General features: G+C 42.8%; 3 long non-coding RNA genes across 4 annotated transcripts; 2 read left to right on the forward strand and 1 right to left on the reverse strand.

Moving 5' to 3' along the window:
* The first annotated feature begins 4607 nt into the window (after window positions 1–4607).
* LOC129647779 (uncharacterized) lies at window positions 4608–39930 on the forward strand. Its single transcript, XR_008712497.1, has 3 exons — window positions 4608–4906; window positions 38922–39044; window positions 39734–39930. It is a non-coding gene; the product is annotated as an uncharacterized LOC129647779 (long non-coding RNA).
* Window positions 39931–44291: 4361 nt separating this feature from the next.
* On the forward strand, window positions 44292–46230 carry LOC129647780 (uncharacterized). Of its 2 annotated transcripts, none has more exons than XR_008712498.1 (3): window positions 44292–44394; window positions 45370–45445; window positions 45599–46230. It is a non-coding gene; the product is annotated as an uncharacterized LOC129647780 (long non-coding RNA). The 2 variants fall into 2 exon arrangements; XR_008712499.1 differs by having other exon boundaries at window positions 44311–44394; window positions 45198–45445.
* Window positions 46231–56207: 9977 nt separating this feature from the next.
* On the reverse strand, window positions 56208–60125 carry LOC129647781 (uncharacterized). The gene is made up of 3 exons (XR_008712500.1): window positions 59910–60125; window positions 58682–59362; window positions 56208–57225 (listed from the first exon to the last, which is right to left on the reverse strand). It is a non-coding gene; the product is annotated as an uncharacterized LOC129647781 (long non-coding RNA).
* Window positions 60126–72089: the final 11964 nt, after the last annotated feature.

A 72089-nucleotide genomic window follows, 5' to 3' on the forward strand; every position in this document is an offset into this window, starting at 1 on the left:
CCCCTGTGAGGATGCATTTTTTCCTGTTGGCTCCTGTGACAACTTGGGAGCTCTAGCTTTATTAGGCAGGGGAAGCATAAGACTTTGGAACAAGTAAGAGAGATAATGTGATTGGAGCTGGGGTTCCAGCCATTGTAATAACCACATGAGAAGTGGCCAGGAAGGATGAAGTGATGTAGATGTGAAAATCTAGAAGTGACCTTTGGTATGGACAGGGAGGAAGAGATGTTAAATTTAGAAGAGAAACAACACTGGTGATGGGAAATGAGGTCTTTAAGAGAGGGGAGTTGGTTTTAGGGGGAGGTGCATATGGGCTTAATCACTAAGTCGTGTCTGACTCTTTGTGACCCCATGGACTGTAGCCCTCCAGGCTCTTCTGTCCATCGGATTTCCCAGGCAAGAATGCTGGAGTAGGTTGCCATTTCCTCCTCCAGGGAATCTTCCTGACCCAGAGATGGAACCTTAGTCTCCTTCGTCTTCTGCTTTGGCAGGCGGATTCTTTACCACTGAGCCACCCGGGAAGCCCTTTAGGAGTAAGAGGTGGAGTTTAACTTTATCCAAGAATCCTAGGGTGTTCTCTTGGTAATTTGGGACCATCAAGATATGGGGTATTTCAATCAAGGTAGTGTTAGTCACTCAGTCATCTTCGACTCTTTGCAACCCCATGGACTGTAGTCTGCCAGGCTCCTCTGTCCATGGGCTTCTCCAGGCAAGAATACTGGAGTGGGTTGCCATTCCGTTCTCCAGGGGATCTCCCTGACCCAGGGATCAAACCCAGGTCTCCTGCAATGCAGTCAGATTCTTTACTGTCTGAGCTACAGGGAAGCCCATTTCAAACAAGGCAAGAAGATATTTCGATCCTTCTTAGCTCGTGACCCAAGTAAAGTGAAGACTGAGCACCAGACAAGATTCAGAGGCCTGTTGACTTGGGTGAAGTGGCTGAAGAAGGTCAGGCTTGAATTGCTTGGTGCCCTGATCATGCCTCCTGGGCACGAGCTGGAGTATTCTCATGGCCTGAAATCTCCCTCAGGATGGGTGTCACTGCACGGTGGGATGGCTATGTTGCAGGATGCCTGCCTGCCTGCCTGCCTGCTATCTGGGTCCTAGCTTTGCTTAACAATGAGAAAAGGGACACTTGGGTGTTAAGATTTTGAATAAGTACTGAATGGCCTCTGTCTTCTCAAGTTTTTGCCTTGCTGCTTTGACTGGGAGCTGGCTTGCTTCATGTCCCTTGATTCTCACACTTGGATGGGGAATTGTTTCTTAGTGACTTATTGACTCGGTCTGCGTTCTTACAAGCAGGGACTGAACCCTTTCTGGTTCATCTGCTTTATCTTGGTTTGTGAGGCACATGTAATAACACCTGGAACCACAACACCAGTGAGGCTGACAACTGCTGTACGGCGTGTGATGTGATTTTCACCCTCTTGTCAACATTTCTGCTGCCCCAAAATACACAGGCACCATCTTCTCTTGGCTTCATTTCACAAAGCACGGTGATCACAAAAGGACTTTGAGGTCTCTGAACAGCAAGATGGATGTAGTTGATGGTGCTGGAATAAGGAAAGTGCCCAGCAGGTAGCTGAGAAGGGGGACCTGCAGTATAGGGTCGAGGCTGTGGCTCGTGGTCCAGCCATGGGAAGTGCCATCCCAGCTGAAGTTGGGGGAGGAAATGAATTGTTCAGAGGGAGCATGTGAAGGGCAGAGGAGCAAAGGAAATAGCAGAACTGAGAAGGCAGGGAAGAAAAGAAGCAGGGCTCATGAGGAACCTTAACCTTAACCCTGACACTGTTCTCAGCTGCTGTGGAACCAGGGGTGTGAGAGTCAAGGATGATAAAAGCTTTTAGAACTTGAGACTGAAGAGCTGTGATCCTGAAGGGCTCAGAGAAGATCACAGGAGGCTCAGCTGAGAGCTGGTGATGAGGAGGTGGAGATGATGTCTTGTTAAGCAGCCTCAGAATGAGGCTTTTGTAAAATAGATAGTGAGAAGCTACTGTATAGCACAGGGAACTCTACTCAATGCTCTGCGGTGGCCTAAATGGAAAGGAAATGGAAAAATAGGGGATAAAAATATACGTATAGCTGGTTCACTTTGTTGTACAGCAGGAACTGACACGGCACTGTAAAGTAACTACATTTCAATAAAAATTAATGAAAAAAAAAAAAGAATTAGGGTTTCAGTTGGAGTGGGGCAGGATCAAGAGACCCTCAGACAAGCAGAGCTGGACCCCTGGTAACTGCAGCTGGAATCCAGGGACTTCTGAACTTCTCGGTCTGTGGAGAAGCACTTGGTGACTATTTAAGCCCATATGAATAAGGGGTTTTCTGTTTCCAGCAGCCAATCACATTCCAGTGGTTTCCATCTACTGGAACGTAAACTCCAGGAAGGCAAGGGTCTCATTAACTTGTTCATTCTTGAATAGCCAGGGCCTAGAATAGTGGCCAGTGTATGTGGAAAAATATTTGTTGAATAGAATATCTTTAAGAAAGTGCTTCTAATAATATTACTAGTAAAGGCTGTTGGGAATTTTTAGCTAAGAGAACAGTTACACGTCTCTAGGGGCTTCTCCAATATCACAGTTTTCCTGTAAGGGACCCAGGATAAGTGGGCAGAGGGCCTGGTGCCAGCTGGTTGCAAAACAGCATCATCTACAAATACCATCTAGTGTTATCTTTCTTGAATCAAAAGCTCAGAACAATAGTTCTCAAGCAGAGGTATACATGAAAATCTCTTGGGAGTTTTCCTAAACTATACAAATCTGCTTAAACTGCTTAACTGTAAATAAGGCATTTTTGAGACAACCAAGGACATTTAATTACCGGTTAGGTCTACCGCATCCAATAGAAATATAATTCCAACCATGTAAGTAATTTAAAATTTTCTAGTAGTCACATTTAAAAAAAAAGGAAAAACAAACAGGTGAAATGAAATTTATTCATGTTGTTTTACTTAAACAAATACATCCAAAATGTTATCATTTCCATGTGTAATTCATATGAGACACTATTAATGAAGTAATTCACATCCTTTCCATGGGAGAATGTGGCTGAACCATTAAATTTGAGTTGCCCAGGAAGCAGGTGTAATGGAGCGCAGCCTCTGACCCCGACTTGACCACTGTTGTGCTGTGTGTGAACTGGCAGCTTATTTACCTCTCTGGACTTTTTTGTTGCTTCGTCTACAAAAAGGCTCTATGCTTATAGTAGCCTGAAAACAGGTATGTGAAGTAGGTATTATTCACCCATTTTACCTGTGAGGATGCTGAGGCTCAAAGAAGTTGAGTACCTTGCTCTGGTCTCTTAGCTCTGAAGGTGGGATCAATCTTGGACCCAGGGTTCCCTGACCCTGTAGAAACTTCTTTCCATTTTGTTGCTATTTTAGACCCTCTGTGTTTTGAACCAGAAACCTCCCAGGAAGTAACAGCATCTTTCCTCCTCACTCTAGGATTCTGGTCAGGGTTGCAAGGCTCTCCTTCCCAGCCTTATAGACAGAAGCCAGTAGAGATCTGGGAAATACTTGTGGGGGTATAGCAAAGGCCATTTGTTTTCTTCTAAACATACACAGAATAAGGCAGTGTCAAAACAGCCCTGCCTTAGAATGCAAAGGCATGGTTTACTTTTGAAAACCAAGGGGGTTAGGTCTCTGCTTGATATTTACAGTGAAGACTCTTCTCGCTATCAGCTGGACTGTCCTCACCAGCATCCCCTCAACTTCCGGGCACTGGGAGTGATATTGGAATCCCGTCAGTCTGGGTGTAGACCTTCCTGCTACACTTCACAGCAACACCAAGGGAAATTCAAAGGCAAAATTAGTTTGAGGGTTGCTGGTGCAAATAAATTCTCAGTGGAGTGACTGAAGCATGGTAATTTAGCAGTTGCCGACCATTTCTCAATAATAACTGAAATAATTATTTATAATTAGATGAGATCTAATAAAGGATTACATTTAAACCAGATGAAAAACATGGACCCCCTACCTTCACCCCTTATACATTCTCACTGACTAATTCAAATATTTCTCATTTCTTTTTCTCCCACAAAAGGATGAAAAGAGCTGTTTTGCCTTCGAGTAAAAGTAAGTATAATTTTCTTCTAGTGGGCTCACCAACAGTTCATGTTGACTTGCCACAAAGGCCAATTAAGAGACAGTCAAGATCCTTGGCTAATCTTGCATGCTTTTTGAGTGACTGTGAGTTGAAATGGAGTTGATCCGCGAGGGCCCGGCTTCCCACAAGAAGCACAGCGCCCACCTGGGGTGCTCTGGAGACCTGGTGCTAGTCCCTCATCAGCTCATTGTGTCCCTGCTCTGCCCTCATTGCTCTGATGGAGACTTGAGAGGTGTGGCCGCTCAGGCTTTGAAGGTGACTAATTAAGCTCCTGCTGCCTGTGCCCGGAAGGCTCCTGGAGTGAGCCTCCGGATGAAGGAAATTCTCGGGGGTGGTGAAGCTCTGGAGCAGCAGGAGAGTGTGCACAAGCACTTAATGCTGCTTCTAATTTCTCAGACAATTGGAGGCACCGAAGGCAGAGCGTCTTGGGAATTTATTCTCCACGTTAATGGGGATAATTTGAGAAAACCACTTTCAGCTGTCCATGCTCACGGCCCCTTATGCTTCGCACTGCCTACACCCAATTAACTAATCATTTTCATAGCGGGAGCAACTTAGCCTTAGAAGAGAACAAGCTGTGTGCTGAAATATAGGCGGAAGCAAGGACTCTGGGTTTCTCTGCTGTTCTAGTAAGAGAGGGAGAGTGAGAACAGTCCTGAGGGATCGCCTGGCTGACTCACACAGACCCACCATCTTCCAGGGAGAAGCTGGGGGCTGGGGTGGATCTGAGAGGAGCAGTGCGTGCTGCATCATCCAGGGCAGAACCAATCGAAGGTGGGAATGGAGAGGAGGGGACAGAGGTGAGACCACCCTCACCCCACCCTGTCTCCCCAGTACACCTGAGTCAGTGTTCATCAATGCACACCAGTCGAAGGGTGTGCAGGGGAAAAGGATGGTTATTTCTGGTAACCAAGCTAAGAGATCACAGATCCAGGAGAGGACTTAAGTGCAACCTCTTTAAGTCTCTGTGGTTGAAATCAGCAGTGAATTCAAAAGTAGATGGTTTTTTTTAATTAATTCTTTTTGGAGTATAGTTGCTTCACAGTGTTGTGTTAGTTTCTGCTGTGCAGCAAACTGATTCAGTTATATGTTTACATATATCCCCTCTTTTTTGGATTTCCTTCCCAGTTAGGTTACCACAGAGCACTGACTAGGATTCTCTGAGCTATACAGTAGGTTCTCACTAGTTATCTAGTGATCAGAGAAGGAGCAGCTGCAAGCTGGAGCTGAGAGCTGGGGTGTTCAGTGGTTCCCTAAATTGGTGGAGGGCAAATGGACCAGGGGTGGGGCAGGGCAGCAGCCATCATGAACTTAAAATGAGACCAGTGGGTGTGTTTTTGTCAAGCCATATTCAGCCAGCTGCTGGGATATGGGGACAGAGATGTCAATGGAAGATTTACTGAGGGTCAGGTTTTGCTGGGCAAGAAGCAAGGAGGGGAGAACATGGATGAGGAGTTTGAGGATGTGGGATGAGAGGGATTATAAAAAGGCACAAGGTGGTCCAGGGACAGTGAGTGGATGCATCGGGTCAATGAATTCAAAATCCTACTGGTGCTGAAGCATTGTGGGAATAGAAAGGACACATTCAGAAAGTTTGAGAATATAGGGGATTTGGCTGAAAACTGGCCACAGATATAATACAGGGGAATACTCGAGAGTTGGGGGTGGTGGTAGAGAGTAGAGGGTGGGTTCTGCTGAGATCAGAAAGAACTGGATGGGCTTAGAGCCTGGGAACTAGCCCAGAACTATAAGGTTGTCAGGAGACTCAGGCTACCTAGGGAGGTGATTTGATGGGTAGCCATTTTGTTCTTCAGGGGATCTTCCCGACTCAGGGATTGAACCCAGATCTCCTGCATTGCAGGCAGATTCTTTACCATCTGAGCCACCAGGGATGCCCAGTTACATACTGGACATTTTTCTTGGAACGTTCTATTAAATTCAATATTATCCAATTCAAATCTGTGTTGCCCCCATAGACCTTTCTTCCTTCTTTTCTTCCTGTCTTTCAGTATAGTTGATTTCAGGTGTACAGCACAGTGATTCAGTTATATATATTTATGTATCTACTCTTTTCCTGATTCCTTTGCATTATAGCAGAGGTCCCCAACAAGTTCATGGTCTGTTAGGAACCAGGCCACACAGTAGGAGGTGACCATCAGGTGAGCAAGAGAAGCTTCATCTGTATTTACAACTGCTCCCCCATTGCTCACATTACTGCCTGAGCTCTACTTCCTGCCAGATCAGTGGTGGCATTAGATTTTCATAGGGGCATGAACTCTGCTGTGAACTGTGCATGCAAGGTATCTAGGTTGCACGATTATTATGAGAATCTAATGCCTGATGATTTGATTTTGCATTATGGTGAGTTGTATCATTATTTCATTATATATCACAATGTAATAATAATAGAGATAAACTGTACAATAAATGTTATGTGCTTGAATTGTCCTGAAACTATCAACCCCCTACCCCAGTCCTTGGTGCCCAAAGGGTTGAGGACCATTGCATTATCAGTTCAGCTCAGTCGTGTCCGACTCTTTGAGACCCCATGAATCGCAGCACTCCAGGCCTCCCTGTCCATCACCAACTCCCGGAGTTCACTCAGACTCACGTCCATCGAGTCAGTGATGCCATCCAGCCATCTCATCCTCTGTCGTCCCCTTCTCATCCTGCCCCCAAACCCTCCCAGCATCAGAGTCTTTTCCAATGAGTCAACTCTTCGCATGAGGTGGCCAAAGTACTGGAGTTTCAGCTTTAGCATCATTCCTTCCAAAGAAATCCCAGGGCTGATCTCCTTCAGAATGGACTGGTTGGATCTCCTTGCAGTTCAAGGGACTCTCAAGAGTCTTCTCCAACACCACAGTTCAAAAGTATCAATTCTTCGGCACTCAGCTTTCTTCACAGTCCAACTCTCACATCCATCCATGACCACTGGAAAAACCATAGCCTTGATTAGACAAACCTTTGTTGGCAAAGTAATGTCTCTGCTTTTTGATATGCTATCTAAGCTGGTCATAACTTTTCTTTCAAGGAGTAAGCGTCTTTTAATTTCATGGCTGCAGTCACCATCTGCAGTGATTTTGGAACCCCCCAAAATAAAGTCTGACACTGTTTCCACTGTTTCCACATCTATTTCCCATGAAGTGATGGGACCAGATGCTATGATCTTCGTTTTCTGAATGTTGAGGTTTAAGCCAACTTTTTCACTCTCCACTTTCACTTTCATCAAGAGGCTTTTGAGTTCCTCTTCACTTTCTGCCATAAGGGTGGTGTCATCTGCATATCTGAGGTTCTTGATATTTCTCCCAGCAATCTTGATTCCAGCTTGTGCTTCTTCCAACCCAGCATTTCTCATGATGTACTCTGCATATAAGTTAAAGAGGCAGGGTGACAATATACAACCTTGACGTACTCCTTTTCCTGTTTGGAACCAGTCTGTTGTTCCATGTCCAGTTCTAAGTCTTGCTTCCTTACCTGCATAGGTTTCTCAAGAGGCAGGTCAGGTGGTCTGGTATTCCCATCTCTTTCAGAATTTTCCAGAGTTTATTGTGATCCACACAGTCAAAGGCTTTGGCATAGTCAATAAAGCAGAAATAGATGTTTTTCTGGAACTCTCTTGCTTTTTCGATGATCCAGCAGATGTTGGCAATTTGATCTCTGGTTCCTCTGCCTTTTCTAAAACCAGCTTGAACATCAGGAAGTTCACGGTTCACATATTGCTGAAGCCGGACTTGGAGAATTTTGAGCATTACTTTACTGGCGTTGGAGATGAGTGCAATTGTGTCATAGTTTGAGCATTCTTTGGCATTGCCTTTCTTTGGGATCGGAATGAAAACTGACCTTTTCCAGTCCTGTGGCCACTGCTGAGTTTTCCAAATTTGCTGGCATATTGAGTGCAGCACTTTCACAGCATTATTTTTCAGGATTTGAAATAGCTCAACTGGAATTCCATCACCTCCACTAGTTTTGTTCATAGTGATGCTTTTTAAGGCCCACTTGACTTCACATTCCAGGATGTCTGGCTCTAGGTGAGTGATCACACCATCGTGATTATCTTGGTCATGAAGATCTTTTTTGTATAGTTCTTCTGTATATTCCTGCCACCTCTTCTTAATCTCTTCTGCTTCTGTTAGGTCCATACCATTTCTGTCCTTTATTGAGCCCATCTTCGCATGAAATGTTCCCTTGGGATCTCTAATTTTCTTGAAGAGATTTCTAGTCTTTCCCATTCTGTTATTTTCCTCTATTTCTTTGCATTGATCGCTGAGGAAGCTTTTATCTCTTCTTGCGTTATAGTTTATTATAAAATATTGAGTATAGTTTCCTGTGCCTAACAGTCAGTCCTTGTTGTTTCTCTGTTTTGTATATAGTAGTCTGTATATGTTAATCCCAACCTCCTAACTTTTCCTTCCCTTTTCCCTTCTTTCCTCTTTGGTAACTGTAAGTTTGTTTTCTATGTATAGACCGTTTTTCATACCATGATTTTTCATGGAAAATGCTCCACCATCAACCTCTCCCAATAGGAAACCTAAATCCCCTCATGGCCTGCTCTCTTTCCCCATGCCACATTAAAGTCGCCAGCAAGCCCTTTTGATGAGACTTCACTCAGGATCTGAATCTGCCAGCCTGTGCCCCTGGCCACACATGGCTGTGTTCCAGACCACCCTGTCTCTGACCTGGTGTCTGCCCACTGCCTTCCTCCATCCTCACTCTGCTATAAATGCTTCTTCCAGCTAGGTGAGCATCTGAGAAGTATCTTGGTTAGAGTCCAGCGCATCTGCTTGGACCCTTGCTAGGTTCCCAGAGCTGAGCACAGTGCTTGACCCCTGGAAAGAAATCCATCAATACTTACCACTGGATTGATTCCTAGCTGCAGATACCATGGGCTCCTTCACTGGATGTGACAAGCCCAAATCATGCGAATGAGAAAATCAGATAATTGATTGGCTCCTGGGGCTGAGTGGTCTAGAAATGAAATCTGACTATCTCTAGAGATGCAATAGTTTCTTTTCATGAGTACACAGACTGGCTTCTTTCAGGCATGTCTTATCAGCTTGTTGATCCCTGCAGAAAAGCAAAGACTTTTCTGGAAGCTCTAAGGGAAGGTACCAGGACCAGGCTTGTCTACCTTTGGAGGGTGGGCACCAGTCCTACCTGGTAGGGAAGAGGGCTTCTGGAGGCTAGTGGGCTATTCTTCCCTGCCTATCCCCTCCCCACTCCTACTTCTTTTGGCAGTGGTAAAGAGAGAAGACAGGAAATCTGGAGACAGGAGTTAATACCAAACAGAGGTTCAGTCTGGAAGTTCTGTTTGCTTTGGATTGTTGAGTCCATGAAAGCAGATCTATGTCTTTACAGAGGAAGTGAGGGAACATTTGTCAGGGCATATTTGATAAATGTGAAAAGCCAAGTGTAGGAGGGTGTGTTATTTTGATTGATGACAGCATACTCATATCAGTGTCAAAAACATATTAGGAAGATACAAAACTCCATCATCTCTTAATAATAGAAATAAAATAGGTTCAATTAAAATGCTTGCTGCTCTTTTTCAAGTGCAGGACCAAATGACATAAACCACAGGTTCTTATGATCCTCAGAAAAGAACAACAAATCTGTTAGAAAAACAATTTGCAAAATACTCATTAGTCCAAAAGCATCCCTGAGAATTCTGCCTCCAGGCCTCTAATGGGCCATGAAACTTGAATTCAATAAAAAATGATTTAACCGTCAAGCGGGTGAACTGGGTAGACGGCGGCTTCCTTGCTCTCTCATTATGGAGTTTATTTTTTGGAAGCTGTTTGTGTAAATGCTATTTGTTTTACTGAAGTTCAAAGAAGCTTTGTGTGAAAATGGTATTTTGTTTCATGGAAGGTGCTGGTACTGGCTGAACTCCTGTCCATCTTCCCTGCTGTTCTCTGCCACCCTCCCTCCCCCAGGGGGTCCTGGAAACCTCAGCCCCCAGTGCTACGATTCCTGGGTGTGAGCAGTGAGTCAGCCAGTCTGGGGAATTCTGAGAGCTCGTATATTAGATTCTTGCTTTCCAATCCATTAATTTTGTTGTTTCTAGGCCTGTTGGGAGCCCTGTTGCCGCTTGTAAGAATAACATCTCTGCTGATGCTTTGGGCATCTGTTAGCCAGGCAGCTGTTTTCCAGACATTTTGTCTCCACATCATCGCTGGACTTTGTGTGTCTTTGTGTGGTGGACCCAGTTTTATACTGACTTCATAGGAGGGTGTGAGCGTCTTCCTCAAGGGTGGGGCACCACTTACCTCTCTTCTGCGAACACTGAGCCCATCCTCTGACATGAGAGAATGTGGAAAATCCTTCCAAAGCATTTTACAAAGAATCAGAGGAATCTGTTCAGGACATAGTGGTTTGGAATTTTCTTCTGATGAGTTGTCATCTCATACCTCCTGTGAGAAGCCATCCGGGAACCAGAGCCTGGGCGGCGGCTTGCTGACACATTGAAGGGATTTGGAGTCTTGTGCCTGGTGGAGGCTGGGAGAGCAGCAGACTGGTTGGAGAGGGAGGTGGACAGGTGGTCGACCTGTATCAGCTCACCTTTGGTCCCACGGGATTCAGGTGCTTGATCAACATGTGGAGGCCCAACTGCCATTTAATTGGCTAGTGCTTGCTTCTCTCCTACTAGGTCTGATGTATCTTCCTGCAGGTGATCAGACAGTTCAGGGGGGTTGGAGGTCCATGTGACATGGCAGAGAGGGTAAGAACTCTACCTTTAGAGAGGTAAGAGCTTTGGAATTCAGTCCTGCTTATCAGCTGGGTAACATTTGAAAATTAACTTAACTTCTTTGACCCTCCATTTCATAATTGAAAAATGCAAATAAGAAGGCCTACCTCTTTACCCTGTTTTCATAGTGGCAGTATTCACAATAGCCAAAACATGAAAGCAACCTCGATGTCCATTGACAGATGAATGGAAAAAGAAGTACATATTCCCAGATGGCACTAGTAATAAACAATCCACCTACCAATGCAGGAGACACAGAGATGTGGGGTCCATCCCTGGGTTGAGAAGATCCCCTGGAGGAGGAAATGGTAACCTGCTCCAGTAGTCTTGCCTGGAAAATTTCATGAACAGAGGAACCCGGTGGGCTACGGTCCATAGGGCTGCAAAGAGTAGGACATAACTGAGTGTGCATGTGTGGGCATGCATGCACCCCCCCGCCACACACACACACAATGAAATAGTACTCAACCATGAAAAAGAATGAAATAATACCATTTGAAGCAACGTGGATGTACCTGGAGATTATCATACTAGGTGAAGTAAATCAGATAGAGAAAGACAAATGCCATATGTGAAATCTAAAATAGGACACAAATGAACTTATCTATGAAACAGACTCACAGATAGCGAACAGGCTTGTGGTTACCTAGCAGGAGGGGGTTGGGGGAAAGATGGATTAGGCATTTGGAACTAGCAAATGCAAACTAATGTATAGAGAATATATACACAACAAGATGATATTGTATAGTACAGGGAACTATATTCGATATCCTGTGATAATCCACAATGGGAAAGAATATGAAAAAAAGAAGACCTACCTGTTAATTTCAGGTATACAACAAAGTGATTCAGCATATATATATATACATATACACATATATATACACACACATATATATATATATATATATATATATATATGCCTGCTGCTGCTGCTGCTAAGTCGCTTCAGTCGTGTCTGACTCTGTGCGACCCCAGAGACGGCAGCCCACTAGGCTCCCCCGTCCCTGGGATTCTCCAGGCAAGAACATTGGAGTGGGTTGCCATTTCCTTCTCCAATGCATGAAAGTGAAAAGTGAAAGGGAAGTTGCTCAGTTGTACTGACTCTTCGCAACCCCTTGGACTGCAGCCTACCAGGCTCCTCTGTCCATGAGATTTTCCAGGCAACAGTACTGGAGTGGGGTGCCATCTCCTTCTCCAATGTATCTGCCTATCTTATCTATACAAATCTATTATTTTTCAGATTCTGTTCCCTTATAGGTTATTACAAAATATTGAATATAGTTCCTTGTGCTATACAGCAGGTCCTTGTTGTTTATCAATTTATATATGGTTGTGTGTATACATTAATCCCAACCTTCTATTTTTTTCTCTTCCCCCTCTGCCCTTTGGTAACCATAGCTATGTCTGTGAGTCTATTTCTGTTTTATAAATAAGTTCATTTGTATTATTTTTTAAGACTCCACGTATCAGTCATATCATATGGTATTGGTCTTTGTCTGACTTATTTCACTTAGTATGAGATAATCTCTAGGTCCATCCATGTCAAATGGCATTATGCCATTCCTTTTTATGGCTGAGTAATATTCCATTGTATACATGTATTGCATGTTTGGGCTTCCCTGGCAGCTCAGCTGGTAAAGAATTTGCCTGCAGTACAAGAGACCCTGGTTCAGTTTCTGGGTTGGGAAGATCCCCTGGAGAAGGGATAGGCTACCCACTCCAGTATTCTTGGGCTTCCCTTGTGGCTCAGCTGGTAAAGAATTTGCCTGTAGTGCAGGAGACCTTGGTTTGATCTCTGCGTTGGGAATGATCCCCTGGAGAAGGGAAAGGTTACCCACTCCAGTATTCTGGCCTAGAGAATTCCATGGACTGTATAGTCCTTAGGGTTGTAAACAGTTGGACACAACTGAGTGACTTTCACTTTCACTTTTTTTATCCATTCCTCTGTTGTAGGACATTTATGTTGCTTCATCGTCTTGGCTGTTAGTGGGAATGTAAACTGATGCAGCTACTTCATATGGAGGACAGTTAAGAAAGTTCTTTAAAAAACTAAAAATAGAGCTACCATATGATCCAACAATTCAACTCCTGGGTATACATCCAGATAAATGTTAATTCAAAAAGATACAAGCCTACATGTTCATAGCAGCACTATTTACAATAGCCAAGACATGGAAGCAATTATTTATATGAACTCTCCTTTGTTGAAATATGTAGTGCGATTTCTGTTTTTCTGGCTAAACCTGGACTCATATAGCATGATGTAAGATGTCAAGAGTTCCTTATTTCAGGAAACAGATCCTCAATGAGGAGACTTAGGAATTGGTTTGGTGGTATCCTTCAGCTTAAGTGCAATTCTGAGCTCCGAGCCACCAGCAATCGGATACTGGAAAGACCTGGGATGCAGTGGCAAGGAGAGTCTCTGAACTGTCAAGTGATTCTCATGACATTTTATAAACCGAGTGTGAATCACATGGCTGCTGCAGGTGGCCACCTTGGTGGTAACAACGATCACAAGCAAGAACTGTGGGTGACATGGCTGCTTCTGAGGGCAGTGAGGCACTTACAGAAAGAGAATGAAGCTCAGTGCTCTGAACTCTGCTCAAGTCAGGATCAGAAAGCTGGAGAGCAACTATGACAGCCTTATAATGGTATCTTAGGAGGTGAAGTTACCATGCTCAAGAGATATCTGATCCCCATATTTATTGCAGCGTTACTGACAGCAACCAAGACATAGGAACAACTTAAGTGTCCATAGATGGATGAACGGGTAAAGAAGTTGTGAGATTATACATAATCATATATATGCAGTCAAATGTATTTATTTGTTGCCATTTAGTTGCTCAGTTGTGTCTGACTCTTTCACAACCCTATGGACTGTGGCCTGCCACTCCTCTCGCTATAGGATTTCCCAGGTAAGAATACTGGAGTGGGTTGCCATTTCCTTCTCCAGGGTATCTTACAGATCCAGGGATCAAATTTGTTTCTCCTGCATTGCAGGCAGATTCTTTACCACTGAGCCTCCAGGGAAGCCCAAATATATTTATACTCAGCCCTAAAAATGAAGAAAATCCTGGCATTTATGACAATGTGAATGGGCCTTGAGGGCATTATGTGAAGTCAAATAAGTCAGATAGAGAGAGACAAATATTGTATGATCTCACTTCTATGTGCAATCTAAAAAAAAAAAAACCAAAAATCAACCCCCCCCCCAAACCCTCCCAACTCATAGGAAAAAGAGATTAGATTTGTGGTTACCAGACATAGGGGATGGGGATATGGGCGATTTGATGAAGATGGTCAAAAGGTACAACTGCTAGTTGTAAAATAAATAAGTCCTGGCATAGAGAACCAACTTGTGGTTGCAAAGCCAGGGTGGTTAGAGGAGGGATGGACCAAGAGTTTGGGGTTAGCAGGTGCAAACTATTACATTTAGAATATGGCAGAAACCAACACAATATTATAAAGCAGTTATCCTCCAGTTAAAAGTAAACAAACTTAAATAATTTTAAAAAAAGAATAGATAAACAACAAGGACCCTGTTGGAACTCTAGGGAACTATATTTAATATCCTATGATAAACAATAATGGAAAAGAATATGAAAAAGAATGTATGTACACGTATAACTGAATCACTTTGTTGTACACCTAAAACTAACTTAACACTTTAAATCAACTATATCCCAATAAAAAAAAATAAAAAAAGATAAGTCCTGGGAATGTAACATATAGCTTGATAACTACAGTTAACACTGCTATAAGGTATATTTCAAAGTTGCTAAGAGTAGATCCTTAGTTCAGTTCAGTTCAGTCACTCAGTTACGTCCAACTCTTTGCGACCCCATGAACTGCAGCATGCCAGGCCTCCCTGTCCATCACCAACTCCCGGAGTTCACTCAAACTCATGTCAATTGAGTCGGTAATGCCATCTAACCATCTCATCCTCTGTCGTCCCCTTCTCCTCCTGCCTTCAAAATTTCCCAACTTCAGGGTCTTTTCCAATGAGTCAGCTCTTTGCATCAGGTGGTCAAAGTGCTGGAGTTTCAGCTTTAACATCATTCCTTCCAATGAACACCCAGGACTGATCTCCTTTAGGATGGACTGGTTGGATCTCCTTGCAGTCCAAGGGACTTTCAAGAGTCTTCTCCAACACCACAGTTCAAAAGCATCAATTCTTTAGCACTCAGCCTTCTTCACAGTTCAACTCTCACATCTATACATGACTACTGGAAAAACCATAGCCTTGACTAGACGGACCTTTGTTGGCAAAGTAAAGTCTCTGCTTTTTAATATGCTGACTATGTTGGTCATAACTTTCCTTCCAAGGAGTAATTAATTTCATGGCTGCAGTCACCATCTGCAGTGATTTTGGAGCCCCAAAAAATAAAGTCTGACATTGTTTCCACTGTTTCCCCCATCTATTTGCCATGAAGTGATGGGACCGGATGCCATGATCTTAGTTTCCTGAACGTTGAGCTTTAAGCCAACTTTTTCACTCTCCTCTTTCTCTTTCATCAAGAGGCTCTTTAGTTCTTCTTCACTTTCTGCCATAAGGGTGGTGTCATCTGCATATCCTTAGAGGTCTCATCAAAAGAAAAATAATCTTGTTTTTGGTATCTTGTAATCATTTCACTTCATGGGAAATAGATGGGGAAACAGTGGAAACAGTGTCAGACTTTGTTTTTTTGGGCTCCAAAATCACTGCAGATGGTGACTGCAGCCATGAAATTAAAAGACGCTTACTCCTTGGAAGGAAAGTTATGACCAACCTAGACAGCATATTCAAAAGCAGAGATATTACTTTGCCAACAAAAGTCCATCTAGTCAAGGCTATGGTTTTTCCAGTGGTCATGGATGGATGTGAGAGTTGGACTGTGAAGAAAGCTGAGTGCTAAAGAATTGATGCTTTTGAACTGTGGTGTTGGAGAAGACTCTTGAAAGTTCCTTGGACTGCAAGGAGTTCCAACCAGTCCATTCTGAAGGAGATCAGCCCTGGGTGTTCTTTGGAAGGACTGATGCTGAAGCTGAAGCTCCAGTACTTTTGCCACCTCATGCGAAGAGTTGACTCATTGGAAAAGACCCTGATGTTGGGAGGGATTGAGGGCAGGATGAGAAGGGGACAACAGAGGATGAGATGGCTGGATGGCATTACCGACTCGATGGACATGAGTTTGGGTAAACTCCAGGAGCTGGTGATGGACAGGGAGGCTTGGTGTGCTGCGATTCATGGGGTTGCAAATAGTTGGACACGACTGAGTGACTGAACTGAACTGAACTGAAGGGGAACCCTGTTCCCCTCATATCCCAAATTGTGTCCACTGGCTGTGGCAGGAACAGTGGTGGTTGCCAATGATGTCCACATCTTAATCTTCATGATTTTTGAATATGTACCTTTATGTGGCATAAGAAACTTTCCAAGTGTAATTCAGGTAAGGACTTTGAGGTGGGGAGATGATCCTAGATTTTCTGGGTGAGATTATCCTAATGGAAACATAGGCGACCTTAATAATGAAAAAGGCAGAAGAAAGTCAGGAAGAGATATGATTATGAAGATGGGTGAGAGAGATCAGTGTTGCTGGCTGCGAGGAAAAAAGATGCAACTGAGAGCCAAGGACTGCAAGCAGCCTCTAGAAGCTGGGATTGTAAGGAAGTGATTCTCTTTCTAGAGACTCCAGTAAGAAATGCAGCCACACAGACACCTTCTTTTTAGCCCAGTGAGACCCATGTCTGATTTCTGACCTACTGAGCTGTAAGGTAATAGATCTGTGCTGTTTTGAGACACTGAGTTTGTGGTAACTTGTTACGGCAGCTGTAGAAAACTAACACAGACTTGCAACCATGGTCCGATCTCAGCATGCTGCAAGGGACGGACATAAAATCTATTCAAAGAGGAGAGATAGTTTATATTCCAAAGTCGTTGCAAAAGCTGGCTAATTTATATCAGTAGAGACCTGCGTGTGCTAAGTCTTTTCAGTCATGTCCTACTCTTTGCAACTCTATGGACTGTGTAGCCCACCAGGCTCATCTATCTCCAGGAAAGAATACTGGAGAGGGTTGTCATGCTCTCCTCCAGGGGATCTTCCTGATGCAGGGATTGAACTTGCAGCTCATGCATTGTGGGCAGATTCCTTACTGCTGAGCCAGCAGGGAAGTATACACACACACACAAGCACATACACACACACACACATACACATATTCTTTTAATATATTCTTTTCCATTATGTTTTATCACAGGGTATTGATTATAGTTCCCTGTGCTATACAGTAGAACCTTGTGTATCCATTCCATGTATAATAGTTCACATCTGCTAATCCCAAACTCCCACTCCATCCTTCCCCCATACCTCCCCATTCACTGACAGCCATTAGTCTGTTCTCTGTGTCTATGAATCTGTTTCTGTTTCATACACGGGTTCATTTGTGTCATATTTTAGATTCCACATATAGGTAATATCATATGATATTTGTCTTTCTCTGTTTGACTTACTTCACTTAGTATGATGATCTCTAGTTGCATCCATGTTGCTGCAGATGGCATTATTTCATTCTTTTTTAATGGTTGAGTAATATTCCAATGCTTTTGAACTGTGGTGTTGGAGAAGACTCTTGAGAGTCCCTTGGACTTCAAGGAGATCCAACCAGTCCATTCTGAAGGAGATCAGCCCTGGGATTTCTTTGGAAGGAATGATGCTAAAGCTGAAACTCCAGTACTTTGGCTACCTCATGTGAAGAGATGACTCATTGGAAAAGACTGATGCTGGGAGGGATTGGGGGGAAGAGGGGAAGGGGACGACAGAGGATGAGATGGCTGGATGGCATCACTGACTCGATGGACGTGAGTCTCAGTGAACTCCAGGAGTTGGTGATGGACAGGGAGGCCTGGCGTGCTGTGATTCATGGGGTCGCAAAGAGTCGGACAGGACTGAGCGACTGATCTGATCTGATCTGATACCATATATTCTCTTTCCATTCACTTGTTGCTGGACATTTAGATATCTTTCATGCCTTGGCTATTGGGAATTGTGCAGAGCCCTCGGTTTAAAGGTGGGGGGCACCCCTGAAGAAGGACTTTGCTGCACTGCTACAAGTTCGTCCTGTAAATCTTCCTCTAAGCTGTCCCCAAAGTGTCCTGGATCTGTTGATTAAGATGACTGTGCTCATGTCATTGGATGAGGGAAATGCCCAGACTTCTAGTGCACTACTCCATGTTGGCTTTTTATGACTGTTAATTCCTGTGGAGCCCAAAAGGGTGTGGTCCACAGATTAGGCTTGTGGGCTCACCTTGTGGATATTTCCCATTTCTGAATGTGTGATCTGAATACACATCATAAGCAACAACTAGAATCTCCTCACTGGCCTTAGGCCCATGGAATGAGGGCTGTGATAGCAGACAGGGCATAATCCCTTGGGACATCCCTTCCTGACCTGAGTAGAAACCCAAAGCTATGCTCTAGACCAGGGACCAAGAGTAGAAGGGCCACATGTTCATGTGTCCACATGAGCTTGTCCATTGTATGTCTTTTAACTGGACTGGACCACCAGGCCAGAGAAGGCAATGGCACCCCACTCCAGTACTCTTGCCTGGAAAATCCCATGGGCGGAGGAGCCTGGTGGGCTGCAGTCCATGGGGTTGCTAAGAGTCAGACACGACTGAGTGACTTCACTTTCACTTTTCACTTTAATGCATTGGAGAAGGAAATGGCAACCTACTCCAGTGTTCTTGCCTGGAGAATCCCAGGGACAGGGGAGCCTGGTGGGCTGCCCTCTGGGGTCGCACAGAGTTGAACACGACTGAAGCGACTTAGCAGCAGCAGCAGCAGCAGCAGGACATTCAGGCACAGAGTCTCAAGGACAAGTTAGAGCTGACTGTGAAGTTGTGGGGTTGGAGTGGGTAGCCCTGTGCTTGTATCTCAGGAGTACCACTGTACAGGTGTGTGACCTGGGATGTGGACCCAGGTAGAACAAAGCCCTAGTTTCTTCATGGAAAAGGCCAAGAATCTGGAGGGTGAGAGATTTCTGGAATCCAACTTTCTAGACTCAACTGTGAGTCTTCTACTTACTTGGGAGTTGTGTGAACTTTGAAGTTGCTTAACTTCTCTATGCTTTAGTCTTCATCTCTCTAAGAAAATATTATAATGTCTATTTATTAGCTTCTTGTGAGAATTTAGTGATATCATAGATACAGTACATTGGACCTAAACAAGAAGTGCTAGAAAATAAGTGATACTATCATTATGTTAATTATTTAGGAAAAGAAGCTCTTTGGTACATGATAGCTAAGGCTGACATGAACAGAGATGCGAAGTGATGCGTTTTGTATCTAAGGCCTGACCAGTGATGCTTCATACCCCAAAGCAACTAACCAATCAACCGACCAACCCACAAATGAACAGCAAAAAATTCCATCCTATTTTTCAAACGATTATGCAGATTCAGTTCATTGCATGGTGCAGGGTGAGTGGATTGGAGGTGTAGGGAGTGTCTGGGGACAGAGGGTGGGTGATGAGAAGGGACTTTATTTCCTGTAGGACCTGCGAAGTCAGAAAACCACATGGCCACAGGTTCCTGGATGGATTAAATTACATTCCAAGCTTATTGCAATGTCCTTCTCTTAGACATGAACTGGTCCCTGGACTGACAGTCTTCTCTGGGTATCTATGATGGACCTGACATTTTCTACCAAGTTCAAACAAAAATATGGGGCTTCTATAGTACCTGTTTGAAGGAGGAAATCTAGCATTTACTCAGCCCATCCTAGGCACCATACACTGGGTAAGCGACCTTAAATATAGCTGGATTCTCACAACCAGAGTGGAAATATTCATTTCGCCCCCAAAAGAGAATGCCAACAACAGCAGCAGTGACAGCAATGGGCAGCCTTTGTTGAGGACTGCTATGTGCTCACACTGTGCCAAGTATTTTACGTGTATTGAATTACTTAATCCTGGCAGGGAACCCATGGGAGTGGCATTGTATTTATTTCCATTTTGTAAATGAGAAAACCAAGGTGCAGAGAAGTTATATAGACAGGACCAGTAAGTGCTAAAACTGAGACTTCACAATAGGATGATCTGATTCTCAAGTCCGTGCTTTCCTGTATTAATTTGATTTTACCCAGCAGAGAAGAGTTCACATGGATCCCATCCATGCTGAGAAGTCGGCTGCGGTGGGGACGTGATGAACTGTGAGCCTGTTATTTTTCCAAAGAGAGGAATGGAGAGAATTTATCTTCTCCCTAAAATTCAAGTTTACTTTGGACAAACAAAAGAGGATAAGATCCTGTTGTGTGCCTGGCCCTTGCCAGGTGCTAGTATGTCAGGGATGACTGTGTCCTTATTCTCTTCCTCTGCATCCCTGTCCTCATTCTGACATCTCAAGCGACTGGATGTTTGAGTATCTTCTTTCCCATCACATCATCCTTCACATAGCAACAGTGTGGCTATTTCCTGCTGCTTTGGCAGCTAGACTGGGCAGGCACTGTCCTCAACTACACACCAGCTCCCTTTCTCCACTCCATCGACTCCAAAGTTGCTGTTATTCCCCCTGTTTATCAATGAAGATAGTGCAGCATAAGTGAACTGTCTGAGATCTCTGAGCTGGAAAGCTGATGCTTACTTCCATGCCCTTGGGCTTTGAAGACAAGTTCTTTTTTCTACTCTCCGTAGCTTGTCCCTTTGGGGAATAGTTTGAAGGACTTTACCAAAATATCCTGCCTGGAATTGAGCCTTAAGCTCTTCTGTTAGAACTGGCAGGATTGTGTTGAGGTGACATGTTTCAGAAAGGACAGAAATTGTCTTAGTCATCATTCAATTCCCAGGTGGGTGCTGAGCACAGAGAAAACTCCAACAGTGTTTAATCAGAGAGGACATACGCATATACTTTTAGTCAGGAAGAGGCAAGGCATGTGCAGCCCCTTCCTTTGGGTAGGTTATGAGGTCTGGGAGAGACGAGGGCCTGGCTTCTGGTGTGGAGAACAAAGGAAAATGAAGACACAGAACAGGAAGGGGTTGTGCTTGGTTATTAGTTATGAAGCAATTTTGTTGTAGCCTAGTCTGCACGGTCAACCATGTCTGTGACCCTGAGACCCCATAACTGATCCAGAATGCTGTCTCTTATTCTCTCAGAGAAGCACTCTCATTGCCCACCCACTGATGGTGATTGCATGTCACCTCTCATGACATCACCTTCTAGAACATTCTCCTTCTCTGCTTCCACCTCCAGGCGTGACTCACCCCCTGACGACTGCAATTCCCAAGCTCATTTTCTCTGTTGGCCTAAAAGAGTCAAATCAATTCTCTGTCTGGGTGCATTTTTTTTTAAACTGGCCATGATGTTAGCTTATTTCTTCCCTTCCTTAACACAAATGGTTTCTAAAAAGGAGTTCAATTTTGCAGCCCACTGGTGCATTGCGTGCATCATGGTGGCCGCATAATACCGTCTCCTGGCAGTGCTGTCAGGACTAGGACTGCCACGTGGTGTCCGGAATGGGGAGGGATGTGTCGCGGAAGGAAAAGATTCCCACCACTGCTACCTCTAAAATCATGACGATCGGTCACACACAACTGCTGGTTTACACGCGCATGACTTTGTGTGTTTCTCTGTGGTCTGCTGGGATGAGGGTTGGACTTTGTGGAGGGAGACTTCCAGAGAGGATGGGTGTAGCTTTGCAGCTGCTCTGCTGGTGGTCAGCCCTGTGACACAGGGCCTCAGTTTTCTCATGTGAAAAAGAGAGATTTTGATGAGATACTATCTAAGGTTTCTTCCCTTTCCAGTTAGCTTCGATATCATTTTCTACATGCTAGGAACTCTGCCGAAGGCATGAAGATGATAAATAAAACACAGTCCTATTTTCAAAGATTATAGATTATATACACACATAAAAGTGTGATGGTGCCCCTGGAGTGATGTAAGCTCTGGGAACGTATCTAAAGGAATGATGCATTCGGCCTGTAGGACAGTGTGTAGCATGGGGCAGGGATAGGGGAGGGAAGATAGAGAGGCAACAGGAAAGTGAGGATGATGAAGCTGGGCGTGGATGTGTGGGGGGAACATTTCTCAGACTGGTGAGGCTGGGGAAGAGGCTTGAGAAGCACCATGAAGCCTGTGGCACACAGCTAAACACCTCCTGCCACATGTCTAAGTACCTCATCAAGCCGAAAGCTTTGTGATTTGGGGAAACTTGAGGATTCCCCTGTAGACAACACCTAAGACCCTTTTCTTACTAGAAAGCCCAGTGCTCTAGGGCCACACTGGGTGCTGTCCTGGGACTTTCCTAAAGAGCAGATAGTATAAATATAGGCTTTGTGGACCCTGTGGTCTCTGTTGAAACTACTCTGCTCTGCCATTACTGTGCTAAAGGAATCATGGACAGTACATCCATAATTGGATGTGGTTACTTGTCAATAAAGCTTTATTTACAAAAACTGGTGTGGGCCATACTTGACCCATGAACTGAAGTTTGCTACCCCCTGGAGGACACTGACAGGTAAAGCTGAGATATAATTTTAAAAATTCAATAGTTCTATTGTTGGTGCTGTTTTATGACACCTTTTCTTCTTTAAAAAAATTATTTTATAGAAATATAGTTGATTTGCAAGATTGGGTTAGTTTCTGGTGTATAGCAAAGTGATTCAGTTACATATCTACATATTATTTCTCAGATTCTTTTCTCTTATATGTCATTACAAGACATTGAGTGGATTTCCCTGTGCTATACACTAGCTTGTTGGTTATTGGTTATCTGTTGGTCCTTGTTGGTTATCTATTTTAGATATAGTGGTGTGTATCTGTTAACCCCAAACTCCTAATTTAGTCCTTGCTCCCTGCTTCCTCTTTGGTAACCATGAGTTTGTTTTCTATGTCTGTGAGTCTATTTCTCTTTTCTAAATAAGTTCATTTATATCATTTTTAAGATTCCATATGTAAATTATATCATATGGTATTTTCTTTTGTCTGACTTACCTCACTCATTACGACATTAATAATCTCTAGGTCCATCCATGTTGCTACAAATGGCATTATTTCATTCTTTTCTTATGGCTGAGTAATATCTCATTGTATAGATATACCACATATTCCTTATCCATTATAATATCCTTTCTTAAAACTGCACACAGTGTGGATCTTTATGTATGTGTCCAGCCTTCAGTGGATGATTGGTGGTGTGATAGGACTCTGACACAGAAGAAGCTGTGGGCAGCGAGGACCCTGATTTCTGTATGTTTAAGTGATTGGCAAGACTTCCTGGTTTTCTTTGGAAACTCCTCCTCCACCTCTGCTTCCCCTGCAGCCCAACTACCTATTCCACATCCATCTCTGCACACTGTGGCCCTTTGCCATCTCCCTGTGGGGGACTTGTGTCCTCCAGATCCCCAAATACTCCTTTTGACTGAGTCTTGACCTTACACCAAGCACTGAAATAGGGTTTTGTTGCTGTTTGGTCACCAAGTCGTGTCTGAGACATTGAGACCCTGTGGACTGTATCATGTCAGGCTCCTCTGTCTCTGGGATTTTCCAGGCAAGAATACTGAAGTGGGTTGCCATTTCCTTCTCCAGGGGATCTTCCCGACCCATGGATCGAACCTGGGTTGATGGCTGCTTGGCAGGTGGGTTCTTTACCACTGAGCCTATAAGGCAAGGGCCATGCAATCGGGATTAGGCTTGGGCTTGGCTGTCCCCTGCCCACACTCAGGTTTGTGCTCTCCTTCCTAGGCTGTGGTACCAGAGCTGGAGGAGTCAGGAGACCTAAATTCAAATGCCATCTCGCTCACCAAATGACCATAGGACCTTCCACAAATCACTTCTCCTTTCCCAGTCTCTCATCTGAAGAAGTTGTTCTTCAGTTCAGTCAGTTCAGTCACTCAGTCATGTCCGACTCTTTGTGACCCCATGAATCGCAGCACGCCAGGCCTCCCTGTCCATCACCAACTCCCGGAGTTCACCCAGACTCACATCCATCGAGTCACTGATGCCATCCAGCCATCTCATCCTCTGGCGTCCCCTTTTCCTCCTGCCCCCAATCCCTCCCAGCATCAGTCTTTTCCAATGAGTCAACTCTTCGCATGAGGTGGCCAAAGTACTGGAGTTTCAGCTTCAGCATTATTCCCTCCAAAGAACACCCAGGGCTGATCTCCTTCAGAATGGACTGGTTGGATCGCCTTGCAGTCCAAGGGACTCTCATGAGTCTTCTCCAACACCACAGTTCAAAAGCATCAATTCTTCGGCACTCAGCTTTCTTCACAGTCCAACTCTCGCATCCATACATGACTACTGGAAAAACCATAGCCTTGACTAGATGGACCTTTGTTGGCAAAGTAATGTCTCTGCTTTTCAATATGCTATCTAGTTTGGTCACAACTTTTCTTCCAAGGAGTAAGCCTCTTTTAATTTCATGGCTGCAATCACCATCGGCAGTGATTTTGGAGCCCAAAAATATAAAGTCAGCCACTGTATCCACTGTTTCCTTATCTATTTTCCATGAAGTGATGGGACCAGATGCCATGATCTTCGTTTTCTGAATGTTGAGTTCTAAGCCAACTTTTTCACTTTCCTCTTTCACTTTCATCAAGAGGCTTTTGAGTTCCTCTTCACTTTCTGCCATAAGGGTGGTGTCATCTGCATATATGATTCAAATGGAAGCTTCATAGATTATTACCAACTTTCCTACCAGGAAAAGATTACTGAAGAGTTAGAGCTTCAACCACAGCCAACTAGACCCATCCTCATCAGGCCCTCAGTTCATCTGGTTCAGGATGCTGTCTCGGGTAGTGGCTCTGAGCGGAGTTGGTGGGATACTGTTCTGCTTGCTTGGACTGATGTGTCTGCCATGTCCATCTCTCCATCTGGATCTGAGCTCCTGGGGCAGGAATGAGATCTGTTTTTTTTTGCATCATCTTCAGCAGTTTACACAGTCTTAGCACATAATAGGTGATCAGTAAAGACTTGTTGGATTGAAAGTTTTATGGCAATATTTGATATTTGTTTGGAGGTTTAGAGGAGACCCTCAGATAAGAAAGCCTACTTAAAAAAAATGTATGTGGTGGTTTAGTTGCTAAGTTGTGTCTGACTCTTGCAACCACATGGACTGTAGCCTGCCAGACTCCTCCATCCATGGTATTCTCCAGACAAGAATACTGGAGTGGGTGCCATTTCCTCCTCCCAACCCAGGGATTGAACCCTGGTCTGCACTGTAGGCAGATCCTTTACTGACTGAGCGATGAGGGAAACTCTCATAGAAGAAATGTAGAGATGATTTACAATGTTGTGTTAGTTTCAGGTGTACAGCAAAGTTATTCACTTTATATATATATTCTTTTCCAGATTCTTTTCCATTATAGGTTATTACAGGATATTGGCTATAGTTCCCTGTGCTGTACAGTGGGTCCTTGTTGTTTATCTATTTTTTATAGTTTTGTTTCTGTCAATCTCAAGCTCCTAATTTATCCCCCTTCCCCCCGAGAAAGTCTGTTTTTGACAGGGGAAATTATTTATTGGGCAATGATGAACTTTCATAAACACTTACTCTGCTGGGGCTTGGTTCTGATTCAGTTTTTAAAATACTACACATGATTTCTATTTTACAAATGACTATTTCAAATCAACAGGCCAAGCCAACCACTTTTATTGATGAAATATATTGATTGCATGTGACAGGTACTATGCTATCCTGTACATTTCTGTTTCCATTTAATTCTAACTCTAACACTGGGCAGTTTATAGTATTACTTCCATTTCACAGACGAGGAAGTTGAGCCTTGGCCTAAGGTCACCTAGGTAGGAAGTGGTACAGTCTGACTCCAAGGCCTATACTCTTATGTGGCAGGTTTGACTTGGAGCTTTCTGGAAATCTTGGCCAAAAACTTGACGACTTACAGAGTTTTTGTTGTGAGAATCTGTCCTAGAAGGACCTGTCTTTAGGATAAAAAGCTATATCGATAATAACCAACATCTTCAATGACACTTTCATCATGTAGGGAGGAGTCAGTTTAGATATGGCAGTTTGTGTAAAGGTTCCTTTTTTTCAAATCAAAAAAATTTTATTGGAGTATAGTTGATGTATAATATTATATGTTACAGGTGTACAATGTAGTGACTCACAATTTTTAAAGGTTATACTCCATTTGTAGCTATTTTGTACTTGACAAGTTTTTCATTTTAAGGAATAATTTTTTAATTTTATTTTAAAACTTTTATATTGGAGTACAGTTGATTTATAATATTATGTTAGTTTCAGGTACACAACAAAGTGATTCAGTGATACATACACATATATCCATTCTGTTTCTATTGTATTACTTAATCCTTTATCACTATCCTGTCCCTTCCTCCTTCCCTCTCCCCACAGGTACCGGTAGTTCATCCTCTATATCTGTGAGTCTGCTTCTTCTTCGTTATCTTCATCAGTTTGTTGAATTTTTTAGATTCTACATATAAATGGTATCACATAAAGATATCAAGTCTCCTCACAAATTATATTTTTAAAGGAGGAATACTCAACTCTGGTTGCAGATTTAGAATCACTTTTGTTAAAAAAAAAAAAATAGCCTGGGCAGATCCCAGGCTGAGTTAATGAGAATCGCTGAAGTATTGAAATCTCTTTCAATACTTCTGAACATTGGAATATTTTTAAAAGGCAAATAAAACCCCTGTAGCATGCAGAGCTGGGTGGGGCAGATTCCCATGTACCTCCACTGATATTGTTCAGGAATAGAATTTCTGGCAGTCTAGCTTGTTACGAAGGCTGCAGAGGCTGCTTTGAGGTGGCAGAGGATGGCCTGACCCTCAGGTCTTCTTTCTCAAACATGATTTATCTCAGATGCACTTTTCATCAACCCCAAACACCAGAGCATGTCAAGTGGTTCTTGCTTGTGGAGCCGCAGGGCAGATGTCTGCCTGAGGGGTCAAAAGTCCAGTTGGTCACCATCTTTCTTCTCAGTGACCTTTGTGAACTTTGTCCTCCCTAGGTGCCCACACAAGTGGTAACTATGATTAGAAGCAGCATCTTCAGAGAAAAGCGATCATCAGTGACAACCAAGGAACAAAAACAAGTGACCCATTTAATTCATTGCATTTGCGGCATGCTTTACATTTTTCAAATTCTTTCCACATCGTCCATCTTATTTAACTGTGATGACTTTCTCCTTAGCATCCGTCAAGGGGATCCTCATGACAGGACCCTTTGCTACTTTTCCAGCCGACTCTCCTGCCTTTCACCCCAGGCACCTGCGCTCCAGCCATCTGCAGCCATTCGTGGTCTTTCACGCCTCTATGTTATTGTACATCCTGCCTTCTGTCTCTGTTTCTGGAGTTCTCTTTCCAACTCTGTGCATCCGGTAAATCCCTGCCATCCTTCAGGATCCAAGGGGAGGGTTTCCCATTCCATCAATCTTTCCCCACATCCCCGAATCTTCTGTACCATCCCTCCCAGATCCCTAGCTGTGATGCACTCAGGTGGTCCTCTCCCTAAACTGCCAGCCTCTCCAGGGTAAGCAGCCCTTCTGGTTCATGGTTTGCTTGTGCTGAGCACCATGTATGGAAAACTGTCCATGTTTAATCAATGTTTTCTGAGTTACTGAAGGCCTGCGAAAGGGATTTTGGAAGATCAGGGCAAGAGCAAGCAATGTGCTGTTTCTCCCACTGCTTCACTCTATATACTCCCTGTAAGACAGTGTCCTGGAGAAGAGACTCTGGGAAAAATGGAACAATGTGGGCTCTTGGAAAGGAACAAGGTGCCTGAGGGAGTGGAGGGAGACTTGCTTTCTCCTGGGTGCCCTTATTACGTTTTGAACTTTACACCATATTATGTGTTTGACCCACTCAAAAGCTAAAGTAAAACAGTTGCTCTCATCTCCTGACGACGATGTTTGGTGTGAGTGTTGGGTTGTGGCATCAGACCCCTGTTTGATTCCTGACACTTTCTAGCTGTGTAAACCTGAGCAAATTTCTGAGCTCATCTAAGCCTCTGTTTCCCTATTGTGATACAAACATAATGATAACAATGCTTGAAATAAAATTAGAAATAGAAAAAGCAGTCCCTGGGAGTGGGAACTGGCTGTGAACAGAAACAATGCCACGGGACACCAGGATCAGACAAGCCCACTCTGTGACCACGATGGAGCAGGAAACAAACAAGATCACTTCATAACCATGTGTAAATACAGACAAAAGAACAACGTGGTCCAAATCATAAAAATGATAAAATGTCCCCTAAGCAGGCTATTCTATGTGATTGAAGCTTGTTTAACAAGTATATCTATTTGGCTTCAATTTGTGCTTTCCACATTATGAATGAGAATTATCATGTTATTCTTTGATAGAATTACCCCTCCCTCCTGAAAGATTCAAGTCCAGGGTTAAGTCTCCCCTTCTGGGACCCTCTCCTAAGTCTCCTAACAGGAGCCCAGATCCTTTTACACCTGCTTTCTACCACCCTCTTCAGGAGATGCGTACTGCTCCAGTGAGGTGCGACTTCCCTGTTGCCATGAGGCTATGAACTCAACTTTGTTCAACTACAAGTGTGTTTCTGGCACTTTTGCTGCTGTAAGGCATCAATAGATTTTCATCATCATCATCATCATTAATAATGACCAACACTTTTTATCTTCTCCCTCTCCTTTTTAGATTTACCTGGGATCAGATAACAGCAAAGACAAGATTTGACTTATGACTTCTTGAGTCTTATCCCCACCATCTTTCAGCTGCTTTATGGAAAATAATACTTTTGCACAATAGAAAAAAAATTATTTCCTGCAGAATCCCAGCTGCCATTGTTAATGTCAGATTTTGCTAAAAACATTCTGTGCAGACTAGAAGTATATTCTGAAAATATCATGGTGCTTTGTTGGTCTCTGCAGCTGAAAAAAAGCCCATGCAAGCTCAAAGACTCAGAGCAAATCAATACAGATGCTTAAAGGATTATTTCCAGGGCTTGGAAGCCTCTGAGAAAGATACTTGTTCCACCCATTAAGAATGGCAGGGGTGACCTTCAGGGGATGAAGGTCATCTCAGTGTAGAGATTACCCACACTAGGAAACTCTTCCTGGAGGCAGAGAAAGGGATTCACTGTCAAGACATTCTTTTCTAGGTTGCTTGAGCAACTTAGTACTTGGCTACTTTTGCTTGTTCCCATTTTGGGCTTGAAAATGAGAGAGCAATTATTGTTTGGGTTCAGAAATAATGAGGAGTTTCTAGCTGGGGAAAATGCTAATATTCTAAAGTGGCATTGAAAACAGGGGATGTAAAATATACATGCTTTACGATTGAAGCTAAGAATTACATGGAGATAATAGACTGGAAGGAAAGTACCAAAATAGAATACTGATTGCCTCTGTGTGGCAAAATGGTGGGCGATCATCTTTTTCTGTATTTTCCAAATGTCTTATGTAGATCGTGTGTTACATTTATAATGGAGAAGGTGAACAGTGATACAATACAAAGATTCAGCAAAATTTCATCAGGCAGTGATGGTCACAGACAGGCTAGACTCTTGGTGGTAGGAGATTAGAAACTTCCCAAGGACCCCTGTTCTTTCTAAAAGAAGTCACCAAGCTGCTGGATGTTTGCAAGTTTTATACAAACATCATATTAAGCATCACAAAGGCACTATTCCAATGGGGAATGGGCTTGAGGCCAAGTGGGGTGTAACTTTCCTCTGATGTCTGGCCTGTGGCCCAGGGCTTTGCTTCCCAGTCCTGTTGAGTATCTATTGCTAGCCTCTATAAGCTTCCCTGGTGGCTCAGAGGATAAAGTGTCTGCCTGTAATGCACAAGGCCCAGGTTCGATCCCTGGGTTGGGAAGATTCCCCTGGAGAAGGAAATGGCAACCCACTCCAGTATTCTTGCCTGGAGAATCCCATGGACAGAGGAGCCTGGCGGGCTACAGTCCACAGGGTCGCAAAGAGTCGGACATGACTAAGCGACTTCACACTTCACATAGCCTCTATAAGCCTCTGTTCAGGGAGATTCAGGAAGTTTGATTCAGTTCAGCTGTAGTATCTCTAAAGCTTGGAGAAACAAGAGGTCAGACTGGATGGAGAGAATTCAGAGCATAGAGAGCTGTAGGGGCCACATGGGGGAGCCTGGTCTTGGGTACCTAGATCTGTGCTATTTAAACTGGCTGCTTACTCCTTCTGGTGTGACATCATGTCACTTACAGTATCAACATGATACATCTTCCTAGACATTCAGTTTGATTTGGGTTCTTGGAGTGGTGTGAGGGCACGTAGAGAAAGTCAAGTAATTTAAATGCTGAGTATTTTATATCATTAATTTTACATTAAACAGACAGATACATTTGGTACTGAAATGTGAAATCTGCATGAATTATTAAGAGCAAAGAAATGTTGTGCCTGCAGCAGACCACCTCCTACCACATCTTTAAACCCTCAGGGACTCACTCTTGGACAATTTAACTTTTTTTTTTTCTCACCAGAAACTGAATTTATAAAGCAAAGAATAGAAAACTATCCAGGACAGTGAACTGGGGACCAGTCTCCTAATAATTTTTAATACGATATGTTTTTTAAAATCAATTAAGGTGCATTTAAATTCTGAAAGAATCATATTAGAACCAGAAAATGGCCTTTTTATCATTTTAAAGGGATGCAAAATGAATATCCTCCATGGGCTACACAGGTGGAGGAATGACACATTTATTACATCATCAAGCTTCATTTTGGGTAGATTACTCCCCTCAGTCTGAGGGATTTATTCCTTTCTTTCTCCCTCTCCCTCTTTCTCTCTTCCTTCCTCTCTCCCTCCCTTGCTTCCTTCTCCCCCTCCTTTTCTCTCTCCCCCCTCTCCTTCCTTCCTTTCTTTCATTCCACAAAGACTTATTGAGTTCCTAATGAATGGACATCTCTACCCCAGAGAACAATTTCCTGCACTCCTAGGGCTTAGAGCTTCCAGATCCCGCGGAGGTAAAACCCTGCAACAGAAGCATTCTTACAGTTACTGAAAAGTGTACCTTGAACTCTATGCCAATGAACTTGGATTCTCGTCCTGCTCAGTTAGTCTCACTGATTGGCCTTGGGCAAAACTTGAGTGAATATGCAAATATCTGTTTCCTCTGCTATAAAATATTGGCACTGCCTGTTTATCTCTGCTGATTTCTCAGCATGGCCATTGTATTTGTGAATACAAATTCAAAAGCTTCATCATCTGTGCTGTGTTCTACTAGGTTAAGCTGATCACCTAAATAATAAAAGAAGAATCCCAAAGTGTTATTCTTATCATTATTATACCATTCTAATGAAGTTCCTCTCAGCCATCAAGCACATCAAATCAAGGTTAAGAGGTGCTTTTGAGACAGCAGACAGAAGCAAAAACTGGTATAAAGTGAAACAAAGGGAGGACAGGCAGCACACTCAGCCTACACACAGCAGGTTGGGGGCTACAAAGCCAAGCAGGCCTGCAGCCCCTCAGTGCTGTGTGCTCCTGGCACTGCTTTGTGTCCTAAGGTTCAGAGAGGTCCAAGAGCTGGGCCTGATTTCAACGTCACCTGGTGATTTGGACACAGAATCATCTCGTGTTCCAAAGAAGCGTCATTGCAAGGAGAGGGGGCGCTATCCTTCAGCATGACATGGTTCCTCACCATCCATCCTTCCTCCACAGAGCAGGGGCTTTGGTCCATCCCAAGTGGGAAGAGTTGGGCTACTTCTCCTTCAGGACAACGTGCTGGGTTAATGCACTGCTGGCCGTTCCTCCACTGTGCTTTCACACAGAAGGGAAAATCTTAGAGGCCTGGCTGTGTGCCAGGTCTTTACTCTGTTCCCTGGACCCTTACTAGCTCACTTAATCCTCACAAAAAATCCTCCTTTGCAATTTTTACAAAGAAAAATTTGAGCATCATGAGGCAAAGTAACATCCAGTCCTGTAGTTCACGAGTGGGAGTAAATGCAGAGCCTGCCCTTCTAACCACAGCGCACAGCACTGTGGTGCCTCTCAATGTGTTTTTACTTTCATATAGATTATTTTTGAGAAATATGTCTTTTCTTGCATGTTTATGAGGTGTTTTTTTAAATAAATAAATTAATTTTGTGCTGGGCTCCACTACCAATGTCAAGGACCATGGTTAATCAAACATTCTATCACCTCCTTATCTATCATTTATTCAGGAAATATTGAGAGAACAGACTCATGTCACACAGTGGAAAACCACAGACTTTGGAATCAGAGACACTTGGATTTACAACCCAGTTTTCAGAAGTGACCTAGAATAAGCCAGTCTCCATGAACCAGAGATTTCCAGTATGTGAAATGGGGATTATAATACCTGTTTTTACTGCAGGAATTAGAAATAATTCTTTCAACATATTTAGCACAGAGTGAATGCTGATAAATATGAATTCCTCCTTGAGGATTAGCAAGCCTATAACTTATTCTTTGCTCTCACGACTCATTTGCTACAACTTGCTATGTGCCCCATCTATTGAAGCATAGTGTTGGGGCTGAATCATGTGATGTGTGAACTGATATCACAGATGTCTGTGTAGCTCCTACATCAGAGGATGTGGAATGGCATCATGGGAACATCCTTGAGCTTTAAGACCCCAGGGAGAATGTCTCCCACTGGGGTCATGTTAACCAGGCAAGGCCATGATGCAGTAACAAAAAGCCCTGAGTCTCAATGCTAAGCTTAACCAATCAACTTAAAATTTTATTTTATTGAAGTATATAGTTCATTTACAATGTTGTGTTAGTTTCTGCTCTAAAACAAAGTGATTCATCCATATATATGTATTCTTTTTCACATTCTTTTCCTTTATGCTTTATTATAGAATATTGAATATAGTTCCCTGTGCTATACAGTAGGATTTTGTTGTTTATCCATTTGAGATATAATAATTTACATCTGCTAATCCCAAATTCCCAATCCATCCCTCCCTGACCCTGTCCCCTTGACAACCAAATTCTGTTCTCTATATCTGTGAGTCTATTCCCATTTCACAGATAGGTTTTTTGGTGTCATATTGTAGATTCCACATATAATTGATATTGTATGATGTTTGTCTTTTTCTTTCAGACTTACTTCACTTGGTATGATAAACTCTAGGTCCATCCATGTTGCTGCAAATGTCATTATTTCATTCTTTGTTTGTTGTTGTTTTTGAGTATTATTCCATTGTATATGTATGTACCAAATCTTTTTTATCCATTCATCTGCTGATGGACATTGAGGTTGCTTCTCCATATCTTGGGTGTTGTGAATAGTGCTGCTATGAACATAGGTGTACACTCATGAGTGGGATTGCTGGATCATATAGCAGCTCTATTTTTAATTTTTAAAGGAACCTCCATACTGTTCACCATAGTGGCTGCACCAGCTTACATTCCTACCACAGTGTAGAAAGGTTCCCTTTTCTCCACACCCTCCCCAACACTTGTAATTTGCAGACTTTTTAATGATGGCCATTTGGACTAGAGTGAGGTGGTACCTCACTGTAGTTGTGAATATCATCAACTTTTCTTTATGTCTCATTCCACACATGCAATGTCATGGATCCCTGCTGTCTGACACTGGTCAGGCTGATGGAGGCACCACCATCAGACAGCTGTACCATCTGAGATGCACAGGCTCCTGGTAGCTGGTGTAGGAAAGACACTGCTGGGGGGTGTGCACTAGGGGTTAAATGAGGCTCATCACCCTGGCTCACAGCCTGCGGGTCTGTCCAGATCCTGCCTAACTGCACAGGGCAGGGAAATCCACCCTCATGTTTGGACAGAAGGGATAAATGGATGTGAACAATCACTCCAAGACTCTCCACCGGAAGAATCTTGTCTCTGTGAAATCAGTCATTTCTCTGCAGCTCAGATTCCAATCTGAAAGGAACACCTTCCTGTGAAAAGACATTTAAACAGACATAGAGAATAGACTTACGGATAAGGGGAGAGAGGAAGAGAGGGTGAGATGATTGGAAAGACTAACATAGAAACTTACATTACCATATGTAAAACAGATAGCCAATAGGAATTTGCTGTATGGCTCAGGAAACTCAAACAGGGGCTCTGTATCAACCTAGAGGGGTGGGGTGGGGAGGGAGATAGAAGGGAGGTTCAAAAGAGTGTACCTATGGCTGACTCATGTTGAGGTTTGACAGAAAACAGCAAAATTCTGAAAAGCAATTATCCTTCAATAAGAAATAAATAAATTAAAAAAAAACCAATTTATTTTTTTACTGGAGACATGTAGGACACCCCAATAGGTGTAGGACAGAGTGCTTGACTCAAACCAGAGAAAGAAGTCTTGATTGGTGATGTCTCTGGATTCAGATGTTAAGAGAGGATCCAGCCAAGGGAGAAGCCCGCCCACCCTCCCACACAGTCCAGCTTTAACCAGGCTTCTCCAATACAAGGATGTTGGTTTGTACAAAAATGGAGGTTAGGGTTTTAGAAGTTGGAGAACAAGAAGAGCTGGGTTGTGCCATGGTTCACCCCCAGTGGTTGTATGGATTTGACAACTGACAGGGTTTTGGAGAATGAACATAATCATTAAAATCAGCTTCAAAAGCAAAGAATGACCAAATATTCTGCATTTTCTCTGATGATTCACCATAGCTATCATTATACTATCACATCTCTGTATCATTCTTGGGGATTTTTTGAAGTTTTTATTTTATTTTTTTAAATAGAAGTGTAGTTAATTTCAGCTTCCTGGGTGTTTCTAGTGGTAAAGAACTTGCCTGTCAATGGAGGAAACATAAGAGACATGGGTTTGATCCCTGGGTCAGGAAGATCTCTGGAGGAGAGCATGACAACCCACCCCAGTATTCTTGCCTAGAGAATCCCATGGACAGAGGAGCTTGGTGAGCTAAAATCCATAGGGTTGAAAAGAGTTGGATATGATTGAAGTAACTTAGTATGCATGCATATAGTTAATTTACAATGTGTTAGTTTCAAGTGTACAGCAAAGTGATGCAGTTATACATATTTGTAATCTTTTCCATTAATGCTTATTATAAGATATTGAGTATAGCTCCATGTGCTGTACAGTAGGACCTTGTTGATTATCTGTTTTATATATAGCACTGTGTCTATGTTAATCTCTATTAGCTTATCTGCCCCCCTTTCCCCCTTGGCAACCATAAATTTGTTCTCTATGTCTGTGATTCTGTTTCTATTTTGTAAATAAATTCTTTGTAGCATTTTTTAGATTCTACATATAAGTGATATCACATGATATTTGTCTTTGTCTGACTTACATTAGTGTGATAATCTTTAGGTGCATCCATGTTGCTGTAAATGGCATTATTTCATTCTCTTTTATGGCTGACTAATATTCCATTGTATATATGTACATCTTTATCCATTTATCAGTCAAATGCTATTAGGTTGCTTCCATGTCATGGCTACTGTGAATAGTGCTGCCATGAACACCGGGGTGCATGCATCTTTTCTAATTAGGGTTTTCTCCAGATATGTGACCAGGGCATTCATAGTAACTTAGAACTTTTGTTTTGAGCTATTCCTCCCCTAGTTACCTGATGCTCTGATGGAAGAAGATGCATGTGGGACCCTGAGCTCTCACTCATTAGCTGTTTGGATTTGGGCTCACTCTCTTTTAGCCTCAGTTTCTTCATCAGTAATATGGGGACAATGATAAACTGGATGTGTGACTATCATGAGCATCAGATGAAATAAGATGTGAAATGAGGTACATCAACAGTTATGGCTGATAAAAAGCCAGTCACAAAAATGTTATTTGGTGTGCCCTATGGAAGGACTGATGCTAAAGCTGAAACTCCAGTACTTTGGCCACCTCATGTGAAGAGTTGACTCATTGGAAAAGATTCTGATGCTCGAGTGGTTGGGGGCAGGAAGAGAAGGGGATGACAGAGGATGAGATGGCTGGATGGCATCACTGACTTGATGGACATGAGTTTGGGTGAACTCCGAGAGTTGGTGATGGACAGGGAGGCCTGGAGTACTGCAATGCATAGGGTCACAAAGAGTCAGACATGACTGAGCGACTGAACTGAACTGATGTTTATTTATCCCCTGACTTGCTGGGGCTTAAATTTAAATTCCTGTATACTCTGGACAACTTGTCCTGGGATGCCAAGATTTTGATCACAAAGGATACTCTTTCAACCTGTATCTCCGTTCACCCAGGCTTCTTTCTGCACCAGGGAGACCCAATACCCTGAGTTGGTTCTCATCCAATAACTCCCCTATTGTCCCAGAAAAAAGCCTAATAACTTTTTCCTGTCACTGTCATCAGGGCCACTCAAGACATCTGGCTGCCAACTGCATGATTAGCCAGGGCATTGGCGAGCTCTTCTTCCAGGATGGAGAGGATCTGTTGGAAGATGATAGTCATTGACCACAATTATGCCAAAGGAGAAAAATCAGGAAAGGAACAGGAAAGGGGGCAGCAAATACATTTTCACCAGGACTTAGATTTATTCTGGAGAAACATGAACTGATTTAGAAAATGGATACCGCTGAAAAGCAGGAGCAAAGTGATGCTTTGCCGGGGACCAATTTCTGGGAGGATGAGATAACACAGGTGTTTATCTGAAGCCCTTTATACACATGCACATACGACAACTTTTTCTAGCTAATTAGAAATTTCATTTTACTGATGGCATTCCCAAACTCTTATCAATCTCTGTGGCAGACAAATGCTTGATGGAGGTGAATTTTCTAGTTTGGATGCTGTTTGGGTAATTCATGGGCCTCAAAAATAGAAAGCGATTGAGATGGAAAGGACCTTGACAACTCATTTGTTAGCATCTCGGCTCTGCCCCCAGGATTTCCTTTATGGCATGTATATTCCACATTGCAATGATGATGCCAGTCTTTCCATTCATCCATCTACTCAACAGCAAAGTGTTGACTAATAATAAAAATAAATAGACGAGGTTTTATTAAGTTTTCACCTTTATGCCATGCTAAATGTTATGTTAGATACCATGCTAAATGTTTCACACCAATTTTCTCATTTTACAATGAGAATTCTCTGAGGGATAGATTATTACTATCCTACTATTTAGATGTGGTTTTGGAAGGTTCAGTATCTGACACCTAAGATAGAGCTGTTCAGGGATTTCCCTGGTGGTCCATTGGCTAAGACTCTATGCTGCCAATGCAGGGGGCCTGGGTTCGATCTCTGGCCGGGCAACTAGATCCCACATGCCACAACTAAGAGTTTACATGCTGCAGCTAAGACCCAGCACAGCCAAATAAATAACTACATATTAAAAAAAAAACAAAACAGAGCTGTGATGAAGACATAGCCCTGCCTTCAAGGAGCTTATAGTCAAGTGAGGACACACACCCCAAGTGCATACAGTATAATAAGCATGCAAAGCACTGAGACTGTGTTACTGAAGTCTGTGGAGGCCAGCTTAGCTCAGCATGGGGATGTAAAAGAAGGCTTCCTGGAGGAGGTGATATTTGGACTGAGACTCGAGTCCAAAGAGAAAAACTGAGTCCAACTGAGAAAAACGTGGAATGGAGCAGTCTTACCCCAAGGTCCTCATTAAATGTGATTTTAGCCAGGTTCTTCTGGTGTGTTTTATTATATCAGAAACAGTTTGTGCAGAAAATTGGAGGTTAAGGCTTTTGCTGCTAAGTCACTTCAGTCGTATCCGACTCTGTGCGACCCCATAGATGGCAGCCCACCAGGCTCCCTGTCCCTGGGATTCTCCAGGCAAGAACGCTGGAGTGGGTTGCCATTTCCTTCTCCAATGCATTAAAGTGAAAAGTGAAAGTGAAGTCGCTCTGTCGTGTCCGACTCCTAGCGACCCCATGGACTGCAGCCTACCAGGCCCCTCCGTCCATGGGATTTTCCAGGCAAGAGTACTGGAGTGGGTTGCCATTGCCTTCTCCTAAGACTTTTGAGATTAGGAAAAATAGGTTGACACCGAGACCGTCTCTTAGGCCCAGTGCATGGATGAAGTAGCCCTAGAGTTTGGCTTCTGAGTGTGGTAGGAGCAAAGACCAGGAGGAGGAAGCAGCATAGTAGTTGGCATAATGAACAGGGTGAGGGCATGTGGTTCAGTATGAGGGGTGTGGGATGAAGCCAAGTGAAGAAACATGAGGCTGGAGGGGTGCAGGGATCAAGGGCCCCAACTTCTGTTCCTTAAAATTTATTGCATACAAGTATAGTTGATTTACAATGTTGTGTTAGTTTCAGATATACAGCAAAGTGATTCAATTATATGTTTATTTATATTCTTTTTCAAATATTTTTCCATTATGGTTTATTACAGGATATCAAATATAGTTCCCTGTGCTATACAGCAGGACCTTGTTGTTTATCTATCCTGTATATAATAGTTTGCATCTGCTCATCCAAAACTCCCAATACATGCCTTCCCACTGCCCTCTCCTCCCTCCCCCTTGGCAACCACAAGTCTTTTCTCTATGTCTGTGAGTTCTTTTCTGTTTCATAAATTTATTTATGTTTGTCTTTCTCTGTCTGACTTCACTACTCTGATAATCTCCAGGTCTATCCATGTTGCTGCAAATGGCATCATTTCATTCTTTTTGGGGGCTGAGTAGTATTCCATTGTTGTTTGAAGAAGGCAATGGCACCCCACTCCAGTACTGTTGCCCGGAAAATCCCATGGATGGAGGAGCCTGGTAGGCTGCAGTCCATGGGGTCACTAAGAGTCAGACACGACTGAGCGACTTCACTTTCACTTTCCACTTTCATGTATTGGAGAAGGAAATGGCAACCCACTCCAGTGTTCTTGCCTGGAGAATCCCATGGACAGAGATGCCTGGTAGGCTGCAGTCCATGGGTTGCACAGAGTCGGACACGACTGAAGTGACTTAACAGCAGCAGCAGTATTCCATTACACACACGTACCATATCTTCTTTATCCATTCATCTGTCAGTGGGCATGCAGGTTGTTTCCATGTCTTGGCTATTATACATAGTGCTGTTATTAACATAGGGGTGCATGTATCTTTTCAAATTAAGAGTTTTGCTTGATCCTCATTTAATGTAGAGTCGGCATCTCTGCCAAAGTAGGGCCCCAACACATGGACACTTGCCCTCAGGGGAGGGGCTGTGTTCAGTCTCACTGTTTCCAGCTCCCATCCTTATTGATTTTCCAGCTGCTGTGCTTGCTCCCATCAGAGACAAAGCAGAGGTGGAGAAGAGGGCCATGAATGGGGACATCCTTACTGGACTGATGCTGTAGGGAGGTGGCTCTGCCCTCTGGCCTGGCAGGTGCTCTTGTGGGTACCTCTGTGGATTCTTTGGGGATTTCCTGATGGGTCCCTCTTTCCTGGAAGATGCTTATCTATCAAGAGGATGCACTGGGAATTCCCTGTTGGTCCAGTGGTTAAGACTTGGTGCTTTTACTGCCATGGCTAGAGTTTGGTCCTTGGTCTGGGAACTAAAATCCCACAAGCTAAGTGGGAAAAAAAAAAGAAAAAAAAAGATGCACTGCTCACTCCTTAGTTTCTGCCTGTGCATCCTTCTGTCTCCACAATGAAGCCCCTCCTGCACCTCTATTTATGATCAATTTTCAGACAAGCCAGGGTCAACATTTCTATCACGAGTTCATCTCAACCTGCATGCAGGCTTCCCTTTCTTTGATCTGCTCTTTGATTTGTACTTACTTCCCAGATGCAGTCAGCCTTGGCTTTCCCAGATATGCACCTTCTGTGTTCCCATCAGCAGGGAATGCATGGCAAAGCCTGTCAGATGCTGGGGTGATTGGGTGGCCCCCCACCCTCCTTCCCTGTGTTGGTGGATGATACTCCCAGTGACCTCCTCTAAAGGAATCTTTCTTCAATAAATAACCTTGTGTGTGTGTGTGTGTGTGTGTGTGTGTGTGTGTGTGCGTGCTCAGTCATGTCTAACTCTTTATTACCACAGGGACTGTGGCCCGCCAATCTCCTCTGTCCATGGAATTTTCTAGGTAAGAATGCTGGAGACGGTTGCCATTTTCTTCTCCGGGGGATCTTCCTGACCCAAGGATCAAACACACATCTCTTGCATCTCCTGCACTGGCAGATGGGTTCTTTACCAGCATCACCTGGGAAGCCCCTAACCTTATTTTTTAATTGACATATAGTTGATTTACCTGTGGCGGATTCATTTTGATATTTGGCAAAACTAATACAGTTATGTAAAGTTTAAAAATAAAATAAAATTAAAAAAAATAAAAATAAAAAACAAAAAACAAAAACAATGATGTGTTAGTTTCAGTTGTATAGCACAATGATTCAGTTATACATACATATATTTGTGCATGCTAAGTAGCCTCAGTCATGTCTGACTCTGTGCAATCCTATGGACCGTAGCCCACCATCTTCCTCTGTCCAAGGGATTCTCCAGGCAAGAATACCAGATTGGGCTGCCATGCTCTCCTCCAGGGGATCTTCACAATCAAGAGATTGAATTGGTGTCTCTTATATCTCCTGCATTGGCAGGCAGGTTCTTTACAATTAGTGCCACCTGGAAGCCCAGACACACACACACACACACACACACACACACACACACACACACATACCTATTCTTTTTCAGATTCTTTTCCCTTAGAGGTTATTATGAGACATTGAATATACTTTCCTGTGCTATACAGGGAACTAGGTCCTTATTGTGCACCTATTTTATTTATAGTAGTGTGTATATCTTAATCTCAAATTCTTGTTTTGTTCCTCCCCGCTTTCCCCTTTGGTAACCATAAGTTTGAAAAAATAAATCACTTAATGTTTATTCTTGATGCTTTTCTATCTTCATTGACAATTGGTTATTTAGCTAGTTCTCATCACTGAGTTTGAAATGTCACATTGAGGTCTTTATTACACCTCGATTTTGCAAGTTGATGTTTATTATATGTCAATGTTGCCTTTGAAAGCTCCAACTGAAGATTCTGTGGCATGATGCTTTCAATCTTTCCCACATGCCTAATGTATTTGAGCCTTAGAGCTATACTGTGGATAGGGAAGGTATTTTTGTCTCTATGTTTCAAATTAAGAAATTACTGACATGGTGAGTAAGAAAAAATCCTGTGGGCCTGTGGACTGGACCAAGTCAGGAGGGTCAGGCTCAGTAGCTACCTCTGGACAGGGCCATAGCCAGTGACCCAGAGAGCAGTGTCTAAGGGGAGCCTGGATAGGACAGAGTCCCAGGGGCATAGATGTCACACAGGCTGGGGCTGAGTAAAATAGAGACAAGAGCTCACCCAGCTTGTGTCTTTGGGTAGCAAGAGGCAGGAGGCAGCATAGAGAGTTGAGATGAACTGTTAGGCTCCTGTGATCTGGGGCAAGTCTCTCCGTGTCTCTGGGCCTCAGTTTTTCTTATCTGTTAAATGGGAACATGAATATCTTCCTCACAGGGTTGTCACAGGACTGGATGAAATGGCATCTATTAAATTCCAGCACACTCTTTGCCAGAAGAGAGGTGGTAAATAGTAGACACAGTTCTTGAGGTAAAGTTATAGGTGTCAAGTTGATGGGTGCCTGGCCCTCTATGTGGGTGGGGTCAGAAGAAGGAGAGAATTAGTAAGAACTTCATCTAGAACTGGAAGTAGAAAGCAAAAGTCCTTGGTGATCTTCCTTCCTTATTTCCTTTGTTTCTTTTTACAATCAAAGGATAGTTGATACACAATGTTAGTTTCAGGTTTATAGCAAAGTGATTCAGTTATACATTTTATATATATATATTTTTTCATATTTTTTCAATATAGGTTATTATAAGATATTGACTATAGTTCCCTGTCCTTGTTGGTTATCTATTTTATGTACAATGGTGTGTATTTGTTAATCCATACTCAATTTATTTGATGATTTTTCTAATTTACTTACTTCTAGTACTTAGGATCCTGGTTTGTTTTGGAAACAGCAAGGGAGCCAGGAGCTGGGGAGACTTCTGAGCCAGTCACAGTAACAGGCCACCCCAGTGAGCGGAGAGTAGAGCAGTGACTGACCAGGGGAGGAAGCAGGCTGCATTTCTGGGCCCCAGTGAAGAGAAGACAGAGGTGCTCAGCCTGTGGCCTTGGGAAGAGGGAGCCCCTGCAGGCTGAGTCAGGAGGCCCATGAGCAAGATGGTACTGCCTAGTCCTCTGTGGAGCTGTGGGGTGTGGAAGATGAGCTTCTGGCCCCGGGAACACGCAGCAAAGACACCAAGGCCAGTCCAAACACAAGGGCACCCATTTTCTTTGCTTGAGTTGAATCTCATTGTAGTGACATTGTACAGGCTGAGGCAGAAGAACAGATAGAAACAGAAAATCTTTCTGTGTTATAGGTTCTGAGGTGTGCTGTCCTCAGGCCTTATAATGCTGCTTTGTTTGCATTTATGTGTGCTTTAGAAAAGAATAGAGCAAAACCATGGAGACCATAAAATGATCAATGGTTGCTGTTTTTTTTTTTTTTTATTTTTCATTTTATTTTTTAGGGGAGGAATTGAGGGGGATGACTAGGTGGAACACAAAGGATTTTTAGGACAGTGAAAAAGTCTATATGTTACTATAATAATGGATACATGTCACTGTGTTTTCATCCAAACCTATAGAATGTATAACACCAAGAGTGAACCCTAATGTAAACTCTGGACTTTTGGTGATGATAGTGCATCAGCGTAGGTTCACCCAGTGGAACAAATGACCCATCTGGTGGGGGCTGTTGATAAGAGGGGAGGCTGTGCATATGTCATGGGAAGGGTATATAGGAAGTCTCTGTCCCTGCAGTTCAATGTGTGCGTGTGAGCTAAGTTGCTTCAGTCATGTCCGACTCTTTGCGACCCTATGGACTGTAGCCCACCAGGCTCCTCTGTCAACGGGATTCTTTGGGCAAGAATACTGGAGTGGGTTGCCATGCCCTCCTCCAGGGGATCTTCCCAACCCAGGGATCAAACCCGCATCTCCTGCACCTCATGCAGATTCCTTACCACTGAGCCACCAGGGAATAGTGCTATGAAAGTTAAACTGGTCTGGAAAATAAAGTCTTTATAAAAAATAGAATCTAAAAAAATAAAAAAAATAGAATCTATTGTGTGTTTAACCACACTATCATTCCTGTTTATCCTGGTTTGGGTAATTATTTTGCAAAGTACCAAGCATCTTTTTCTTTCCAGTCTTAGAGTCTCAGTGCTGTTGGGTTTACCATAACTGACTGGGTTTGAATTTTTAACAACCGTGTTTGCTGGTGTGCATGTGTATGCACATGTATGCACTTAGCATGAGATAACAGGCAGATGGGTAGATGGGAAGAAGCATCAGATGTGACAATACCACATTCCACTTGTCTTTTCAGTTATGTGTCCCGTGTTTGTATGAGTGGAGTCCATTCTGCTCCCTATAGGGTGAAATTTAATTATTTGTGTGCTAGGGTGTGTATGGGGCTCCTCTTAGGGCAGCCTTTACCCTGAATATTGTGTCAAGACTTTGTTTTTAGTAGCTTCTGGCAATGGCACCCCACTCCAGTACTCTTGCCTGGAAAATCCCATGGACGGAGGAGCCTGGTGGGCTGCAGTCCATGGGGTCGGTAAGAGTCGGACACAACTGAGCGACTTCACTTTCACTTTTTACTTTCATGCATTGTAGAAGGAAATGGCAACCCACTCCAGTGTTCTTGCCTGGCAAATCCCAGGGATGGTGGAGCCTGATGGGCTGCCGTCTATGGGGTCGCACAGAGTCGGACACGACTGAAGTGACTTAGCAGCAGCAGCATGTCTGCTAAAGTGAATTGATTGATTAATGTTCTCTGTAATTGGGCTCTCAAACTTGAGCATGTGTCTGAAACACCTGGAGAGCTTCAAACACAGAGCAGTGAGACCTAGGCCCATAGGGTCTAATTCAGCATGCCTGGGAGGCGCCTGATTAATTTCCCAGGCAATGCTGGTACTGCCAATTCGAGGACCCAGTTTGAGAAACACTGGGCCTTTGAACAATTCTAATAAAATTTGATGTCATTTCTTCAAAGCACCTACACTAGAAACTAATTATTTACTCCTAGGGCTCTAAGGGCTTCTTTGGTGGCTCAGACAGTAAAGAATTTGCTGCAACAGACTGAGTAACTAACCCTTTCACTTCCACTTTTCACTTTAGGGCTTTAAAGTATTACATGTGTGTGCTAAGTCACTTCAGCATGTCTGACTCTTTGTGACCCTATGGACCGTAGCCTGCCAGGATCCTCTGTCCATGGGATTCTCAAGGCAAGAATACCAGAATGGGTTGCCATGCCCTGCTCCGGAGGATGCTCCTGGCCCAGGGATCAAACCCCGGTCTTTTAGTCTCCTGCATTGGCAGGTAGACTCTCTACCACTAGTGCCACCCAAAGAATTACATAGTCAAAAGGAAAGTTATGTGTAGCTTTATTAACCAGAGCAAGTTCCAGAAACCCCAAAGCAAGCTCAAGGTAGCCCTAGGTTGGGGAACAGAGTGTAGGCTGCAGGTGAAAGTGTGGTTTCCACACCTGAACCCAATGTTTGCCTTCAGTAACTACTGGGGGTCAGAGCTGGGACTTGAATTCAGGCAGAGTTTGGCTCATTGGATAGAGATTGCTGTTGCCATCGAATAGATGATGAAATGGAGTTTCAGAGAAGTTAAGTGACTTGCTTAGAGTTGCACAGTTGGTAAGTGATGGAGTCAGAATTTAAACCCAGCCCCATGGACCATAGAGCTGGGGCTGCTTCCACTCCAGGTTCTGCCCTTTAGGACAGCTACAACGGATGAGGTCTACACATGGGTGCTTGTGATAATTTCATCCTTGGGATAAGTGTAGCACTTTCTCCAATTCTCTCCTTGAGTGTCATGGCCCTTGCTTTGATGCATAATTTCCTGTTGAGTGTCAGCAAGCCTTTCATGTGATTTTTGGTTTCATCTTACACATGAACTCAAACCTCCATTATGGATGAAGACAAAAAGTGAATGTTTGATTTGCTTAAAAATTGCCAAGACAGCTAGAGGTGGGTCTGGACTTAAACTCAGCATCCTCAACCCAGAGCCAGGCACTCATTGTTCAACCATGTTTGGGATGTGGTTAGGGCACCTATTCTCCTTTCCACATTCTGAAATTGGGGGTGGAGGAGGGGAAATCATATGGATACACTGGTAATATTTTCATGCTGTTTCTGCTAAAAGTCAAACCCATGCTGCTACCATGGCTGTTTCTGGCATCTCTGTTGAGTTATTTATCTTATGTCCATATCATGCACACCATTTACACACGCAGAGATGCAATCTATGCATTTGAAGGATGGTTATGATCAGGGCTGCTCTATTACTTTACAAAAAGCTTTAGGAAATATGGTGTTTTTCTCAAAATGCCAATATAAAAGTTGATATAAAGATTGGTGATGTGTAAGCTTTGACATTACATAAAAATATATAGGCATTGTAAAAGTTAACAACCGTTTTATTTATAATTATATTGCAGATTGGGATTTTTATATCCGCATTGTCAACGGTAACCTTTCCGCCTTCCCTTCCATCTTGGCCACAAATGTTTATGCTAGGTTATCATGTCTGTGTTTCCTTCTGTCACATCAGGGCTCACAGTGTCTTTCCTAAGTCTCAGTCATATGTGTGTCACCCATCTGTCCCCCCAGGAGAAACAGTTCTTATCCCACTGCATCCATAATTCTCAGGATCCTACTGCAGAGTTTGCTATTTTGTTACTGCCATGTGAGTACAAACCATACTTTTCTCACTCTCTACATCCTCATATTAATAATAATGCTTTTGGACTGTCACATCTGTCTTGCAAGATAGAAAAGTTACATTCAGCTGAAATTTGAGTCCCTGGATTAAGAAATGTCCATTATCTGACTCTTACAGGTTTATAAGGATGAAGATTCAAACTCTCCTCTTCGCATACGTATGAGGAAGATAATAGCACATCTTTATCCTTTGCTCAGCGCTGCTTTAAGGGAAAAAATACCTCATCTTAAATATTTGTTCTTCTCTACGAAAGATTCCCTATTGAACAGAGAGCTATTACTTTTAGCTGTCAGAAAACCACTTCGGAGGAGCATTTAAAGTGGGAAGAGAAAAGCGATAGCCATATAATATGTGGAACTATTGACCCTGGAATAATGCTACTTTCTTTTTTCCAGTTTCTTTATAAATTGAAGTATAGTTAATTTACAAGGTTGTGTTAGTTTTAAGAGTACAACAAAGTGATTCAGTTATACAAACACACACTTGTATTTTCAAATTATCAAGGATTTTAAAGTTAGTGAGTAGGAAAAGTAATCTTTTTGTGAGCATCTGCCATGTGATGTTCCCCTTATTCAGACATCACATATATTATCTCATCTCATCTTTGCATAAACCCTGCAAAAGCGTGGTCTCTCTTTATGGACAAAGAATGGAAGCTCAGAGAAGTTGAACAATTTGTCTAAGTCAACACAGTGCTGGAAAGCAGTACAGTCGAGATTGAAACCCTGAGTAGGTCTGAATCCAGAATCTGAACCAGGATTATCTTTTCTATCTTTTGTGTCTTAGAATCAGTGGCTGGAAATCCAGAGATCCCAGTTAATTCGAAGAAAGTAAGAATGCTGTTTGGCAAAGCTTTGGCTCTGCTGGAGAGTTCAGCAGGACACTTTTGAATTCAAATCTGAATGCAATTTGTAAAAGGGTTTCCAGCATGGGGCTGAGAGTTTTCACTTCCGCTGCTGTTCTCTAGTCTCAGGGGGTGTTACAGGGCTGAGATTTATCTTTGAAAAAGAAAAGATCAGAGGCACAGGCTCTGAAGTGCAGACACTGCTTCAGCAGCCTGCATTCCCCCATTTCACTGCTGTCTGTGCATTTGTCTTCCTCTTAGAACAGGATATAGAAACTATTTGACCTCGGTGAGATGGTTGCCTACTTGGATGAGATCACGACAAGATGAAATTATCATGGCAGGCACTTGACAGTTGCTTTATTAATTAGACTGCTTTATTTAGCAGACGTTCTTCACATCATTCTCCCTTCTGCATGTGCAGAAGAGGCAGCTACCTGTGTGCTGTGAGTTGGGGAGTGCCGGCGGAGTGGGGGGACCCTCATCCCAGAATAGCTATGGCTTGCTGCCCAGCATCATGAGACAGTATGACATCACATGTCACTAGTCCAGGAAAAGATAACAATTCAAAATTCAAAGTATACGTGGATGGACCTAGGGAGTGTTATATGAAGAGAAGTCAGAAAGAGGAAAGCAAATATTGTGTATAAACTCCTATCTGTGGAATCTAAAAAATGGTACAGGTGATCTTATTTGCAAAGCAGAAATAGAGACACAGGCATAGAGAACGAATGTATGGATATCAAGGAGGAAAGGGGCTAGTGGGAGAAATTAGGAGATTGGGATTGACACATATACATTATTAATACTGTGTATAAGATAGACAACTGATGAGACCATACTGTATAGCAGAGGAGACTCCACCTGCTGTTCTGTGGTGACCTGAATGAAAGGAAGTCTGAAAGGGAAAAGATATATGTATTAATATATGTATGGTTGATTCATTTTTCTGAGCAGTAGAATCTAGTACCGCAGCAGAATCTATAGTTGTAAAGCAACTATACGCCAATAAAAAGTAATTAACTGCCCCTCCTAAATTCAAAGTACAGTTTCTACCAAGTGCATAGTGAAAGTGAAAGTGAAAATTGCTCAGTCCTGTCCAACTCTTTGGGACCCCATGGACTATACAGTGCATGGAATTCTCTAGGCCAGAATACTGGAGTGGGTAGCCTTTCTCTTCTCCAGGGGATCTTCCCAACTCAGGGATCAAACCCAGGTCTCCCGCATTGTGGGCAGATTCTTTACCATCTGAGCCACAAGGGAAGTCCAAGAATACTGAAGTGGGTAGTCTATCCCTTTTCTAGGGGATATTCCTAACCCAGGAATTGAACTGGAGTCTCCTGCATTACAGGTGGATTCTTTACCAACTGAGCTATCAGGGAAACCCTATTTTAAGTAGGGGACCATCTGTATTATTCTCTTCTCCCATTATTTAACAGCTGCTCTGTTTCTCCTTGTCCTGGTAGAGTCAGTACAGTAACCCTGGTCATTGCCTCTTGGTTGAGAAGGAGGAGGAGCTCAGAGTGGCTAGGTAAGCCATCTCAGGTTAAAGGTCAATGGGACAATTGTTGAGCCCTTCCAGTAAAGGCACTACTGCTTTGTTAACAGACCTCAAAACCAGCAGACTCCAAACTGATGGAGGCGTGAAGATAAATTCTGAAAGTTGGTTATAGGAATATCAGTAAAGTTGGCTACTCCTGCCTTCATGGCTTCCTTCTCCACCTTTACACTTGACTGTCAGAGACAGAGTCCTTTGTTAACCGCTGTATTTTATAGGATTGCTTCACAACTATGCACAGTGTTGTCTCTGAGCTGGTGCCACACTGAATTTTTAACAGACCACCGCAATTTTCTAGAAGGTCATCTGTTCCTGCATAGTGGGGAGAATGGTATGAATGATAAATGCCAAGGGCACAAGTCTATCGCCTTACTCGTGCTGCTGAAATAAATTTTCTTTTTGTGAGAAGCAATGTTATAGAGAAGCAGTAGATTGGTGATAACAAAGGTATTCAGTAGGTTCAGAGATGAGAGCCCAGCTTCTGCCAGAGAAGGCATATCCAAGTCCAGAGTGTTTCTATTCTAGTGAGGGGAAATTGCTGACCCTTCATGAGAAGGGTCCCAGTATAATGTAACTGCCACCAGGGCTCTGGCTGGTTCTCTAGGGAATGATGCCATATTGTGAACATGGTTTCCAGTTCTGATTTGGGCAGGTGAGGCATTTGGCAATTGGAGTAGCCAGCAGAGATCAGTATTGTTAAATTGATGCATAACTTCAGTCTATGTCCTGGCTGCATGATTCAGGAATCCATTGAGCAAGCCCTGGGATAGCTGGGGAAATAGGCTGCCTCGTCTAGAATGGATCAACTTCTTTACCTGATGATGGAGACCAACCTCTACAGTAGGTACCCTCTGGTAAAGAGTTGTATGGAAAAAAGGTATCTCCATACTCTGTTCATTCTGACAAATTTACCCTACCTACTCCTCAGAGCTCCCTACCACCATTTCTATGAATTTAACCCCTTTCCAACCTTTACCCTGTAGCCACATTATTGGTTACTGGTCACAGTTAAGGCAGGTCTATTCCTCTGACCATCTCGCCTTCCAGGCATTGTTTGATTCTGCAGATCATACTAGTAGAATTCGACCTGAGAGCCTAACCCTGTTTCTTATGAAAAAGCTGGAGCACTGATTAAGAAAGAGTAGAGATATCACCTCATACCAGTCAGAATGGCCATCATAAAAAATCTATTAGCAATACACTGTTGGTGAGAATGTAAATTGGTATAGCCACTATGGAAACCAATATGGAGATTCCTAAAAAAACTAAAAGTAGAGCTACCATGTGATCCAACACTCCCACTCCTGGGCATATATCTGGAGAAAACCAAGGTTCAGAAGGATATATGCACCTCAATGTTCATTGCAGTACTGTTTACTAGAGCCAAGACTTAGAAGTAGCCTAAATGTCCATTGACAGATGAATGAATAAAGAAGATGGGGTACATATATACAATGGAATATTGTTGTTGTTGTTTAGTCACTAAGTTGTATCCAAATATTTTTGACACCATGGACTCTAGCCCATGAGGCTCCTCTGTCCATGGAATTCTCCAGGCAAGAATACTGGAGTGGGTAGCCATTCCCTTCTCCAGGGGATCTTGCCAATCCAGGAATCAAATCTACATCTCCTGCTTGGCAGGCAGATTCTTTATCACTGAACCCCTTGGGAAGATCCCCACAATGGAATATTACTCAACTATAAAAAAGAATGAAATCATGCCATTTGCAGCAACATGGATGGATCTAGAGATTATCATTCAAAGTATAGTAAGTTACATAGAGAAAGACAAATATCATAGATATTGCTTATAAGTTGAATCTAAAAAAAAGATAGAAATAAACTTATTTCTCAAAGAAACAGTCTTACAGTATTAGAGAATGAGCTTGCAGTTACTAAAAGGGAAGGGTAGGGGAAGGAATAAGTTACAAGTTTGAGACTTACATATACACTATGTTTAAAATAGATGATCAACAAGGATCTACTGTATAGCTTGGGGACTCTGCTCAATACCCTGTAATAACTTAAATGGGAAAAGAATTTGAAAAAGAATAGATATACGTATAACTGAACTACTTTGTTGTACACTTGAAACTAACACAACATTGTTAATCAATGATACTCCAATATAAAAGAAAACGAAAAAATAAAGAAAGAAAAGAAAGAGCAGAAACTGAGAATTGAAATGGGGATATTGCCTGAATTCTGCTGAAGCTGGTATTTCAAGCCTTCATTCTACATTGAGCCTCTCTTCTCTGGTAAGGTCAGTCTTCCCTTGTCCATACACTCTGCAATGTCTCTACCTTGACTCATAAAGGAATGTGGATATTCTCAAGTTCCATCCTCACACCCTTGCTTTGCCTCCAGACTCAGGACCCTGGATAGATCTCTGCAGATTCTGGGGAGATGAGCATAAGCAGTAGCTATTGATGGTCTCAGCTGCTTGCCACTGAAGGCAGGATTCCTTAGAGAGGTTCTAGAAGCCACAGCAGAGCCTCTTGCTTACTGTCTGTCCAAGACCTCATGCCTGCCTGCTGCTGTTGCAATGGTAGCTTCTGCTTCTTTCCACCTTCCAAATATTTCAGGAGAGTTTCTCCTTGGATGACCAAAAAAGAAACCACCCTGGCAAAGAGTCTGGGAGACATGATTTCTAGCCTTCTGCCCCTGTGCCACACGAGAGAATGTCGGATAGTAGAGCTGGTGGTATCTCCCACTCGAAGGATCTGCAAGGCATACACTTGAGGAGAAAGTGAGTTGGTAACAGAGGAAAGAAGGAGCATTCCTGTAAATGAGCTATTTGGAAGGTAGAAAGGAGATAAAGAAAGAGAAAAATTGGATGGAGAAAAATTCCTGTCATAAGAAATAGTTTCATTATTGTTCTCGATTGAAAAGACAGTTCCCAAGGACAGATGAATGATATAGTTGGCCTTATAGAAGTAGCTTATATCCTGGTGGAGACCAGTTTCTAAAAATTAATAAGTTGCCAAAGATTCCTTGAATGCTGTTAAGGGAAACAATTCTCTGTGGGATTTACTCAAGTTGGTTTTATTTATAGGAAGGCTGAAGTCTTTCTCTCCCTGATGGGTTCTCTCTTAGGCATGAAATGTGTTCTGGGAAAAGCCAGGAAAGCAAGAGAGCCAAGCAATGAGTGGGACACATGTGTTTGTTAAGAGGTTTTGACAAAGCATCCGGGAGGGACATCTGTTATGAACAGTGGGAGCTAAATTGCACTGTTTTGTTTCTCTTGGTACATGCAGAGAAATGAGCCCACACGTCCCCTTTGGTATGATCATGGAGATATGAGCTCTCTGGAAAAGATGAAGGATTTCATGTTTGAAATATGTGTAGTTTCTTGGCATCCATACCCAGAATGTCTGAGGATGAATAATGCATACATGATTATTCCTGATTAATATTTTAATCCTCAATATTGCACCAATTGGGAGAGCATTGGCATGTTAACAGCTTCAACAATAACAGGGAACAAAGACTCTGCTTCTGCCATCAGAAGCAAACTCAACTCTATAGGCAAAGAGAACTGATGTCCAGGGAGATCTGATCTACCTTCATGTGCAGGAATCAAAGAAAGACCCTGAGATGAAGTAGAAAAAGCACAGTGGACTTGTGTCAAGATTTTTTTAAGGAAGTAAGATAAAGTCAGTGGGAGCTTTTCACCGAAAAGGTGATCCCACAGTGGCAAAGTTAGAGGGAGAGCCTGAATTACAGGGGGAGGGGGGTGGTCTCAGGGAGCCACAGTGGTGGGCAGGATGATGGCACTGGGGATGGAAGAGAGTGGAAAGTGAAAGACACAAGGAAGGGTCCTAGCAGGATTAGGGTTAGGGTAAGGGCTGGGGCGATCAGTTTGTATCCACACTGTCGACAGTGGCGTTCTGGGCTGGCATTTCCAAGTCGTGTGGGTGGAGGCTGAGTTGGCAAATCAAAGCCACAATGCCAGGCTTAGGAGTCCTAGGAGAGCAGGTTGTGTCCAGGAATTGCCCTACTGCAGGGCAGGACACCAATGAAAGCCCCCCCTCCCCCCTACCTCTTCCCTGTAGCATGTATTCTTTGTAACTGTCCTTGTAGGACCACTTTCTCTGAGGGCAACCTGTGCGAGTGAGGCTCCAACTTTGTGGACGTAGGGAGTCCATGGTCCTGGTTGCTCACAAACATGACTTTGTTCCCATCACCTGAAGCAGTTCTGCTGTTTTCTATTATCTTATTCCTGCTGGAGCCCATCACCTAAGAACTGCATCCTGTTGAAGGGTGTGATTATGTCAATGAAGGCTGCTTCAGTTACAGGTGACAGAAAATTAACTCGAGCTGGCTTGAGTTGCTTTTTAAAAATGAATTTCATTGCCTCGTAGAACTGAAAAGTACAGAGATGGATATAGGTTCAAAAATGTTAGAATATGTTTTTTTGAACATGGGATTCTGGGTGGGTAGGTGAAATGGATGAGGGTGATCAAAACGTACAAACTTCTGGCTGTAAAATAAATAGGTCATCAGGATGTCATGTGCAACATGGTGACTATAGTTAATAAATACCTTATGGTATAACCGACAATTGCAAAAATAAAAAGCCTAAAACAAACAAACAAACAAACAAAAAGCTCCACACAACAGAAGACAGAGAATCAAATGATGCCATGAATCATGGGGACACAAATGCCCAACCTCACTCATCTCTGATCATCTCTGACCTGATGTCATCCTTAGGTAGGTTTTCTCTCTATGGCTGTGGGCTTACAATTCCATGAACTCGGGTCCAGAAGTAAAATAAGTTCCCCTTTTCTAAGGCCTGAGTTTGGGTCTTTCTGATGCATCCCTGGTCTAATTTCTGTGGCTGGGTTGGGGGAGGGGGTTGTGTCCAGTGTTTTGATTGGCCAGACCTAGATCTTGTATCCACCTTCAGAAACAAGGAGGATTTATTACATTTGAACTACTTAAACTGGAAGGTTTAGAGGCTGGAGGATTTCTTGAAGTACACTAGGGTTCCCTTCTATAAGAAGGGGGGGATAAAAAGATCCATTGCATATGGGGAGCAGCAGAAGATGACTCATGAAGCATCTAGAATAGCAGGAGCAAGTCTCAATTATGAATGTCATTTGATTGGAATGACTGCCTGAAACATGGTGTTGAGAAGGATGCTGAGGTTGCCTCAGTGTGCAGTAACTGATAAGCAGTGTCTATCACAGATGCAGAAGCATGGGCTGGTGTTATAAGTGCCACAGATTAACCAGCTCTGCTGGAGAAGATACCTTTATTTGTGATCACCATGGTGATCACTAATGCCTTTAAAATGAGAAAGCTTTTTTCCTTCAAAAAACATGAGATGGGATAAATTTTTTCCTGCTGAAAATGAGCAATATATTCAAGCATCACTTGTTCTGATGAAGGTCCCAGGGTATCCTCCTCTCACCTTCCTTTTGTGAAAATCTAAGGTAAAGCAGCAAGCTTGGCAAGTATTGTTGAGATCTGGCTACAGACTGTGGCCAAAATGCCTGGGGAGTGTTTGAATGCTTCTGCTTCGGGCACAATTACATTGTGAAGGAGCCAATTGTGTGGAAGATGTAAAATGTTTCCGAGTGGATTTCTCATCTTGACAAACTCCTCCACTAACAGCCTGGGAGCACAGATCTCTTTAGCAGTGAAAGGGAATAGGCATTAACAGTGAGAGGTTGGGATGCTAACAGCCCAAGGCCCTCCGCCCTCTGCCAGTACCATCAGCTTAATCTTCCGTGGCTGGAAGCTGCTCTCCCGCAACTCCAGGCCTCATTATACATGCTTCTCGGGCCCCCTGTTCCTTGCTCCACAGCTCCTCCTCACGCATCTGACACAACCTAATGAAAACACTTAGCTTCACTTCTCACATCTGTTGCTCAGGCACAAGTCAGTGTCCTCTGATGCCTGAGTGTCTGAGGAGCCCAGCAGCATGTGGCCATCAGGGTTGTGGCTCAGAGAGAGAGTTTCAGGGCTGCACTCTCTCTGGGACCCATTCAGCAACACCCTTGAATATCTTATCTAGGCATGAGGACACACAAATAAGCATCACCAGTCCCCATCCTCCAAGACCATCTAGTCTGTGACCAAAGACAGGTCCCTCAATGTATAAGTCATAACACAGAATGTTGAGTTCCAAAGAAAGGAGTAGATCTGAAGAGGCTGCTTGAAGACACAATAATTAATGTAGGTTTGCATTACTTCCTGATGCTCATGCTCATTCTATTTTAATAGAAAGAACAAATCTGACACTATATTAGATCTGTTTCTTTTCCTTTAACCTTTGTATTCTATTGCTTCCAGTTAATGTTGCTTATAACCTAAAATATACAGGATAGCCCATTCTCAAGGCTCTTATCTTTAAGAGCATAACACTTTTACATTCATAAATAATAATTTGCAGAACAGGAAATAACATTTGCCTTGTTGGAAGTTTACATGAACACCATAACCTGGACCTACATGGACAGCTGGAAGAACAAAGGATTCCTACACCAAGAAGTCTGCAATAACCAACCATGCCCCTCCCTCAATTTGCCTTTTAATTAAAGACACTGCTGAAACCCTTTGGGGAACTCAGGGTTTTGGGGGGTATGAGCCACTTGTTCTCCTTGGATGTCCCTGCAGTAAACTTTTCTCTGCTCCAAACTCCGTTTGGTATCCTTTGGCCTCGCTGTGAGCTGGGCACATGAAGTTGAGTTAGATAGTGCTGTGAAATTGACAGGCTCTGTGTTTACTGACCCCATTTTACAGATGGGGAAACCAAACTTTAGGTTGTATAGCCATTCATTCATTCATTTACCTTTTTCTAGTACCTACTATGTATCATCACCTTGCTAAGTACTGGGGATACAGAGATGAGTCGTCCTTCCCACTCTTGATTGAGATGCTCATGACTATCCCTCAAGAGACACCACTCAGTGAATGGATCTGGGAGACTGAGCACTTGTTCCTCAGTTTGAGGTTATCTTCCCCCAAATACTTGGGATGGTACATTTCATGTAGTGCAACCTTAAAGATATGGCATTCCTAAAATGATCTACTCCCCAAAACAGTACTGATGTTTTTCTGTAAGATGTTTCTCTTAGTTCTCTGAGTTTTGGCCAAGACGGAGAGGCAGCTCCTGGTTATATAAATGCAGGTCCCTGGAGGCTCAGACAGTAAAGTGTCTGTCTACAATGCGGTAGACCTGGGTTCGATCCCTGGGTCGGGAAGATCTGCTGGAGAAGGAAATGGCAATCCACTCCAGTACTATTGCCTGGAAAATCCTATGGACAGAGGAGCCTGGTAGGCTACAGTCCATGGGGTCATAAAGAGTTGGACACGACTTCACTTTCATTTTCCACCCTACAACAGGGACCATCTCTTGGGAACAATGAAAATGACTCCCTAGAATTTTCTCCGTTCAAATGGTTGTTGACATATCCTGGAAGAATTTTTCAAGAAAGCTCTGTAAACACCGGACTTGAGAACTGTGTTTGCAAAGCCATCTATTATGTTGACTCAGAAGATCTGGAGGCAGAAATCTTTGGGCTCTGCAGGCACTGCATGAACCCCAGAGGTGCCATCAGTGGCTGCTCGACAGGATGGCTCTAAGCTGCACCCCAGGAACTCAGGAAAGCCATTGTCCCCTGCCACTTCTCCTTACCCTGGATTGAACACAGTGGAGTTGCTTTGACTCTTCTCCCAAATGATGCAAGGCTATATTCAAGTTATTTTTTCTGAAATCACCTAATACCATTGGTAAACCAGTGATTGGGTTCAGGCTAATTTTGACCACTTTCATGAAAATTTGTTTTTAAGGATATTTTTAAGCTGACAGTGAAAACATTCTTATTTTGTTCCTTCAAATTTAAGCTGTGTTAGCTAGAGACAGGAGAGAGTGAAGGAACTTGTTAGTACCATTTTGGATGAATTCTGCCTGTTCTACAGAACAGTATAGAGCCCCAATCCCTGGGGAATAATACTGTTTTCCTTGCAATTTTGCTGCAAGGAGGATTGGGTTTGCTAAGTAGATGCTGTCCCTCATCCTACTGTTTCTTCCCTTATGTATGTGTACTAAGTCATTACAGTTGTGTCTGACTCTTTGCAACCCTATGGACTATAGCCCACCAGGCTTCTCTGACCTTGGGATTTTCCAGGCAAGAATGCTGGAGTGGGTTGCCAATGCCCTCCTCCAGAGGATCTTCCCCACCCAGGGATCCAATCCCAGTCTCTTATGTCTCCTACATTGGCAGATGCGTTCTTTACCACTAGTGCCACTTGGGAAGTCCTCTTCCTTTAAGAGAGAAACATAAATAAACTATATATATCCTCAGAAAATAAAGACCATATTCAATTTAGTTCTTCAAAAGATCATTTGCACTTTGAGAATAGCCTTTCCCTGACCAATAACCATTTGGATTTTCGTGAATGTTTTCCTAGTGTTTTTAACATGCATGTAATTTGTGCTAAGCAAGCCTCTGTGTGCATTTAAATGAGTGACGATGATTTCTGTTCACACAGCTGAGGCCTCTGTTAAGCTATGGATCTAAGACAGAGCTTGTTCAAGTCAGTCTTGATTTATTAAGTACCAGTGATATATTGATACATGGATTCAGATTTGCTTGCTGTCATTGTGTCCTTTACAGTTCTCTGAAAGCGAGTAGGACCTTGTGGAGCTCCTGGGCACAAAAGCCTTTCTGTGTCCCCTGTTTCTGGATTATAGGAAATAGGCTTCATTCAGGCTCCAAGGCTTTCCCCAAGTTTCAAAGGACAGGTTCAAACAGTTGCTAATCATGGAAGGTAAGGGATGCAGAGATAAGGGAGGAGCAGCCAAGAAACAATAGTGCAGCCTTGAGGCAGGGTCCTGATTCTCCCTCAGGGTAGACACACAACAATGCCTTTGAGCTGTTTTGCAGATACTGAACCCCCCACCAGTTCAGTTCAGTCGCTTAGTCATGTCCAACTCTGCAACCCCATGGACTGCAGCACACCCGGCTTCTCTGTCCATCACCAACTACTGGAGCTTGCTCAAACTCATGTCCATCGAGTCAGTGATGCCATCCAACCATCTCATCCTCTGTTGTCCTCTTCTCCTCCTGCCTTCAATCTTTCCCAGCATCAGGGTCTTTTCCAGTGCGTCAGTTCCTTGAATCAGGTGGCCAAAGTATTAGAGTTTCAGCTTCAGCATCAGTCCTTCCAATGAATATTCAGGACTGGTTTCCTTTAGGATTGACTGGTTGGATCTCCTTGCAGTCCAAGGGACTCTCAAGAGTCTTCTCCAACACCACAGTTCAAAAGCATCAATTCTTCGGTGCTCAGCCTTCTTTATGGTCCAATGCGCACATCCATACCTGACCACTGGAAAAACCATAGCTTTGACTAGATGGACCTTTGTCAGCAAAGTTATGTCTCTGCTTTTTAATATGCTGTCTAGGTGGATGAAACCTCCACCAGGTGGGATAAATGAACTGAATGCTGCCCATAAGTATGCAGACCCCAGACTAGTTGGAAACAGAAGGTTGATGATGGTGACTCCCACTTACCTCACCATCAACGAATCAGAAGAATGTTCATGAGCTGATCACACCTTCTTTGAACCATTAGCATAAAAACTCACTACTCCCTCCAGGATGGGACATACAGTTTTGAGGGCCTGCTCTGTCCTTTGCCTGGCAAGCAATAAAGCTATTCTCTTCTACTTCACCCAAAACTCTGTCTCTGAGATTTAATTTGATGTCGGGGTACAGAGGCTGGATTTGACTTCACTGTTGACTGACCTGCATATCAATAGCTACTTTAGAGTTTCAGGGTCTCATCAGCCTGGGAAGACAACAAAAGGAGTTCAGAATGAAATATTCATCCACAAAAGCCGTGGAAGTGCTGGACCTGTAGCCCAGATGTGTTTCTCCTTTCTCCTTTCCCCTGCTGGGTCCTGGTTTCTGTGATGTGCCTTTGAGTCCCTCACTACCTTTTCTGGATCAGTTCAATAAGAGGTGGCATTGAGAGTCGTTAGAAATGACATGGCAATTCCCTTTGTCTGTAAAGTCAATAGGCAGTGTCTGGGCTTTCTCCTGTGAGTGAGCTCTTTCTCCCCACTCCCTGATCTGGTCCTGAGAGTCAAGCTTTTTTTTTTTCCCCTGAGCATCATTAGCTATCACCATAACAGGGAAGAGCAAAATCTGACTCCCTATTGGATCTGTTTCTTTTACTTTAACCTTTGTTCTCCAATGCTTTTGTTACTATAATCACCAAAAGAATGCTGTCTATCTCTATAAGCACACAAAATGGCCTGCCTTGGGGAACCTGCCCCTCTGCCTGAAAGTTAAACTACGGTGGCTTTGTTCAGCTCACTGGGAAACACCCTGCCCCTGCCTACCAGTGAATGGTTGCAGGGAAGCAGAAATGAACACATCCCCTCCCCCAAAGCTGACCAAGCCAGGAGATACTTGGCAATATGCATTTACTTTACTTCCTCCCCCCTCCCCATCTCTGTCCCATAAAAGAAACAGGCATCCAGTCTCTAATAACACAGCACTCTAGGACATTAGTTCACCATCTTCTTGACTGTCCAGCTTTCTGAATAAAGTCTCTATTCCTCACCTCTATACCTCGTCTCCTGACTATTGGCCTGTCATGTGGCCAGCAGGCTGATCTTGGGTTCGGTAACATCACCTGGCTGAACTTTTTTCCTTAGGCAAAGAGGTCACCTCTGCCTCTGACCTGAACCAAAAGTTGAATGTTTCTGTGCTCAGATAAGCCCCTTTCTGGGGATCGAGCATTCCTGAATTGATAGAAAAAAGGACAGGAGAGATACCTGGGTTTGTTCCTTCCTGCTGAGGCACCCTGAGTGAGGCACTTAACTTCCCCAGCTCTCCAAGCCCTCCAGCCAAACCCTAAGAATATAAGGATGCTGCAAGTGCCCTTCTGCCCTGGAGTATGAGCTGCAGGATCTCCTGAGCTGATTGGACGGCTCTGTGGCAAACTAAATGGACTGTAGTTTTCCCTTCGGTAACCACTTGTTTGATATCATTTTTACAGAAGCTCTACTTTTTTGTAAAGTTGTCCTTTTTCTGCTGCACTTTGTTTTGTGATTCTGCCTTATTATTTCTTCTCCTGTTTTCAGTGCTGACTTTCCACAGGTGTCCCTGGACCTCACCGTCATCCATCAGAGTAATTTCCTCTGAATCCATCCCCCACAGGAGCTCACTGGAGGTTCCCCTTTGGTCCTGATATGATGAGATGATTTAACAGCCACATTCCCACAGCTAATCCACATGGAGGAGAGGGAACCTTCCAATTGATTCCCTTTTTCTTTTCCCGATGCCATTACACCCTGCCTTTGATACGATCTGATTTGACACATGCCACAAAACGTGAAGAGATCACAATGCCTCTTTCTTTGGAAACTTAAACAAGCAGTTTCTGATTTTTGATGCTGCTTTTCTTTCAGAAAAATTACCCAGAGAGTAGTTGATTTTCTTCTCTTGGGGTAGCTCTAAAAAAAGAGAGGAGATAAAATTGTTACATTGAGTGCTGCCTGTGTTCTTGACTTTATACCAGCTGCACAAAGAAGAGGAAACCTTGCCTTGCTAACTCTCGGCATAAAAGAAGATGGATCAAATAGTTCCAGAGGAGCTTGGAGAAGTGTCAGCCACGGCCTGCAGTGCTTTCTGCACCCGAGCACTTTGTAAATTGCCCCTTTTGAGTCATTCAAAAGCTCTGGAAATGTCTTCTCTTTCTTCCCACTCATTTTTTTGGGCCCAAAAGTTCATCTATACTAAGAAAATACTAGTTTTGATAACAATAAAATGGATGCTAATAGTAGCTACCATTTGTAGGCATTGAGGTGCATTAAATAGGCTGTATGTTGTGTTTAGTAATTACCATAGTCCTGTGAGACCGAAGGGATCTCCAAGGTATAGTCAGGGAAAGCAGAGCTTGGAGCAATTAAACTACCCATCAGGAAGACTGAGATAGATAGAAATAAATGCTGTAGTGAAAATTTGAAACAGAGAAGAACAGAATCAGACAGTTTCTTCTACCTTAACTCTTGCTCTCCGTTGCTTTTGGCACTGTAATCTCTGAAAACATGCTGTCTATAGCTGTATTGTTGTTTGGTTGCTAAGTGGTGTCCAAGCCTCCCAGGTTCCTCTGTCCATGGGGTTTCCCAGGCAAAAATACTGGAGTGGGCTACCATTTCCTTCTCTAGGGGGTTTTCCCCACCCAGGGATCAAACCTACATCTGCTGCTTGGCAGGTGGATTCTTTACCACCTGGGAAGGCCCAGGTGGCTGTAAGCATACATAATAGCCTGCCTCCATCCTGCCCCTCTGCCTGAATGGTAAGCTAAAGTACCTTTGCTTGACTCAAGGGTATTCAGCTTCTGACGCTGCCCACCTCTAAATGGCTGCCAAGAAGAAGAAATGAATACATCCCCTCCCCAGTGCTAGCTAAGCCAGGAGATATTTTACAAGACTTATGGCCATTTACTTCCTCATCTCCTTCCCCTCTCTATTAAAAAAAAAAAATTAGCATCCAGACCCCAGTGAGATGGTACTCTAAAACATTACTTCATTATTTTATTGGATGCCTGGCTTTCTGAAAAAGTTGCTGTTTGCTTCAACACATCTCCCAATTATTGGCCTCTCATGTGGCAAGCAGATGGAGTTTGGATTCAGTAACAAATTCACACCCAAGGCTTTTCCAACTTCAAACCCTGTGCCCTTTCCTGCATGTCAAACCCACTTTGAATTTCACTTTGATTGTAGGTCTTTTTCTTTCATCTCCCTTGTCAGAGTAGATCGTATTTTTTTTTTTTTTTTTTTCATTACAAGCAATGGGTAAGGGGTTTGAATAGCAAAAATCTCTGAGAGGAACCTGGGAAATCTGAGAACTCCCCTGCCCCCAACACACACAGACAACACTGTTGTTTATTTTATTACGAGAAGTTGTTTATTTATTTTTTTAATTTAATTTTTTAAAAAAATGAGGCACCTGATTTCTGGGCCTTAGAGTTTTTTTTTTTTTTTTTTTTTTTTTAATCAATTTGTTTTTGGCTGCATGGGTCTTAGTTGTAGCATGCAAGCCCTCTGGTTGTGGCACACAGGCTTAGTTGCCCTGTGACATGTGGGATCTTAGTCCCTCTACCAGGGTCTAACTTGGGTCCTCTGCATTGGAAAGCAGATTCCTAACCTCTGGATCACCAGGGAAGTCCCTGTTGAATTTATTTTTGTCATGAAAGGTTCAAATAGTGCAAAAGTATAGAGGAATAAAAAAATCATGGAAAGTCCTGGAGAGATTTTTTTCAAAATACCAAGGCCTGTGGCTCATATTGAGAGCTTGGTGTGTGGGGTCTGGGATGAAGCCTTGGGGTCTATATTTTAAACAATCTGTCCAAAGGTTCTAATTCTCAGCTTGAGCCAAAAGACCATGATCTTCTCTACACTCAGATAAGAGATTGAAGTCATGGTGTACCTACTGGCTTGCTGTGTGAGTCCAGATGGATCATACCTCTTTTTATTGATTCCTTATAACTAGAGGCTTCCCTGGTGGCTCATGGTAAAGAATCTGCCTGCAATGCCAGAGGCCTGGGTTTGATCCCTAGGTTGGGAAGATCCCCTGGAGAAGAGAATGACTACCCACTCCAGTATGCTTGCCTGGAAAATTGTGTGGACATAGCTGCAGTCCATGGGGTCACAACGAGTTGGACACGACTGAACAACTAACACTTTCACTTACTTATAACTAGAGGACTCTCTACCTCTCTCTCTTTTTTTTTCAATTTTCAATAAAAATTTTCATTTTTTAAGGTAAAACTGTAATGAATGACAGAAAGCAGAGAAGTGATAACCTAAGGTTAAGGACAAGCATTGGATTGTCCACAAAGAAGCAAGAAAGAACTTTTAAAGTTAAGAAAATGTTTTATATCTTAATTTTCTTTATTGTTGATTTACAAAGTATGGTTGATTTACAATGCTGTGTTAGTTTCTGATAGGCTAGATGATTCACACATACATATTCACATTCACATATACATGTATACATGTGTTCTTTTTCAGATTCTTTTCCATTATAGGTTATTACAAACTATTGAATACTGTTATTTTTCTCAGTGGGAAATAGGGCTGCCAGTGGTGTGGGAAGAGAAGGAATAGGATGGTGTGGAAGGCTCTGTGCATGTTACAAGTTTATTCTATCCCTTGAGGTTTGGATCTAGAATTTGCAAAGTTTGAATTATCAACATTTCCAGGCAGTGGCATGATTTTCATTCTGAGATGCCTGGTAGTTCAGTGGCTAAGACTCCATACTCCCAATGCATGGGGCCCAGGTACGATCCCTGGTCTGGAAACTAGGCTTCACAGCCCACAACTAAAAGAAGCCACATGCTGCAACGAAGATGAAAGATCACACATGCTGCAACCAAGACCTGGCCCAGCTAAATAAGTAAAAGAATGTGACTGCAGGGTCACACCCGCATGACCAGGAACTGGGTTCTTCCCTTAACAAGTTGAATGAGAACCCAAAAGGAACCTCTAGCTTTATGATTAGACTTTGACATTTGGATCCAGCCCTTAATGCAAAAGCATGGACCAAACAGGCCTGGTTCCTTGTAGGTATGGAATACATTCTAGTCTCCTTTTTCTTTTACATATAAGGTTTTTAGAGCCAAGTTGAAGCCTGTGGGGAGGGCATCACTTGAGATTTGCAACCCTTCCTCACTGAACTCTTTTCCTTTGTCTCTTCAAGGGGACAAAGTGACCCTCAGGCAAACGCTCAATTCTACCTGGACCCAACGAGGGAGGAAGCCATTACTCAAAAAACATAAACACCAGGAGTCCAGCAGCACTTTGGTCAAATGGAGATGCAGCTTTTCTGTCTGGATTCTATCAGGATTTATGCTGTGGCCATTTCAAGGAGACTTGCAAATGGTCATAAGCGGTGCAAATTATAGAAGTGACTCATGGACACTTAGGTTATTTAATTTGATTGCTGCCCTCAAAGATGCTGCCCCAATAGATTGCTGACTGAAGTGTAATAGCGATAGGTAAAGAGTGTCTGAGGAGGTTCCTTGACTTTGTCTGCCTGGCTATCGATATGCATAGAATAACCAGGTATAAAAGAAAGACTGGGAAAAAAAAAAACAAACCCTGAAGCCTTCCATACAGTGGTTCCCTGCCTTTGAGTCACAGTCGAAATGAAACTTCAAATTCCTCTCTCCCAGTTCAGCCTGTTCCCATCAATCAGTGGCTGCGGACAAGGGGACCCTTTACAGGTCAGTCCATTTATCCTTGAGACTGCCGACAGGACTTTGCCCTGAAAAATTCTCAGACAGATGGGCGACTGTCCTCCTTTTCAGAGCTTTCCTGAGAAATAAATCATCAGCATTCTCAGTAACCCACGTTGGTGTGGAGCGTCTGGTAAGAAAGTCTCAAATTAGCATAGCCTTCAAAGGGAGAGGAGTCAGGAGTCCAGCTCTGTGTTTGGGAACATGAATCATGCATCTTAGAATAAAGGAGGCATGGAAATCAAACACTTAATGTGTCAGAAACAACTGGCTCAACTCATCATCCTGTGACTGGGCCATTATTTCTGACAATAACAGCTAATGTTCCTGTAGCAAAGCACCTCCACTTCTGGGATCTGCCTTTCTATTCTATCAAATGATGCATTATGACTCAAGGTGGAAGTCAGGGATATTATTTGGACCTCATTCTAAGATATGGAAAAACATTTTTTTTTTCCCCCTTGTGCAAGGCCTTTAGTGTAGATCTATCTTGCAGTGATTTCCTTAGGTGTGATTTGAGGGGACCCCTACTGGTTAACATTTTTATAGCCTGTGAAATGGAGCAGGACTCTATGGCCCTTCCCCCCATGTCCTCCACCTGCCTTTTGTCTGTAAAAAAACTTCAGTCAAAGAATAAGTTTAATCTGAGAAGTGAGAAAATGTAGAAGCAAAAGAAAAGAGTCAAACAGGACAAAATAATGACAGTTTAGTTATCAAGCAAAATCGAGGCCCTTTGGTTCCTTCTCAAGGGCTATATAGACAATAGCCCTGAGCCATCTCCTGTGGCTGTCTTACAGATACTGAAACCCCCAGCAGGTGGAAGAAGTAAACTACATAATGATAAAACTGTAGCCATGATATAAACTGTTCCGTCTTACACAATCCTGAGAACTGGCCTCAAGGAAATGGGAACAAAGTGACCTTGGAACTGAAAACTAACCGTACTTAAAGCAATCAAAATGACACTGGTCAGACACTACAGGACCAGGTCTGATAACTATCAGAGCTGCCTATGCTGTTTCTACTCATAGTCCCCTCCCGCAGTCTATAAAATTCTTGCCTACTGGTTGTCACTAGGGTTGGGGGAGTTGGCCTTTGGACAGGAGTCTGCCCCCACCGCCCCCTATTGCCAGCATCCAAAATTAAGCAAACTTTCCTTTCCATCAGTCTTGATTCATTTTGGCTTTTGAGTGGCAAGCAGCCAGACCCCCACTTTCAGTAACACCTGTACATTTTAAATTGCCCTAACATCCCCCTCCCCAACATACACATAGGTGCTATTATTATGCTAGCATTTTTCCCTAAACAAACTGTAAATATTTACCAAAGAGTTTTTAAAATTGCTGCTGTCTGGTGGAGCTTGGCTAGGGGGTCATTGACAACTAATGGCTCCAGGAATGTATGGCTTGGTAGAAGGAACGGCGCATACCTGTGTGGATGGCTGCCTGCCCTCTGTCTCTGCTGCCCTCCTAGGAGGACTTGCACAGGTCTCTTGACTGGTGAGAATGTTCTGTCCTGGTGCCTGGGGGCATTCCCTCTCTTAGACCAGACTGTCCCATAATGATAAACTCAATTTACTGATCCCATATCGTCAGATATGCTTCTGGGACTTAGGGAAAATTTGTCTCCTCTGCTCCAGCACCTATTGACCTCATGAGTTAAGGAGCCCTTGGCTGTAAGTAAGAGAAGACAGAGACCATATTGTGGCTATGATAAGGGCATCTGTTATTACATATAACAAGAGGTTCAGGTGGCTGCAGGCTTGATACAATTAGAAGCTCAATGATGACATCAAGGAAGTTTTCCCATTCTGTTAATCTTTTGTGTGACTTTTGCCCTCAGGATGTCTCTTTCTTGATCATCTGATGACCACTGTTTTCCAGGTATTACATTCAGATATAGGGATTTCCAGGGGGCAGAGGACACAATCATTTCCAAAATCTCTTTCTTCAAATAGAGAGTACTGTTTTCTCCAGGAACCTCCTAATGACCTCCTCTCATATCTCACTGGCCAGCTGACCCAATGTCTACCTTCCAGCCATGACCTGGAAGGGGAAGGAGAGCTGGACCCACCTTCTCCTAAGGCACCTAACCTGGACGAATCTTGTTAGAGAGGAGGATGAGGCCATCAAAAGTCATGGATGGACCTAGAGACTGTCATACGGAATGAAGAAAGTCAGAAAGAGAAAAACAAATATCATACATTAATGCATATATATGGAATCTAGAAAAATGGTACAGATGATCTATTTTCAAAGCAGAAATAGAGACACAGGCATACAGACACCCTGGGGGAAAAGGGGGGTGGGAGGAACTGGGAGATTGAGATTGACAGATAGATAGTATTGATACTATATATACGATAGATAACACATGAGAATCTACAGGGTTCTCAGGAAACTCAACTCAATAGATGAGTTCTCAAATTAGCTCTGGGGTGACCTAAATGGGAATGCAATTCAAAGAAGAGGGGATACACATACAGCTGACTCACTTTGCTGTGCAGCAGAAACTAACACAACATTGTAAAGCAATTATATGCCAATAAAAATTAATCTTAAAAAACAATCTCTACAACAAACTTCCATCTTGGCCAGTGATTTTCTCTTTTCAGGAACTAGTTAACATTGCACTGCCTACTTTGCCTGACTGGCAGCAGTGATCTGGGGTCCATACTGATTGATGAACTCACAAGATATAATAGGCTCCACCCAGTACCAAATTTAACTCTAATAGAGGCTATGAGACAGCTAATAAATAGCACAGCATATACATCAATGGCATGACAGAGGTCATGAAGGTCCCCAAGCTTCCAGCTCTCCTCAAATTTCTGTATACTTGGTACCTTTGTGGTCACAAAGCTGAGTGGGCAAGGACAGTGATCAGTTCTGGGGACTGACTTTTACATCTTGCTACTCCTTGCTCAGGGGTAACTAACATTGTCAGAGCACTTGTAATTCATCAGTTACCAATCACTCATTAGTTACAGGTTAATCAGTATATAACCTCAGTGAGGTATGGATCCTTGATCTATACATAGCATTTGTCTTGGGTCAATGCTATGCATTATCTATGAATTCTTTAAGTTAATATCACAAGAAGGATTTAACTGAAGATCAAATCTTGTGTGTCCCTGAGGCTAGAGAAAAGACTATAACCAGCTATTGACCCTTTCCTTCCAAGTTTATTTATTTTTATTTTCTTATTTTTAATTTTTATTGAAATATAGTTGATTTACAATGTTGTATTAGTTTCAAGTGTACAGCAAATTGATTCAAATATATATATATATATATATACATTAAAAAACATCTTCTTTAGATCCTTATCCATTATAGGTTAGTATAAGATATTGAGTATAGTTCCCTGAGCTATAGAGCAGGTCCTTGTTGGATATCTGTTTCATATATAGTAATGTGTATATTTAAATCTCAAACCCCCCTTTCCCATTTGGTAACCATAAACTTGTTTTCTATGTCTGTGAGTCTATTTTTGTTTTGTATATAAGTTCATTTTTATCATTTCTTTAGATACCACATATAAGTGATATCATAATGGTATTTGTTTTTCTCTGTCTGGCCTACTTCACTTAGTACGATAATTTCTAGTTGCACCCATGTTGCTGCAAATGGCATGATTTCATTCTTTTTATGGCCGAGTAATATTCCACTGTATATATATATATATATATATATATATATATACACACACACACTGCATAATCTTTATCCATTCATCTGTCTATGGACATTCAGGACATGTCTTGGCTATTGTAACTAGTTCTGCTATGAACATAGGAGTACATGTATCTTTTTGAATTAGTGTTTTGTCACAGGTATATACCCAGGAGTGGGATTGTTAGATCATATGATAGCTCTATTTGTAGTTTTTTAAGGAACTTTCATGCTGTTCTGCACAGTGGCTGCACCAACTTATGTGTTTTTAGCCTGGTGCTAGGACCATTATGTGAACAAAATAAATATAACCCTCCTCATCCCTTTCTTTCTTGAGATGTCACACCCGCTATGGTTTTTACCTTCTTCCCTCTTTCATTCCCAGTTTCCAGGGAGATATCGTGTTCCACATTTTTGCACAATTTCTTGTTTAAATTTGGTTCCATTAAGATCCTCCCTTGAGATACTGAGAAAGCCCTGTCAAGCTGAAAAATGATTATTGCATTTTATAAAGAAGAAATCAAGGCTGACACTAGATAACTTACTTGAGACAATACTCTCTTTAGATTTGGTGAAAAGCTCCAGATGTCCCCGGTGCCAAGGTGAGTGCCCTTTCCACCTACTACGTTGCTAAACCACCAGGCGCAAGGAGCACAACTGAGCTGAAGAGGGACCACCCCACAGCTAGGGGATCCTGGCCCCTGTTAGAGTTCTGTTTCTGTTGCCATCATTGCTGCAGTTGTCGAGCATCTGCCTGTTCTCAAGCCTTGTCACCACCTTGACCCTGGCAACTGTCATTGTTTCTCTTTGTCCAGTTTCATCACTGTCCTACTGCTCCAGAACTGATAGACTTGGCACTGCCCTCCTTTTGTAGCTTGTCTCCTGGAAAGAGTCTTGTCACTGGAGCTCAATTAATTTTTTTTAATAAAGATTTTTTTTTGATGTGGACCATTTTTAAAGTCTTTATTGAATTTATTACAATTGCTTTTATTTTTTATGGTTGGTTTTTTCAGCCCAAGGCATGGGGGATCTTAGCTCTCCAACCAGGGATTAAACTTGCACCCCCTGCATTGGAAGACGAAGTCTCAACCACTGGATCACCATGGAAGTCACTGGGCAAATTCATTTTTTAAACCATTTTTGGAAATTGAAATATAATTAATTTACAGTTTTGTATTAGTTTCAGGTGTACAGAAAAATGATTCAATTATACATACACACACATATCCATTCTTTTCTAGATTATTTTCTCTTGTAGGTTATTATTAGGCTTTCCAGGTGGCACTAGCGGTAAAGAAATTGCCTGCCAATGCAGGAGATGTGAGAGACATGGGTTAGATCCCTGGATTGGGACGATCCCCCAGAAGAGGGCATGGCAATCCACTCCAGTATTCTTGCCTGGAGAATCCCAGGGACAGAGGAGCCTGGCAGGCCATAGTCCATAGGGTCACACAGAGTTGGACATGACTGAAGCGACTTAGCATGAATGCATGCATAAGGTTATTATAAAATATTGAGTTTAATTCCCTGTGCTATACAGTGGGACCTTCTTGTTTCTCTGTTTTATATATAGTAGTGTGTCTACATTATTCCCAACCTCCTAAATCATTTCTCCCACCCCTCCATCCTCTTCGGTAACCATAAGTTTGTTTTCTATGTCTATTCCTTTTTAAAAAAAAATCTGCCAGAAAAGAAAGTTGTGAGATGATATTCAATTTGACAAAATATTTTTTCAATTTTTAATCTAATTTAATTTTTTGCCATTTTAAAATGCTATTTTATATTGGAGTATAGTTGATCAACACCATTGTGTTACTTTCAGGTGCACAGCAAAGTGATTCAGTTATGCATAGACTTGTACCTATTGTTTTTCAAATTATTTTCCTATTTAGATTATTACCAAATAGCGAGCAGAGTTCCCTGTGCTATATTTAAATAATACATCTATTCATTTTTAACACAAAGTTTCCCTGATGACAGTTTGGTCACCTGGACTTCCCTTTGATCTTGCTTTTGGACCTCCAAGTGTCTCAGCGCTGGGGACCATTGCACTGGATCCCAGGGAGTGAATGCTAGTCAAATTTTCTAGAGCTATGCTGGGCAAAGTTTGGGAGCAATAAAAATGGTCCCTGTCCTCAAAGCCTCCCATTTTAAGAAGTATAGAAGATGACATTATTGTTCAGCAACTATTCACTACCCCACCACCATGGGAGGAGTTCACTCCTCTCCCCACTGGTGCTGGGCTTGGCTATGTGACTTGCCCTGGCATGGAAAATGTGTGTAGGAATGTCCAGTGCACCATTCTGAGCCCAGGCCTTGAGGAGCCTGTGCATTTCTGCCTTTGACACATTCTCTGCCATCACTGTGAAAGGACAGTGCTCCAGGAAGCCAGTGAGGATGAGAGACACAAGAGTAGACCTCAACTCAGCCTGTGGCCTGGCCAAACCAGCAGACCTGCACACACCAGTGAGAAATAATGCCTACATTATTTCACAGATGCCTGTTATATCACTGAAATTTTATTTTGCAGCAAAAATTGGTGCCTAGGGACACATGGTGATAATGAGCATAATAGTATAACACGTGGGAGGACACAGGAGGAGGCGTGATGCATGGAGTCTGCATCCAGGAGCAGCTGCAGCTGTGTGGTGCCTGCACCACATGCCTCACCCTGACCCCCCTGCTGTGGTTAACTGGATTGTTCTCCAAGAGAGGTGAGAGATGGGACTGTCCCCTCTATGTCCATTATTTAAATTTTTTCATGCACCCTGGGCAGTTAGGGCTTTCCTAGCAACCTCCAGGCAACTCAGTTATTAGCACCAGTTCTGCTAGGAGCCCTGCAATTATTCAGGGAGGCTGGCACTTGACTTTACATATTATAATTATGTCAAAATGTAAGTGGCAACCTTTTGTCCTTTAGATAGTATTGTAGGAGATCTGGAGATCTTTTATATGTTCTTTTTCAACACAGTTAAATAGCTGATCACGCCTTTGTGCATGTGAGCATGCTAAGTCACTCTAGTGTCCAACTTTTTGGACCCTATGAACGGTAGCCTGTCAGGCTCCTCTGTCCATAGGATTCTCCAGGCAAGAATACTGGAGTAAGTTGCCGTTCCCTCCTCCAAGGGTTCTTCCCAGTGGAGAGATGGAACTAGTGTCTCCTATGTCTCCTGCGTTGGCACATGGGTTCTCTACCCACTGAGCTACCTGGGAAGCCCAGTGATTCCTTTGCCTGATCTCAATTCTGAGATAACTATGTTAGTAAAACCATTGTAGTTATTAGAGAGAGCAATACATCACAGGGCAGGGCTGACTCCCAGACTGGTGATGTCCTAAAGACTCAGTGAGACCGCATGGTTCAAACCCAGAATGTGTGCATTTTTAAAATTGAAGTATAGTTGACTTACCCTGTAGCATTAGTTTCAAGAGTACAGTAAAGTGATTCAATTATGCATATACATATATCTATTCTTTTTCAGATTATTTTCTGTTATAGATTATTATAGACTATTGAGTAGCGTTCCTTGTGCTTGCAGCAGGTCCTTGTTATTTATATTTTATATTATGTATCTGTTTTATATATTTTATGTATGTATCTATTCATCCCAAACTCCTAAATTTTCCCTCCCTCCTTTCCCTAAGGGTCTATTTCTCTTGCATTTGAAGTCCATAAAAGTGAAGGGACCTGCTTAAGGTCCCATAGCTATGTGGCCAGTGCTGAGAACCAAGATTGATGGAGTATCTACCATGAGGCTTTTCCTCTGTTCCAATTTTTTTGTAAACACGTTTTAATTCTTGCAACATTCCTGTAAATATTATTGTCCTTCCTACTATTCTACAGTTGGAGAAACTGAGGCACAAAGAAGAAAGCTGTCGAGCTCTCACCCTCATCACCCCCACCACTCTGCCAGCATGGAAGACCTCTAAGGCAATTTCATTAAGTTAAGGATTTCAAATATCGAGAGATATTTGATGGCTTTTCTGCACTGATTCTCATCCTATCTGTGAGTCTGCTTCTCCTTTGTTTTATTCACTATTTTGTTGTCTATTTTAGAATCCACCTATAAGTGATATCAAATAAGATTTGTCCTTCTCTGTCTGACTTGGCTCACTTAGCATGATGCTCTCCAAATCCATCTATGTTGCTGCAAGTAGCAAATTTCTTTCTTTTTATAGCTGAGTAGTAGTCCATTGTGCATATGTACCACATCTTCTTTATCCACTCCTCTGTCGAAGGACATTTGTGTTGTTTCCATGTCTTGGCTAATGTAAATAAGTCTGCTATGAACATTGGGATGTATTTTTTCAAATTAGTGGTTTTGTTTTTGGATACATATGCAGGAGAGGAATTGCTGGGTCATATGGTAGTTCTAGTTTTAGTTCTTTGGGAAACCACTATACTGTTTTCCATAGACTTCAATGAAGAAATCTTTATTGAATTCGTTACAATATTGTTTCTATTTTATGTTTTGTTTTTTGGCCACATGGCATGTGAGATCTTAGTTCTCTGACCAGGGATCCAACCTGCACCTTCTGCATTGGCAGATGAAGTCTTAACCACTGGACTGCCAGGCAAGTCCCAGTGTCTGGTCTTACATGTAAGCCTTAATCCCTTTATTCACACAGATTACTTCCAGAGAGTGCTTTATTCACTCTGTGATCATGGCCACTAATAAAGAATGAAAATGATGAGGACAAGAACAATACTCATAGTAACGTGCAGGGTCATGTGGCCCATGGGTGGTCTCCTAAGAGCCTTGGGTTCTGGGGTGGAGGCATTACTAATCCTGCAGGAAAAGCAAGCCTGAAGTAGGGTGAGGAATCATAAAGGAACCTGGCTTTGGTCTAAATGGAGAAAAACCCTTTTTTTCATTTGGTGTGGGTTTTTATCACATAAGTCTTCACAGAGCAACTTTATTGAACCACAATCTTTCTGCTATATTGAGTGTATCTCTCATGAGATGATTATAATGATACCTACTTTCCTCCAACGTGCAATGACATGTCATGCATTCCTGAGGGTGAAATTTCCTTCAATGAGCTCTAAGAAAAGAAACCAGTTTTCAAAATTTATCATGAAACTAAATTAAAAGGCATATAAAAAATTTTTTTCTCATATTGGGTTTTGAAGTATAACACATTGGGTTCTAACCTCAGATCTGCCATTTCCCAACTGTTTTTGTTTTTTTTTTTGCTGCACCTCATGGCTTGTGAAATCTTAGTTCCTCAACCAGGGATTGAACCCAGGCCACAGCAGTGAAAGTG

This window comes from Bubalus kerabau, chromosome 3 (genome assembly GCF_029407905.1).
Source record: "Bubalus kerabau isolate K-KA32 ecotype Philippines breed swamp buffalo chromosome 3, PCC_UOA_SB_1v2, whole genome shotgun sequence".
Classification (NCBI taxonomy): Eukaryota; Metazoa; Chordata; class Mammalia; order Artiodactyla; family Bovidae; genus Bubalus; species Bubalus kerabau.